Source organism: Sitophilus oryzae, unplaced genomic scaffold, assembly GCF_002938485.1.
Source record: "Sitophilus oryzae breed Bouriz unplaced genomic scaffold, Soryzae_2.0 scaffold_1111_pilon_pilon, whole genome shotgun sequence".
Lineage (NCBI taxonomy): Eukaryota > Metazoa > Arthropoda > Insecta > Coleoptera > Curculionidae > Sitophilus > Sitophilus oryzae.
The window spans coordinates 3870527-3942615 of NW_022145740.1; the positions used below are offsets into that span (position 1 = coordinate 3870527).

The 72089-nt window shown below is 32.4% G+C and overlaps 1 protein-coding gene across 1 annotated transcript; it reads left to right on the forward strand.

Moving 5' to 3' along the window:
- Nucleotides 1–6447: 6447 nt before the first annotated feature.
- Nucleotides 6448–31705, forward strand: LOC115882262 (regucalcin-like). The gene is made up of 6 exons (XM_030900207.1): nt 6448–6631; nt 8472–8772; nt 9804–9885; nt 10507–10691; nt 27570–27764; nt 31493–31705. Exons 1-6 carry the CDS (start codon nt 6579–6581, stop codon nt 31694–31696), a joined length of 1020 nt encoding a protein of 339 aa, XP_030756067.1. The 5' UTR covers nt 6448–6578; the 3' UTR covers nt 31697–31705.
- The last annotated feature ends 40384 nt before the right edge of the window (nt 31706–72089 follow it).

The following is a 72089-nucleotide window of genomic DNA, read 5'->3' on the forward strand; positions in this document are numbered from 1 at the left end:
TAGAAAAAAAGGGAGGACACAGACTCATTAAGGATGTGATTATCTATAACTTTTATCTGAAAACTTTTTGTCTAAAAGAGCTTAATATGGAATTAGGGACAATTTTTAAAATAGCCAAAATTTGTTTTTTTTTCGAAATATCTAGTAAGCCATGAACTTTTTTAAAAATCTGAAATGCGCATATTTATGATCCCACAAAACTGCAATTCTTTCCCCATTTAACCGATTCTCTATCTCCAGTAGTTTCTGAGATACCCATAGAAAATATCGTAGGAAACTCACCCTGTATATATATTATGTAAAATATTATAACAACATAACACTATTAACAACAATAATAACGATCGAATGAATATGTTTTTGAAAATTGTATTTGCATTAACATTTTCAAAACTTATGCGAATGTTAACGTTAAAAATAATTAATAAAAATAACATTAGGTAAATTAAACAAAGAGGTAATGTATATTTTTCATAATTTTTATTACAAAACCTTTACCCTTAAAATTTAACATACTCTTGAAATTATGTTAATTGTAATCAGCCTCCACCTAAATATTTGGTATTGGTTTAGTATCGCAGTAGTGACGAGATTATACGAGGTAATTCGGGCGGGAGTAACCTCGAATAACTAAATATTTGGATAATCTGTATGTATCGGATGGCCAACTAAAGGTGCGATTTCCTAGCGACGGCGACGCGACGTCTGCTGTCCACGTCTCGCCGCACACTGGTTCGTTTTTCGGGCGTACGTGGCTAAACCTGTATATCAAAGTCCGATCTGGAATTAACGTCAGCTGTTTCTCAGAAACTACTTATTGTATAAATTTGGAAATAAAAATGTAATAAGGAGATCGGCCAAGAGAAATCGGTGGAAATTATCTTTAGGTTCTAAAAATGTCCATGCGATAACAATCACACGTTCGCGTGATTGGTGAGTCAAAAAACGGGATATTCGAAAATATGCAGGTGAATAAGTATATATAACAGCGATCTTCATTTCCAAGCTAACCCTGACGGCATTCTTTGTTTAATTATTTAGTATGTCCCCGGATTGACTTTACAAGAGAAAAAAAAATATTATTGACATTTTGAGGAAAATAATAATAATAATAACAATTTATTTCCAGAAACATAAATTACAAAATAATAATACATTGTAACTCCTACAGAAATAAATAAATTATTTGTATGTAGGGTTGGATGTATCTATACAATAATCAATAAACTACTAATATAATAACAATAATTAATACTAACCTAACCTAGTGTGCCAGACATGATTACAAATGAATACAGCGTGTTGTTGTATTCATTTGTTATAATATGCTTTGTTATATGACTTCAAAAATCAAATCTTTATAAACATTTTTGCTTGTTCTAAAACGGTTAATCCCGTTTATACTTATCCAAATTTCCATACTGTTTCAGAGAAAATTAAGAAAAATATGCAAATATTGTTGAATTTTTGCAGTCCTAAAAATCAGTAGGTGTTTATCTTAATATCAATTCTTTTGCATTCTTTGTTAGATTTTTATTCACAAAATTTTAATTAACGTCGTGTTTTTTGTTGTTTTAAGATGTTAAAGTAGCACAAAATTTATTTAGTTCAATGCTGCGGATAGGAAAATATGAGACTTTAACAACAGCAAAGAATATGACATTAATCAAAATTAATAATAACTATCTATCAAAGAATGAAATCGAATTGATATTACCATAGAAACGCATTTTCATTTTTAGGGCTTTAACGGAAAAATTCAACCATATTTTCATGTTTTTCTTGTAACAGTCAAATTTCCTCGCAACGACCTCTGTGTGCTAGCTCATAAATTATCGCAAATAACTATTATTTTTGCATCATGTTTACTATAATTTTATTGTTAAATATTATTTTATTTAGTATTTTACCATTATGCAACCGAATATACACCGCGATATTATCCAAGCTACAGTTCAACTACCTCTACACTCCATAAGCTCAACAATATTGTCACTGGAAACGGCCGACCAGCAGTAGGCTTTTTGTCCATTTCTTTATATCTTTGATCATCACTTTTGTCCGTCACTTGTCACTGTCAGATCAAATCAGATGTTTTTGGATTTATTTATCCTTTGTTTTGGTTATTGATATTTTATAATTATCAGATAAAATTTCGTAGTTAAATTGGTTATTTTTGATGTGGATCGCAGTGTGCAATTCGTTCATTTAATTGTGGGATTTTTGAGTTTAGTTCGTTCATTGACCGGATGTGAAATATGGCTGTCGAAAAATATTTTAGTACATCATTTTTTATTTATGCCTTCTTGTGAGTTGGACTAGTCAAGATATATAGTTCTCTATCTATATCCTGGAGGGAGATTTCCGGTTGAAATCTGATTTTGTGAAGGAGATCGAATCCTTGCATCACTTCTTGTGTATCCACCGTCAGAATATCGTCGTGAAGAACTGGCTGCCGTTTCGTGAAGCATTCCCTGTTGGTGAGTAGCAGGTCTTCGTAGAGAAGGATTAAGGTTTCCGAAACATATTTGGTCAGAGACGTGGTTGGATTTTGTTGAATTTGTATGGACCACCGACCAAATTTCCGTCAAGGGATTAAATAGCCGAATTTTCCGACCGATATTCCGATTCCACGTGCCCAAGAAGTCCCCGAACAGTTCCAAGAGCAAGAAGACCGATCCAGACCGTAGCACAGAACAGTCCAGAATTCCATCCGTTCCTGTTGCCCGTGTGTAGAGTTACCTGTTGGACATCATAAACCCTCGTTTGGGTTTTTATGTTCACCTTTGAAGTCCTACACCTGGCCGGCATCCGTACGTCTGCTGATATCCGTGGGCTCCAGTGACAGTACACCGAGTTGCTGTGCACCGCCGTAGCCACCCTGTAGCTATACACCGTAGCTCAGCCGGAGGAACTTCCGAGTTGTTTCAAGTTTATACAACGCTTAGAGTAAGACTGTTTAGATTAGTATAATTTTAGATTTGATATTTGTAATCCACCCAGGATTTTGTACTTAGTTTAAGTAAGGGGGATTATGACGTCATATTTTTAGTTAGTTTTCTTGATTTAAATTACATTTATCTTAAATTTTATTTCTTGATATATTAACTTTTGATATTTAATAAATTGCTTAACCATTTTTAGTAGTATTATTTACAGTCTAGTCTCATAGTTAAGTTAGAGTCACTTAAGTACAAATAGTTATAGTAAGATTTGAAGTTCATGGTAGTTCATATATAGTTCTCTATCTATATCCTGGAGGGAGATTTCCGGTTGAAATCTGATTTTGTGAAGGAAATCGAATCCTTGCATCACTTCTTGTGTATCCACCGTCAGAATATCGTCGTGAAGAACTGGCTGCCGTTTCGTGAAACATTCCCTGTTGGTGAGTAGCAGGTCTTCGTAGAGAAGGATTAAGGCTTCCGAAACATATTTGGTCAGAGACGTGGTTGGATTTTGTTGAATTTGTATGGACCACCGACCAAATTTCCGTCAAGGGATTAAATAGCCGAATTTTCCGACCGATATTCCGATTCCACGTGCCCAAGAAGTCCCCGAACAGTTCCAAGAGCAAGAAGACCGATCCAGACCGTAGCACAGAACAGTCCAGAATTCCATCCGTTCCTGTTGCCCGTGTGTAGAGTTACCCGTTGGACATCATAAACCCTCGTTTGGGTTTTTTTATGTTCACCTTTTGAAGTCCTACACCTGGCCGGCATCCGTACGTCTGCTGATATCCGTGGGCTCCAGTGACAGTACACCGAGTTGCAGTGCACCGCCGTAGCCACCCTGTAGCTATACACCGTAGCTCAGCCGGAGGAACTTCCGAGTTGTTTCAAGTTTATACAACGCTTAGAGTAAGACTGTTTAGATTAGTATAATTTTAGATTTGATATTTGTAATCCACCCAGTTTTTTGTACTTAGTTTAAGTAAGGGGGATTATGACGTCATATTTTTAGTTAGTTTTCTTGATTTAAATTACATTTATCTTAAATTTTATTTCTTGATATATTAACTTTTGATATTTAATAAATTGCTTAACCATTTTTAGTAGTATTATTTACAGTCTAGTCTCATAGTTAAGTTAGAGTCACTTAAGTACAAATAGTTATAGTAAGATTTGAAGTTCATGGTAGTTACACTCAACAGTTCGAGGTTAGTGTTGAAGTCTACTTAATAGTAACATCTTTTATGCCGAGTTCATAGAGTATAATCTCGTGGCGCCCTTTTATTAATATCTTTGAACCCCGACCACCCGGCTGTTAAAAATTAAAAAGCTAGTGGCCTCTATGCAACTCATCCTAATTAAGTAAACTTGTGTTTTATTGAACTTCAAATTAGAAAGGGCGTGGCATTCTTAATTTTCTCTAAAACGCTAAGGACATTTATAGAAGTATGAACGGGATTAACCATTTTAGAACAAGCAAAATTTTTGTGAGGAATTTTTCTCAAAATGTCAATAATATTTTTTTTTTGTTTGTAAAGAGAATCCGGGGACATACTATATAATATTATATTAAATTGTTTAATGATAGAAAATCCGTATTACTAACGCACTGTATACGAAATCTGTGAATCTACGGATTAATCCGTAGTTCTGGCAACGCTGTAACTATGTAGGAATGTGCAAAAAACGGATAACGGTACAGTACTGTTTATCCGCTGCGCTGCAAACGACTATAATAAGCGCGCAGCGGCTCAGAGCTAAACTAAATCTCGGACATGTAACGGTAACGCCAGCTGCATCTCGGACATGTTTTGTGCCACGAAATCGCCCATAAGGTTGCGCGTCTTCTTGATTATAGGACTACCTACAAAAAATTAATCAAATTTGTAAAATATATTTGGATGCACGAAAATTTTAAATTAAATGTCTTTAAAATTTATGATGTATTCTTTTCTCAGAAAACGTCCAGCTGCATGAAATCTACGCCATTCTCGGAAACGTCATCTACTATGTCATAGAAATGCTACCACTCATAGATAAAGGGATAAAAACTGACGTCAGTCCGAGAGTGCATTTCCGAATCGATATGCATTGTGTACTTTATTGTTTTCAGTGTATGTCGTTCAAACTTTTCAGTTGATTGAAGTGTGTTTCCTTAACTGTATTGCCCATTTATCTCTCTTTGTCGGTTGCATTTAATTTTTTATTCCTATATCTATGATTTTATACGTTGTGTAGCATCCCTGGACGTAGTTGCAACTTCGCTCATATTGGTCCAAAAGTTACAAGGTAACCTGTTTAATATAGTAATCTTGCGCTTGAATATCTTATTATTTTGACGTAACCATTTACCTTTTTTTTTTTGTTTTATAGCCTATTACTATAAATTTTAGATTATATGCCTACGCAGCGCGGCAGCCTATTTGATCTCTACTATCCTTTAGAGAGAAAATATAAATGTAAGGAGTGCGCTGATTTTTTGGAAATTTTATCTCTATTTAATTATGTAAAAAGAAATATATTACCTGCTAATTAATTCTTTATGTCAAACAGCGCCTTCTACAAAGACACAAATATACGGAAACGAAAGTTTATATAGCAGATTATTACCATTATTAAAGAAACGCTCTTTTGAACGAGCCCTAGCTTGTTTAATTCCATTAACCCAGACCACTTGAGATAAAGAGAAAAATACGCTTTAAAACGTGGCCCCACATGAGGCATACGACCTAGCGTACCGTAGAGCGGAGAGGACCGCGAAGCGTTTAAATGCAGTGAAGTAAATGGAAGTAGCCTCACATACAGGCAGATTGAGGCGTATTCTTTCTATTGTCCGCTCCGCTCTACGCGTGCAGGTATGTTGGGCCACGGCCTTACCAAAAGTAAATTGCAAAATTTTCATTAACTATATTAGCAATATTTAAAATACCTCTTCACGTGCATATGAAAAAAAAACGTTTTCTTATAGGCCATCACAAATAAGTGCCCTGCTAACATTTTTCGAACTCGAAAATAATTTCGAGCTCTTGGCCGATTTAATTACTAGATTGTTTTCCCCAAACGTTTCCTTTATTTTATGTTCCCCTCATTATTTCATTTTTGTTCATATATTAAATTTAATATGTCTAAAAATAACAAATCTGGCCCTGGTAAAATGGGAGTAGGCGGTATCTCTTTTGGCGTTCTCCATTTTTTTTAATGTAAGCAATCTGAACTATTTCTCACGGCAAGTATTTGAGAGCTTATCGTTTCTCTAACCACTCTGTATTTATCTGGATGTGATGCTTACCTGCAAGTTAATAAAATTAATGATCTTGATAATTAATATAATATAATCGTAGTTAATTAAATCTATCTGTTTTCCATGCTACTTATTATTGTTTAACTATTAAACTATCATTTATTGATATATGATAAAAATATAAGTACGATGACTTACTGAATATCCCCACTTTCCAATTAAAACATTTTTTATATAATTATACATATAGCGCATAAGTACATTTTGGTTATTTTTTTAAATTTATTAATATTTATCACCAAGGAAACACTTAACTAAATACGAAGCCGTAATATAACCAGCAGCGTTTTGATAAATAACATTTAAACGTTGCAAATATTCAAAATAAAATGATTGGATATATTTTTCTAGGTTGCCTTGTGTGCTTTGTGTTTGGCAGTCCGTAAGTATTTTTAAAATATTCTGTTTTAATTAACTGAGTTAATAAAATTAAAATATATATAGCTTATAAATAGTTTATATGGATATGGATAATTAAAACATCTAGTTGTCTTTGTCACTTCTTAATAATGTATACCAATAATACGTAAATAGTTTTTAATAAGTAAAATCTATTAGTTAAATAGTGTATAGTGAAATGGCTATGAAAAAATTTATTAAGAATTTTAGAAAACATTTTTTTTTCATCGTATATAGCAATTCGTCAAATAAAGATATTATGATATTATACAGGGTGGTCCGAACTGTATTGCGGAAACTTCGGCAGCATATTCTACAGATAAAAATAAGTAAAATGTTCGTATAAATGTAAGTACTAAAATGTTGTGTGTCGGATATACAGGGTGTAGGAGTTTTATTTTTATTTTGATTTTTTCCAAATAATTTCTGAAGTAATATTAATATTTGAATTGGTGCCTAGGAGTTTTTTGACATGATAAATTTTATTTTGGCATCAATATGACTGATACTTGTAGGGGGCGCCTCCTAGACATTTTTTAACTGGTTTGAAGAGTACTAACTTTTCGTCTGTACCCATGTAAACTTGCTGAGTAAAAAGATATTCATTTACGATATTATTTACTTAAAAAAGGTATCTTGGTAAAAATAGCTACGAGTAATGATAGTCAAGATATTTGGAATCTAAATTAGCAATACCTGTCATCATTGACATAAATTAAACATATGTTGACTAAATAGTTATTAGGCTGCAATCATAAATTTGAAATGTTTTTGTGCCAAAAGTCCGACAGAAACTGTTTTATTACCATTTTTTTGAAGAAAAACTTATAACTTATAAAAAAAATAATAAGCTCTTAAATTTATAATTTCAGTCAAATAACTATCTGCTCAACATGTGTATTTTTTCTTAATAATGACATGTATTGACTATTTCCATTCTAAATATCTTGAGAACGGTTGCTCGTAGTGATTTTTACCAGGATACATATTTTTGCGTAAAAAATCACGGAAATGTATATTCTTTCACTCAGTAGTTTTATACGGGTACGGACGAAAAGTTATTACTCTTTAAAATAGTTAAAACACATGTAGGTGGTGCCCCCTACAAATGGGAGTTATATTGACATCAAAACATATAAGTTGATGACGTTACTTTACTTTAATTATTTGGGAAAAATCGAAATAAAAATGAAACTTCTACATCCTGTACCTTCAAAACTAAACATTTTAGGACATACATTTACCCGAACTTTTTTACTTATTTTTATCTGTAGAATGTGCTGCTGAAATTTTCGGAATACCGTTCGGACTACCTTGTATAACATAATATAGAGGATGACCATCTTTAAATGACTAGTTTAATTTTCTAGAATTTATTGTTAAAATAAAACATACATGTATAGTTTGATAACAATCAGCTATTTAACTATTTGAAACATTGCTACAACATTTAATAAAGTAAATGCAATACTCTGTGTTGTAATTGCACAGAAAGACATATATTAGAGTTAAACTTGTGAATTCAGATCTATTATAACGCTCAGTATTCAAACTAAGGATTAAATGTAAAGGGTGGTTCAAATTGCAACCGGGGAACATCAGCAGATTATTGGGAATATAAAAATAAGTAAAAAAGTTTGTATAAATGTATGTCCTAAAATGCTTCGTTTCGGAGATACATTACATATACTATTTTTATTTGCAGAATATGAGGGGGGGCTGCTGAACTTTTCTGAATACAATTCGGATCGCCCAGTATATTTACATTTTATAATGTATCTTATATGCATCTTTATGGTAAATTATTATTATATATATTTCAGTTATATACAAACGAATTTAGAATTATCGACGCCAATTATACAACAGGTTACTTATCCTATTGATCACGCTGAGGGGCCTTCATGGGACGCCCGAAAAAATATTTTATTTTACGTGGACATTCACACGGGCAGAGTATTTAGTTACCATTACAACACGTCGCTCGTTCATTACATTACACTAAACGGAAACGTTACGCCAGTCGTTACCTCGGAAAATAACCCTAACCTGCTTATTGTGGGCTTGAACAGGTCGGTGGTAGCCGTGGAGTGGGATGGGACAAACGAAATTGGAAATCAACGGGTGAGTATCGTCAACGCTATTATTAACTAGCTTTGCAGGATTTAATGACACCTTTAGAAAGATCGTGGGTTAGTATTTTATTGAAACAAAGCAGATTCACGCACATACAGTGAAAAAAAAATCACGTATTTATATTTGCTCTTCAAGTTTTTAGTATCTTTTAAAAAATGTTAAATTCGCAAATGAAATCTATGTAAAAAAAATATTAATCGAGTTAAAATGTTGATATAAAACAAGCATAATAAGACATATGCAGACTTATATGATCCTAAAAATTAAACTACAAGTTGTATTACCGCAATTTCTTAGTAATTTAAGTTAAATTAGAAGAAATCTGCTAATTTAACTTAAATTAATAATAATAAAGTAATCAGATTACACAAATCAAACGTAATCTATATTTTAAAATCTGGACGGAGGACTCGCTAACACTATTGCCATATCAACAAATGATTAAAATTCAATGTTTTACCGTGGTTACATTGGATGCGTGTCCGTGCGTATTTTTCGTCGTACGTGCACTGACGTACACGCAGCAAAAAACAAACAAATTGTAGGCGGCTACATTGTATCGGAGTCTTCTTCTTCTTCTTCTTCTTCTTCTTCTTCTTCTTCTTCTTCTTCTTCTTCGTCAGTAACATAGATAAAAACAGGTTCTTGTATAATTGAATAGTGTTTTCTTACAAAACACAATGTAATTACAAAACATTCTTATTTTTATTTTTTATTATCAGTAAGTTTTGCTTTGATTTCCCACCAATAACTAAAGAAAGTAGTAATGGACTTTTACGTACCTTAATAGAGTTTAAACTGCAGACGATAATATGACTTTAAATGCTGTAAATTATGCTTCAGTTCTTTTCACTAACAGATATAGTTTATTGAGGGGTATGGAAAAATAATATTAAGACTTCCTTATTCATTCATTCTTTGGCGAATACCAAATTTATTTAATGGAAATCTTTATTCAGGATGTCTATCGTAGTCTCGATCGTAGTTTATTTCTATACAATTTTATTATCATTTTTTAGGTACTTACAACTGTTTCCGAAGAGTTTCCTACTAGTAGAATGAATGATGGAAAAGCTGACAAAGAAGGCCGTTTGTGGTTTGGTAATTTTTTATTCATTCGGCTCATAAAACATTAATAACATTCGACATTCAAAATGACTGAAATGACATTACTGAATAAATATTTTGATATTTTATTATAATGTTTATACAGGATGAGTCTTAAATAAGTGCAAATATTTTTAGGGGTAGTACATTTCAACCCCAGAAAGACACCTATGGTTTGGTTTGGTTTGGAGACACCTATGGTTTTTTTTCGCGAAAAAAAAATTTTAGGAAAATTTGGAATTTGCAATTTAAAAAAAATAGTTATAAACCTAGTACGTTTATAGTATGACAACATAGGTAATATATTAAATTTACAAGAAAGAAAATCCAAAAAAGATACAGTAGTTCTCAAAATTTTAGCGAAAAATCATTTTTTTTAATTTTCAAAGTAAAATATCTCGGTTACCTTGGACTTATTTGAAAAACGACAAAGAAAAAAATTTTCTTTTATTGAGATCTACTAGCCCTGAAAACGTTTGCACTTATTTAAGACTCACCCTGTATAAACATTTTTAAATATAAAATCGTGATTACTCATACAATACTAACAAAATTATTAGCAATTTGATTTTTTAGAATATATTTATGATATATTACAACCTATATTGCTTTTAGGAACGATGGGTGCAGAAAATACTAGCACTGGTGCTTTAACACCTAACAATGGTGTACTTTACAAAATTACAAAGGATAATTTAGATAATCCTGCTATTGAAATAGCTCCAGTTAATATCAGCAACGGATTAGCATGGAATTCAGCAAATGACCTGTTCTATTACATTGATACTCCATCATTAACGGTTAGTATTTTTTCATATCATTGATTGCCTGTTATACCGGGTTAGTCGAAAGTTTGGATCTTGTTAAAATCTGGAAAACCGGAGATGCTATTTTTTTGAAATTTTGTATATGGGGTATATTGATATTGTGTATGGGGTATATTGATGATCTGAATAAATGCAGGATTGTCATCCCGTGAGATTGCTGATAGGCTTCGTAGAAATGTTTGTCATTGTACTATTACTAATTGTTGTCTTTGTACATTTAAGCACATCGGATACAGTGCGTCGAAGATTATAACTAATTGCAAAAACGTCAAAATATATTAAAGTATTATAAAGGTTTGTTAAGTTGATTTTTCCTAGAGAAAAGACGGAGGAACGAGATAAAAAAACTTAACAAAAAGAAATAACAATTAATATTAGATATAATTAATTAATAACAAATGTTATACTTAAGTTGCCTTTAAGGGTGAAATCATATAAATAGGTAATTAAAAAAACTGTGTGTGTAATATGTGCGCACATTTGAAGTGAAACTTCTTACACCTATGAAATTGACGGATTTGAATGGCATGTCTGAAAAAGTGTAGTTTGAAATATTGAAAAAGAAATAAATTAAAAATTAATAAATAGTTTGATGACTTTGACAAAATTTGTATTAAAATGACTATCTGTCTGTTTGCCAGTCTATATTTTATTGTAATTATGTTTTGTCTATAGTATCTAATTAATAAAGATAGTTTTATACGCGTGAAATAAAACACGTCGCGCGTCGCTTCACTACATGTTTGTAGGTGTAGGCTGTGTTTTACTCCCAGCGCGCGTCCTTACCACTTTTCGTCTCGCTTGTCGTTTCGCTATCGCGTGTGTCACGGTCTTTTTTACTCCCAGCCCGCGAAAAAAAGTTTCACTTCAAAAAGTTAGGTTTCAAAATCGAAATTAAAATTATAATTTTGTTTTCCCCTTTTTGCTCCTTGTATATTAAATGGAAGGAACCATATAGCGATGTCTGAACTCCATTCATGTACCTCTCCCACGTGGCGAGTTTGGTTCCAATCGACCCATAATTAAGAAAAATCCTGATGATTTCATCTATTTAGAAGCATCGGTTCGAAACATCGAGGACGTCGCCTCATCTTGTAGTCCGTCCCCAATTATGCCGAAATCAACCTACATTTTTATTTTATATCAAATTTTTAGTCGCATCCTGATGAAGATATAAACGAAACGTCGCGCGTCGTATCCAACTTTGCATGGTGGGACCGTGTGCACCGTCGCTTACATAGCCTACCCACCAATTTGGTCGCGATCGGACGACATAAACTTTTGACGTTCCTAACTCACTGACGACAGGGGGTGCAAATTTGTTCAAGTTAGAAACCGATCGTTTAGAAGCAATGTCGAAACCAGATCGGTACTATGTTCATTGCAAAACTATTGTCGCTCAAATGCTGCGAAATATGGTATCACTATCACACTCTTGCACACGTGTCTAGACTGTCGCCTCGCCACAAAGCGAGAAATCAGAATATCGCTACGAATCGATGTGGCTACTGAACATAGTGTATCAAGCTACAAATTAAGTACTTTGCTATCGCTTTGAAACACGAACAAAGTTGCACCCCAGGTCGCAACGACCTGGCCGTCCGTCGGCTGGCCGGATGTATTGCGTTTATAGCTGCGGCCAGATGAACGACCAGTTCCAACAGAGTTGTCAGATCTAACGATTTTTTACGTTTTACCAATTAGAAAATATTGTTTTAGAAAGAATTAAGTTTCAGAAATGTTAAAATATCCGAGTTAACTAAAAAGGGAAGTTGCTATTCATGAGCTTATTAAATGTTCTAATATTAAATAATGCATTTAAAATATTCTTGGATTTTTCGTTAATAAATACTGGTGTGGTAAATGGAGTAAGTAAAATTTCCAACCCCGACTATACGATAACGTCGTTATTTCCATGTTTTTTAAATCCGCGATGCCTGCTATTCCATCAGTCGTTTCATAACAGAATATTCTATATCCTACGTTTATGTAATTTAATATGTGTAGAGTGAGACATGTAACTGTGAGATTTTCAGCATTATATCAAAATAAAGGACAAAAAAAGTATTGCTCCTAAAGGCGCGTCCAGACTTTGGCATTTTAGTCCGAACGAACCGAGCGCTTACGCTCAAGCAGAACAAATAGGCCGAACAAAAAGCATTGTGTACGCGCGACCGACAAAAAGGGAGATATTCTGTTTCTTTTTTCTACTGATATGGACTTCTACTGATGGTTCTTATCAACTTTAGAAGTAAACATATTAGGGCCATCGTAAAAAAAATCGTCAGACACTGGCTCTAAATATATCTAAGCAGGTAAAAAATTTAGCTTCCAGTTATTTCATTGTTTACAATATAAATTCCTCTTTTTTATTGTTACTGAGAATCTACAACAGTAAATATTTCTATTTTTATGAATGTTTAAGTTACTTTTACTCTTAATTTCTTTTAAAATAATGTACCTAGTAGAAATATAGTCTAATGAACTCTGTTTGAAAAACGTTAAATTAAATATAATATTTAAAATACAGTTGTCCTTGTAGTGGTTGTAGAAAAACTTTAAATATGATTTTTTTTATTTTTTAACATCGAAACTCGAATGTATAGTAACAGGTATCATACCAACCATAAATAGTGTATGTCATATAAAAATGTTTTGAATTTTTACTAGAATCGAACCTTGATAAAAAAGAGACTAGATTTAAGTTTCCCTTTGATCCAGTATACAGATACTATTTCTTTAGATTTTCTGCACGTGTGCAAAAACTACACTTAAACACTATATCTTATAGAAAATAAAATATTGTGCGTTGATTTTGAGGAATTTGAGAAATTTTGAGGGTAAAAGTTACTATAAGTGTTACATATTGTAATGCTAAAAATGTTGATAAATTCATGAGGGACGTACAAATAATGGCTTATCACTGTAATATATTAAAAAAATATGTGCTCCACTCACTTTTTTCTTTTGATATCAAAATTGTGTAGGCCGTTTAATGCCAATTAAAAGTTATCATTTGATATTTTGTCCAATTCGGCCTCCTTGATGAGATAAATGATATAATTTATTAATCACAATTAATAAAATTAAAATAAAAATAAAATTAATAAATTATATATTTTACCTAATTTATTACTAAATATTATTACTATTAGTTATTATTCTTATTAGTCCAGCCTACTGCAATTTCAAATAAAAAAATAATGTTATTCAAAATAATTAGGAAAAAACCTAATTTAAAAAAGTTTTAACATCCTGTATCTCTAAACTATGCATTTCCATACCCATTTTATGGGAACTTTTTTTCATATTTTTTGATAAGGAATCAATGAATACTTATTTAAAACTTTCGCAAATTAATGATATTCAATTTTGCTATTGTGACGACTTTTCTGTCGTTACCCAAATAGAATGAAAAAAGAATCCGTTGCTCAGGGTTAGAGGAAAGCTGGGTTCGTAGGTAAGACTTCTGACTCACAGTGACTTTCTAATGTTGTTAAAAAAATAAAAAAATGATAATATATGGGCTGCAGAGATTTTGAGAGAATATTGATGTTAAGAATTCAAATAGGTATGGTCAAAGACAGTGAAAAGGGCGCCACTTACTTTGTTTATGAGAGTGGTAAAGTAAGAAACCAAAAAGAAAAATACGATATCACAACATAGCTAAAATAAAGTAATCAACAGCATTAAGGGTCTATTATGTTTATCAGGAATAAAAGTCAGAAATAACTATCCTACATTAAACATTTATTGAAAACGAACACAAGTATCATCAATTAGTCACAGTGATCCCAATAAAACCGCAAGTTATTTTAAATAGATTCGAATTTAGTAACTGTATTCTTTGAACTAAGTAAGCTACTTAATATAAAAACAGGTGAAATTTATGTGTCTCAATACGATGATGTCTCGAAACATGTCGTGTACAAAAACCTTTAAAATGAATACGTGTTAATAATTTTCATATGAAATATCATAGCTAAGTAAGAGTGTACTGTACGAATCAAATTATAACTTATAACGTTAAATAAAAAAGAATTTTGACTACAATATGTGGGATAAATAGTGATAATTTACCAGGTTATTAAATCTGTTGTCTCAAAAATTATAAAATAAAAGCGTACCTTGTGTATCAAACTTAAGAGACTTATCTGTATATAGTTTCTTATGATGTAAACAGGTAGTTAGGTATTCTCCAGACTAACAGAAGTGGATGCAGATGACTATGGCAGGAGAAGTCTTCGATATCAGCCAAAAGAACGAATGTAATGTCAGGAACACTGTCTTAGGGTCTGCATAGGTCCATACAAAATGAAAGTGGGTGAAACATACAATAATTAGTGCATTATTACTGCATACTAGAGACCTGCACGGGCCGGTTTTTTGTAGCCCGACCCGGCCCGGCCCGAGAAGAGAAGTAGGTTTTGTAAGCCCGGCCCGGTTTGTGGAAAGTTAATAATGATCAAAATAAAATTACAAAAATCCTTTCAATTACAATTATTCCAAGTAGTTCTTTGTCGATTCCAGACAATCTATCAATTTCACAAAAACATAGCTTAAAAACACCTATTATAATACAGGGTGTCTCAAAAACATGTACAGAAGCAAAGTTGTGTTTATTTAAAGTGCGGAACCGGCCCGGCCCGAGGCCCGACCCCTATTGACAGTGCGAAACCGGCCCGTGGCCCGTGTTCGGGCCGGGCATGGCCTGAGGCCCGTTCGGGCTACCCGGCCCGTGCAGATCTCTACTGCATACCATGTGGTAATTACTGAGTACCAGGTGGTAGTTACTGAGTACCATGTGGTAGTTACTGAGTACCATGTGGTAGTTACTGAGTACCATGTGGTAGTTACTTAGTACCATGTGGTAGTTACTCTATAAATAAAAAAAATAGTTCTCAGGACAGATACTCAATAAAAAAACAACTTACGGTCTGAAAATCAGCTTTACATAAATATATTCAAACCATATGCCGATCCAAACCAGTAATTAAATACTCAAATAAACGAAATAAGAAACGGAAATAACTGAAATAGAATTTAGTTAGATAGGGCTATATAAAATGGCGGATAAACTTACGGTGATCATTCCAAGAAGAAACCAAACAAATACGATCTATACTCTGGACATAGACAAACTAACAAAAGCAAGACTTTTCAAAGGATTGAGGAAGTCGAATTATTGTTTTTGCGCTGGCCAGTTGAGTCAGAAATCATCGCGCAGTCGCACTCGTCAAACCTAACCTAAATAAAACGAAAAACGTTTTTGCCTTGAACCATCCTTGAACGAACTGTTGAATTCCTGATTTTGCGTTTTGTTTGGCTATTACTATTATTTTATTAGCGTACAAAAACGAAAACAAATAATTTAATACATTTTACATTTATGAAGAACATAATAATTACTGTGATTATACATATTATTGTGATTACATCGCTAACGTAGACAAAACGAAGGTCCTACAAATTGACTGTAAGTTATAAGAATCTTTATCTTTTTAATCTTTTTATGATTTGAATTTTCGTGCTTTATATTTTATAATAGACTCGAAATGTTAATATTTTTGCAAATTCTTGTGAAAAATGTGAAGTTTATGTTTTTGTTTTATATTTGAAAAAGTTGTATATTTTTAAGATGTTTCTTGTTGTTCCTATTATTAATATTATAATATACATAATTATTTTTTTTGTACTTTTGAAGAATAATGCTTTTATTTCGTTTACCATAACTGTTGATTTTTTATCATCTTTTTTGTTATTTTAACAAGAGGAATACGTTTTCGTTTATTTAACTTTTGTTTTTATATCTGTTATGTCCAGAAATTATTGTTTATTTTACCGATGGAAATAAATTTATTTGATTTTAATAAACGCTTTTTAATTAAACATCCTTGTCTAAAAGGCTACTACAAAATACACAATCCATAAGTAAACCGTCCTCGTCTAAAAGGCCAGTTGACGCAAGCGCGGTAATAAACTCTTATCAAACTTGTTACCGTTTTGCAGTACAGCGTTGACGCGTCTTGCTTTTGTTAGTTTGTCTATGACTCTGGATTGCATACTTTACAAGGTTTTCAAATCTCCAAATCGGATACCCATGCAATGGAAATCGAAAAGTGGTTTCAGAGTGCTTTTCACTGAAAAATTTGTCGGACGCCGAAACACGCGTCTTCTTCAGATCCAAATTCCCAGAAAGAAAGACCTTCTTCTCCGTTTCAGAACCAAAGCCAAAAAACCCTTTTCACCACAGACAAAATGAGAGAGAAAAAAGTGATATCATATGATTGAAATCATTAGAACAGAAAATCGCAATCCACAGCGAAGTGAGATTGGGACAAGTGAAATGCAATTAAGGAAGTTTGGCATATAGCGAATAGATGGCGCTAATAAACAAGACAAGTAAACTGTAAGAAATGAAGTTTGACATCTAGCGAATAGATGCACTAATAAAAATTAAATATCGAAACGAGTGACCTGTAACAAATGGAGTTTGGTATCTTTGACATCTAGCAAATAGATGGCGCCAATACTAAGAAATTTAAATAAAAATAGATTTTTAAATTCAATTTTATTAAAGGAAATAAAAAATGCTACACTGCCCCCCTCCAAAAAAAAGAAAGGCCCTCAAAGAGGACTTTCGCCCAAACAACACTAAGGAAAACTAAATTAAATTGGTACATGTTTTTAGATTTTTGAAATTAAATTTGGTGGATGATAACTTCGTGTATCACACGTCCATAAAGGAGTCACAATTGGTAAGTCGCAATCGGTATGTCAAATCAGGGGAGGTTACACAATCGGGAAAGTCAAAATCACCACATAATCCAAAAAAAAACAAAATCATATACAAAATATATGATAAACTAAAACTAAACTTAAAACTAAAAAGGTATGGGATAGGAAAAGAAAAAAGAATCCCATGGAAGCGCAGATGTTTCTGAAGAAATTCCTCCGCTGATCGCCTGCACTCAACCCACCTAGTATGAGGCAACGAAATGATTCACAAATCGCGTGTAATCATTCATGCGACCCCTCACACCCAAGGAAGCAGAGAACAAACAAACAACAAAAGAACCTCAACAAAAGCCATGCTACGGATCACTATAAGAGGTTAGTTTGGCGTGATCAAGACAAACTACCTTCGCCACAAACTGTGTGCTCACCGGTTAACCACTCAAGGTAACTCACCTGTATGAGAAAAAGAAGGAAAATTACAATAGAAAACACAATAGAAAGACACAAAGAAAGAGAAAAAAGATTGTCACTAATGACCCAAAATATCCGTAACATAGGATTCCAGCCTATGAAACGCTATTGCAAATATGGAAAGAAGATCACAATAATATTCAAAACACAGTAAAACTTACGAAGTCATGAGGTTAGCTACGTCTCACTTCTAGGTTGCAATCAAAACCATAACAACTTTTCGTTTTTTCACGAAGTGGTGTTCTCAGAATACACAAAATACAAGAATCTCTTACATTTCAGATTCTTGTGAACTGAATAACAAAGAATAGAGCAAATGACATAAAACTATATGAGTGATTAACAGAATTACCATCCCACAAAATATTTACTCAAAATTAGATAATCTGTAGAATACTCGAAGAAAAAAATAGTGTCATATGCTCGCATTTCCAAATAGAAATACTATAACATATCAAAAATATAGTATGCAAAAAACTAAATGACAATATAGTTATACTGATTCGCGACAAATCCGTAAAAAAACGAGAAGCAAATGTTGTATAACTGTTTAATCTGAACTAAAAAGAAACTAAAATATAATCTATGTATCCGTTAGACTAAACCCTAAAAAGGAATCGGACATAATAGATTATTTGAATTTGTGTGACGTAGTAGAGACATTTTCTGTATCATTGTCGTCAATCGTGTGACCTTGGTATGGTTTAAATCTTTTATATGCCAGCGGCCTGCGTTAGTACCATTCTCGTCTACTAAAACATAAACTAAATTCGAGATTTTCTTTCGCACTGAAGATAAAATAAAACGAGGAGATAACTTGGCTGAAAAGTTAATACCAGCATTTGATAAGACCTTATTACGTCTCCAACCAAATCAACCTGAAAAGATAAATCACGCCTACGCAAATTATAAGACTTCGAGTTTCTTTCATAAGCAGCATGAAGTTTTTTACGGACTTCGCTAAAGACACTATAAAGATTTTTGAGTTCAGAAGCGTAAGAGTTGCGATCGCCAGGCATAATTTCAAAATCTTCAGAAAATTTAACTTGACCATAATACTTACCGGAGATGGGAATATGTCTACCAAAAACTAAAAATGAAGGAGAAAAACCTGTGACCTCATGTTTAGAAGTATTTAAAGCAAACTGAATATTAGAGAGCTGAACATCCCAATCTGTATGCTGTTTAACATAAGTTCTAATAGCTGTTCCTACAGTTTTATTCATTCGCTCAATAAAGTTACATTGAGGAGAATACACAGCATTATACCAGATCTTCTGAACTTGGTATTTCTTAGCTAAATCTCTAAATTCTCTCGCAACAAATTGAGGACCATTGTCACAAATTATATGTTGAGGTACTCCATAGGTAAGAAAAACTTCATTCTCAAGATACTTCACAATATAGGGAGATTTTGATGAACGCAACGGACACAGAAGAACATACTTCGAAAACCAATCGCCAAGAACTAAAAGCCACTTATGACCCTTTTTGATCTAGGAAAGGACCCATAAGATCTAAAGCGATTGTCTGAAAAGGCATATTAACTTGCTTTTCATTTCCCATCTTACCTAACGGCATAGTTTTAGAAGATTTTGAGCTCCGCAAACACGACAACTCCTAACAAATTTAAGAACATCGGCTCTCATCTTGGGCCAATAAAATTGTTCTTGAAGTCTTGATAAAGTCTTATAGAAACCCAAATGCGAACAAGTTGGCGGATTATGACATGATTCGATAATATTACGACGTTGAGGACGTGGAACAACCTTCTTCCATTCTTGAAGATTTGATGAAAATGGTAGCTGTACCGGAATAAACTTAAAAAGAAAACCATCTTCAACTTTCCACTGTGGAAATGAACCAGGTGAAGCTAAAATCTTTTGCTTCATAGTCTCATACCATGCGTCAGTATGGTCTAAATCTATATTCAAAACGGAAATTTGCGGACATACAAAAGAATCATTATCTGAAATATCTGAAGGAGAAACTTTATGATTGGTAGTGGTGGATCTATAAAAATTCTTAACACATAATAACCACTTCTTCCAATCAGATTCTGAAAATAAATTTCTGGGTTTGAATTTTTGAACTGCACGACCAGAAACACGAGTTCGTCCAATTAGTTTTTTGAACATTTGGGACACGCCGGTGACTTAACACCTAATTACCACATTTAAAACAAAAAACCTTACGTTTCTGTCGACAATCATGAAATGTATGATTTGGACCAGAACAATTCCAACAAACTAAACGCGAGGTTGCTTCCTTACCTGAATTTTCTACAGATCTGGGCATACTCGAAGAAGTATTTACCATATCAGGGTCAGAAGACGACGACGCTACAGAATAACTAGCAGACCGAACAGTAGTATTTTTATTTTTGTTTTGAGCATTGACATTCTTAGACTTTTTACAAAACTGTACTCGATGAGAATCAGACGAGCTAGAATCAGGAGTGGTATTCAATTGAGAAACATTTAAACTTCTAGATCGTTTTTCATTCTGATGTTTAGCATTTTCTAATTTTCTACACAAATTAGAGAGTTCAGACACAGATAAAACATCAACTAAAGCTAACTGAGTAATGTATTCAGGAAGTAAATTTTGTCTAATAATTTTAATCTTATTAACCTCACTAGGGCATTTACTTAATCTACTAAAAAGATTCTCTAAAGTTGCTATAAAAATTAAAATACTTTCATTTTTTCGTTGTTTATAAGATTTAATTTGCGACCAAATATTGTCATCATTATCTGGTGGCAAAAAGTCTTTCTTTAATCTTTCTACAAGAGATTTCCAATCTGTAACATGTTGTTTAATACTTCTGTACCAAATAAAAGCATTCCCGGTAAAAAGTTCTACTGCGGAAGAAAATAAATCTTGTTCACTAACTTTACGTGATTCAGAAAGCTCAGTAACAGTTTCTAAAAATGAAAATAAATCTTGAGGATTACCATTAAATTTAATAGGCCAGTCTGAGACTGGACAAGGTTTAGCAACATAAGTCACAATAGGAGGCGGTACATTAATAACCGGTCCTGAAGGGACAGAACTAACATTTAAAATATCATGTGTCAGAAATTTTTGAAAATAAGTCAGCTTCAAGTTGATAACAACTAGTATAAACATCAGTTTGAATAGTCTCTGCATCAGCACGATTTTCATCTAAAATTACTCTTCTAATTCTACCAGCCAAATGTACAAGACGAGATTTTATAACTTTAAACATTGAATCATTTACTCCACCCTCGAATTCAGAAATTGACAAAGAAATTGAATCTAAAGTTGCTTTAATTTCGAAAATTTCTTGATCAAAAGAAAGAGGATAATTTTCCATATTAACTAAACAAAAGGGTTATTAATTTCTCTACTTAAAAGACCTGACAAAATTTTACGTTTACTCTCAACATTTTTAGATGTCTTAATACCCCTTATAAGAAGTTCATAATCTAATTCTACTTGTCGTAATGATTAACTTTAAAAGATTCTTTTCTCCATTGTAATTCAGTTATATAAGACATTAAAGACTAAATGATTCAGAAAAATTTACTAATTTTAACAAAAAGCTGTTATGACTCGACGCAATCTATCAGAAAGAAATTATGTTCAATGTCAAAACCAAAAAAGACTCAAATATTCAAAACAAATTCCAAAATTTTACGAAGTACTAACAACGCTACCCTGTATACTAAAATTATGTCCACTCTGTATATTCAAAATATAACCTTACCTGTATATTTATATCAAGATCAAAATTTTAATAAACTATGTAGTCAGAAGTATCAAGTTATTTATCTCTGAGTTTTAAACCGATAAACAAACACCCTCTATAACATAAAAAACAAAAATTGCTGTTGTACTGAAATTATAAAAATTAAATTGCAGAAATAATGAAAACAAAATTTCAAAACTATAGTCTTTGCCTTAAAGAAAATTTATCTGAGCCTAATAGAAATTATTTTACTAAATTAAGTTTACCAATAAAAGTCAAACAAAATAAACTAAGTTGATCCAATTAAATAGAACATGTGCCAATCAAATTAAGCTGAGTCAATCAAATTAAGCTGAGTCAATCAAATTAAGCTGAGTCAATCAAATTAAGCTGAGCCCCACGTTACAGGGCGTCACATACTTTATTCTTCTATGTGTGACGACTTTTCTGTCGTTACCCAAATAGAATGAAAAAAGAATCCGTTGCTCAGGGTTAGAGGAAAGCTGGGTTCGTAGGTAAGACTTCTGACTCACAGTGACTTTCTAATGTTGTTAAAAAATAAAAAAATGATAATATATAGGCTGCAGAGATTTTAATATTGATGTTAAGAATTCAAATAGGTATGGTAAAGGCAGTGAAAAGGGCGCCACTTACTTTGTTTATGAGAGTGGTAAAGTAAGAAACCAAAAAGAAAAATACGATATCACAACATAGCTAAAATAAAGTAATCAACAGCATTAAGGGTCTATTATGTTTATCAGGAATAAAAGTCAGAAATAACTATCCTACATTAAACATTTTTTGAAAACGAACACAAGTATCATCAATTAGTCACAGTGATCCCAATAAAACCGCAAGTTATTTTAAATAGATTCTAATTTAGTAACTGTATTCTTTGAACTAAGTAAGCTACTTAATATAAAAACAGGTGAAATTTATGTGTCTCAATACGATGATGTTTCGAAACATGTCGTGTACAAAAACCTTTAAAATGAATACGTGTTAATAATTTTCATATGAAATATCATAGCTAAGTAAGAGTGTACTGTACGAATCAAATTATAACTTATAACGTTAAATAAAAAAGAATTTTGACTACAATATGTGGGATAAATAGTGATAATTTACCAGGTTATTAAATCTGTTGTCTCAAATATTATAAAATAAAAGTGTACCTTGTGTATCAAACTTAAGAGAGACTTATCTGTATATAGTTTCTTATGATGTAAACAGGTAGTTAGGTATTCTCCAGACTAACAGAAGTGGATGCAGATGACTATGGAAGGAGAAGTCTTCGATATCAGCCAAAAGAACGATTGTAATGTCAGGAACACTGTCTTAAGGTCTGCATAGGTCCATACAAAATGAAAGTGGGTGAAACATACAATAATTACTGCATATGCCATGTGGTAATTACTGAGTACCAGGTGGTAGTTACTGAGTACCATGTGGTAGTTACTGAGTACTATGTGGTAGTTACTGAGTACCATGTGGTAGTTACTCTATAAATAAAAAAAAATAGTTCTCAGGACAGATACTCAATAAAAAAAAACAACTTACGGTCTGAAAATCAGCTTTACATAAATATATTCAAACCATATGCCGATCCAAACCAGTAATTAAATACTCAAATAAACGAAATAAGAAATGGAAATAACTGAAATAGAATTTAGTTAGATAGGGCTATATAAAATGGCGGATAAACTTACGGTGATCATTCCAAGAAGAAACCAAACAAGGTTTTCAAATCTCCAAAGCGGATACCCATGCAATGGAAATCGAAAAGTGGATTCAGAGTGCTTTTCACTGGAAAATTTGTCGGACGCCGAAACACGCGTCTTCTTCAGATCCAAATTCCCAGAAAGAAAGACCTTCATCTCCGTTTCAAAACCAAAGCCAAAAAACCCTTTTCACCACAGAAAAAATGAGAGAGAATAAAGTGATATCATATGATTGAAATCATTAGAACAGAAAATCGCAATCCACAGCGAAGTGAGATTGGGACAAGTGAAATGCAATTAAGGAAGTTTGGCATATAGCGAATAGGTGGCGCTAATAAACAAGACAAGTGAACTGTAAAAAATGAAGTTTGACATCTAGCGAATAGATGCGCTAATAAAAATTAAATATCGAGAGAAGTGAGCTGTAACAAATGGAGTCTGGTATCTTTGGCATCTAGCAAATAGATGGCGCCAATACTAAGAAATTTAAATAAAAATACAATTTTAAATTCAATTTTATTAAAGGAAATAAAAAATGCTACACTATTATTAATTTAAGGTTGCTATTAAACTTGGATCAAGTCAAATTTAATAAAATTGCGTTTATCTCATCAAGGAGGCCGAAATCGATAAAATATGAAGAGACAACTTTTAATCGGCATTACGCTTCGTCCTAGGTGGGAGACAAAAGCGAGCGGGCGACGCGTGCGACAACAGAGGGCGATGAGCGCGACTCGCGCGACATATTTCAATCGCATCTGATGCCGCTACAGTCGCGCGCATCTCCTACCTATGACAGCTTCGGAAGAAAACATTATTTGATAAATACGTGTCGCTCGCCCGCCCGAATCGCGCGCTTTGGTGTCCCACGTAGGACGAAGCATTACTCTGCTTACACTATTTCGCTAAGAAGATAAAAAAAGTCAGTGGCGTACATGCTTTTTTTTTAGAAAAATATTCCAGTGAGAACCCGTATGCCCGTCGCTGGTGAATATGCGGACACTTTTTTAGCTTTAAAATATGTGGCATTTATAGTAACTTTTACCACCAAAATTTTATTCGAAACACTAAAAGTAAGTAAAGTTGGAAGAATACTATAGTAAAACACTCTGTAGCTACGATACAAAGCAGAGTCGATATATATGATATGAGTATGTGATATGAAAAATTAATGTTATTTTTACGTGAGGAATCTCCCTACGAGAGATGACACGTGTTTTTTGAAACATCCTGTATACTACATTCCGAGTTTCAGCCCCCTAGCCCAAATAGGGCCCGAGTTATGACGCTCCAAAGACCCATCACAACTTCCTCACTAGCTTACCACTTTTTCGATTGTTACCACTTTTCGTCACCATTACGTAATACGTCATGTGTTAATACAACGTGAGTCACGGCCTTGAATTTTTACTCTCAGTGTGCGTTTCACTTCAAAAATTCCCTAATCAGTCTATGTTAAAATAAGTACGGAACCTTGGGATATTAATTTCACGAACTGTTAAAACTTTCAATTTATAGTTATTAACGTAATAAGGCCGATAAACAACAAATAACGGCCGGGCTGAAGTTTGTGATCCGAGGCGATAGCCGAGGATCATAAGCAGCCAAGGCCGTTATTTGTTATCGGCCGTGTTGCGTTCTAGATTTTTCGTCATACTGCAGATTTTTTAGAGCAATAAACACTACTATTTAATAACAAATTTTATTGAACAATAACACAAGTAAGGATAAAAAATACATAATGTCTTATACTAAAATTCATTTTTCATGATAATGAACATGGAAATTAAAAAGTGCACTGTTGTTTTTAGAGAAATCTGTAATCCTTCCCAGGGATTTACAGATTTTATAGAAGAAGATGATGCTACTGAAGAATGGCAAATATTTGTATCCACTAAAGACACATTATTTTTGGAGCTATCATGAAAAAGTTGATTTGTTATTTTCATTCCTTTGGAAACTGATTTTCTATGTAAGTTTCTGCCACTGTTGAAGACTCCCATCCTCCTAGCTCCTTTAGCGATAGTAAATCACCACCATTTTCGGCGAGCATGGTTGCTGATGATCTACGAAATGAATGCCCTGTATAACGTTCTGATTCTCCAAGTTCAAAAATTTTGCAATTTTCTGCGGTACGCTCCCTGATGGTATGTATACCGACGATTTGCTTAACACACTTGCCTTTCTTGTAACCAATGAAAAATTTTGGATTGTCAAAGTTACGAGGACGCAGGTTGATGTATTTTTGTATAAACCATAGGCATCAAACGGAAGGCCTGTTTTGGAATAAGAAATTTCCTATCTTTCTTATTTTTAGTATTTCTTAATGAGACAAGAATATTTTTCTCCGAATCTTCGAAATCATCAACTGTGAGTGACCAAAGCTCGCTGCGCCTACAAGCTCCAAGAATACCAAGCACCAATACAATTTTTTCGAGTAACCAGGTGTAATCATCGGCATCCAGTAGAAAATTATTTATGTCATTCTCCGACAGAACTTTGGCTTTTTTTGGTGAATAACCTTCGTTTTTTGCGCCTCAGAAACATGAACAGTTTACCAAATCTATGAACAAATATAATTTAGATGAGTATGATTAAATATCGAAGAATATAATGGCTTTTACCTTGATATGTCGATGTTTCATATACTCTCAACGCAAGCTTCAGCATGGATATCTTTGTCCACAGTGATGTAGGAGAATACATTTCAGACATTCTTTTAGCATAAGCCAGCAATACCGCTTCATTTACGCTGTTTATACTTCTATCCTGCCGCCACTTCTAAAAAATTGTCATATTCCTGCTGATATCTCTCTCTGGTTATAGTCGGAAGTAAATTTTGAGTAGCCGCAGCCGCTTCCTCCTGTATTTCCAACGGAATTTCTCGCGACATCTCGCTATGGTCTATTTTCCCAATTTTTGAAAAGTCCAACTGACAATAAATAGTCATTGTTGCAGGTGACAGACGTTACGATTACCTTAGAAACTTAACGGCCGCCGGCCGTTATGATAACGTCCGGCGGACGTTATATGCATCTTTTCCATTCTGATTTTGCTTATGTTATAATAATATAACAATATAGTATGACGAAAAATACATTAACAGGGATTAAATATATTGAATAGAACATTAATAGTCTATTTGCGACTTAAAATAGATCATTTTTAGTTTACTTAAATAATTTAGGGAAGGTTGTATTTATTCTTAGTAAAGTAAATATGAAGTGTTTTTTCTTAAAACATGAAATGTTATCAGCAAAATAAAACACTAATTCACCACAAAATACACCAAAACACTTTATTTTTTCACTGAAATGCGCGTCCCGTGAAAAAGTAAAGTGTTTTGGTGTATTGTGTTAAATTAGTGTTGTATTTTGCTGTTGTGTAAGCTACGTCTTTATTGGAAATATTATTTATTTATCTATAGTTGCACCCATGCTTTGTTGATTGGTAACTTTTATTATTTCTTTAAAAAGTATTCATTTCCCATTTTAAACGTATATCTCATAAGGGGTGGTAAAAAGTTTTTTTTGCTAAAACGCTAACTGAGAAATCATAGAGGAAAGCATATTTTTACGTTAACACTGTCAATCCAAGTGTATTTTTAAATATCGACCGCCTTAGATTATTTGTAATTTAATTAAATGTATTAGTTGTTCATGAGCTTCTCTCCGATTGGTTTGTTTGACTACTTTCATAAAATATACAACTTGCACTGCCTGTCGAAATAAATTTGAATAAATGCTATAGTTTTTAAGTGGCCTGATTTTACAAGAAAAACAAAAAAAATTATTTATTTAAACATGTTCAGTAGATTTTATATTTAAGTTCATAACCACTTAGTCCAAAAACTACATTTAATCGGGTTCTATTTATTTTTCACTGCAAATCTGTATTTAATTACTACATGCATAACAACTATTAAACATATAACTTTGATGAAAAATTGAAATAAAAACTTGACTGCAAAAATGATATCTAATTCATATTAATTAACTTTTATGTACTGACCAAATTTGACCACATACAGTTCAAGATATTGCACATTTTTTAAAACTTTCTTATACCAAACACCACATTTTAATTTTTTTATTACTGACATTTTAAGAAAAAATTATTCTTCATAAAAATTTTTACTCCACTAAATCTGAATCATCTCTGAAACCCCTTCAATATAGAATTTACGTTAAATAAATAATTTTATAGATAGTCGAATATCAGTATGATGATGTAAACGGGACTATTTCGAACCCACGAGTTGCTGTAAATATAAGAAGTTTCACGAATCTTACTGGCAGCCCCGATGGAATGACTATAGATATAGACGACAATCTCTGGATCGCACTCTATGGAGGGGGAGCTATTATAAAAGCAGATCCAAAAACTGGCGAACTTTTACAAGTAAGTTCCACATATTCCGTTTAATTTGAATACTTTTAGGCTAGTCAAATCGGATTTATTAGACGGGTCACGTGGAAAAAAGTGGTGGAAGGCTAATTATTGATTTGATCGGTTCTGAAAGAAAAGTTTCCTAGGTTGGCACGGTTCCTTCCGTTCAGCTACAATAATTAAAAAATTATTTTTTTCAACAGAATGGAAATTATCTCGTAATTAATATCTCTCTATAGTACCTACCATTCTACCTATAAGCCTAGGAAACTTCCCTTTCACGTCAAATGAACCGACCAAATCAATCATTAGCTTTCCAGCACTTTTTTCCAAGTGACCCCTCTAATTTGATTGGCATATTTTAAATTTAGTGTAATCTGAAAGATTTCTGTTGAAAGGTATAATTTATTTTTCATTATAAATATAACTATATCTTCTAAGGGTAAAGTTGACTTCCTAAAAAGTTTCTGTTCACTGTGCAATTTATAGATTAGATTGTAAAAAATGTCTATACCTGTGTGGCGGATTCATCTATCCAAAAAAAATCCTTTATGGGTATTTCGCCACTGCACTGCAAGAAAAATCTACAAAATAAAATAGTTATTTTTTGTAAACACTTCTGCGTTAAACCTAAACGGACGCTGCTTGTCAGAAGTTGTGTTTATAGTAATAAAAATTTGCCTAACAAAGAAAAAAATGCTTAACGTTTCAGTGCAGTGGCAAAATACTCATAAAGGATTTTTTTTTGAATAGATAGATTAGATTATTTCACAAAAAAACTGAAGCTTGAGGGAATTACTTCTTAATATGCAGCGTCGAACCTACATAAAGTAAGAAAATCTAGGAACTAGTGGGGTTGCAGTCGGAAGGGTTTGACAAAGAATTAATACACTTTGTTAATTGTAAAGCTTTCGGAATTTATTCATTCCTTCCTCAGGACATTAACGTGGTACAAGAGACCTTCATAAAAAACTACATTAAAAAATTGGCTTATATTGAAAACTCCATAGCGAAGCATCGCTGACCAGTCGACCAGATAAAAAGCCATATTGAGACGCAATTGAATTTTTAATCGAACATCTCTTAAAGAGCCCTCTCAAAGAGCCCTCTCTTTTTGTAGTTGACTGATTCAATACAAGCCAATTTTTTAATGTAGTTTTTTTTATGAAGGTCTCTTGTAATGAGTGCTATTGAGTGCTCAATTCAAAAACAATAAAAAAACACGTAACTTATTTTTATTCAAGAAAATATCAAAAAACATCAGTTTAGTTTTTATAAATATATATATTTATAGTTACTTTAAACAGCCACTTGCTTTCATGTATGTATAAGTACTTATACCTACATCAGATTTTCACCTTCCACCAGATCATATAGTATATATGTTACGGTTAAGGTCCGATGTCCAGTTAATGTCGACATTACCCCCAGTTAATCTCGAGAATAACACACAACAAAACAACCAAACACATAACCTAACCCAAACATTAACCAAAATTCAAACGTCTGTCGACATTAACCGGACATCGGACTTTAACCGTAACATATATACGTATATGTCCTTATACATATATAAAATAAGCGTGCTTTTAGTATATCTTTAGTAGCTTCTAGTATATCATAGAGGGTGAGTTTTCTACAATGTCCTCTATGATATCTCTGAAACTATTGGAGCTAGAGAGTCGCTCAAATGGGGAAAGAATTACAGTTTTGTCAGGTCAAATATATACGCCATTTGGATTTTTGCAAAAGTTTATAGTTTACTGGATATTTCGAAAAAAATTTTTGGCTATTTTAAAAATGCTCCATAATTCCACTATAATCAATTTTAGACAAACAGTTTCAGATAAAAGTTATAGCTTCCAATCCTTAAGAAGATTTTGTTCTCTGTTTTTTAAGCCACTAATTTTTCACATACATATATGACATAAACATACGTTTTTTTTAATAGAAACCATTGTTGGCATTTTTAAGCTTTCCAGCGATATTAGCTATAATATGCTTTTTTTCCAAAAATTACTGAATTATAGTCAATTCTAATCTTCTTTGACCAACATCACTTAGTTGGCTTGCTACATGCTATTCTTATTCTATTGTGATTTATAACTTATAAAAAGACAGAATATTTTATTAAACGGTCCTTTACAATTTACATTAAGCAAATTAAAACCTAAAAAAATAATTTCACTACATACACTTTAAGTTACTTTAACAGATGTTCAAAAAATCCGCCATTGTTTCGAGTACATGTAGAATGTAGAATGTTTAGGAGGGGAATTAATCGCCGCGACCTTACCGATCTATTTTTTGTTCCCCTTTTTCGAGTTATAACGAGTTATAACTATCATACAGTCTCAGGGCTTTAAAAAAAGCCAGTATATGAGACGGCTCCACAGAAGCCAGCTCTATCCTCGACATCAGCCGTACCAAAGTTCACGGCACGATAAGGTGTTCTGGTGTTTCCATTTTCCTCACAGAATCTGCATTCGCCGTTGTTTCTCAGCTTCAGCCCATTGAGGCGTTCGTTGAGGCGACAGTGTCCTGTTGACAAACCCCGTGACAATCTGAAGATTGTTTTTAATTAAATCAAGGAAAATCTTTGATTTTTCTCGGTCGTAAGTTCTTTTGAGTACATAAAATGCATCTTTTTAAAACTGAATTACAAGATTTTCTTGGAGGAGGCCCATGTAATTGGTTCACCATTTCCTGTCCCTGCGAGTTTTGTAATATAAATTATTTATTACTGCTCGCACTACCGGTTTCGGAGCCCTACTGCATCATCAGATGAGCTTGGGCAGATCCACAAAATGACAACCACAGCGCAGAGATAGTTAATTCCGACTTGTTGGAATGTATCGGTTGGATATTAAGTCATGAACGGGAGATCTCGGCCTGCGTGCAATGGTAGTACTTTCGTACCACCGAGGCGCAACTATCGATAGTAGAAGGAACGGGGTGAAAAGCTTTTTTTCAGGCAAGCCAAATTATAAAATAGAAAACAAATTTCTTGCAGTATAGGTATATAATAAAATTATATAAGGATTTTTGCCACTTAACTACTGATATAGAAATTTAATTCTATGCTGTGTTTGTCATAATGTGGATCAACCTGCTCTCACTACCGGTTTGGGAGCCCTACTGCATCATCAGGTGAGCTTGGGCAGATACACAAAATGACAACCACAGTGCAGAGATAGTTAATTCCGACTTGTCGGAAAGTATCGGTTTGATATTAAGTCCCGAACGGGAGATCTCGGCCTGCGTGCAATGGTAGTTAAGTAGTTAAATGGGAAAAATCCTTATATAATTTTATTATATATACCTATACTGCAAGAAATTAGTTTTCTATTTTATAAGTTGGCTTGCCGGAAAAATAGCCTTTTACCATCCTTTTAGAGATATAGAAAACGTATTCTTGCACATAAATATACAGTTCATATTTTCATTGTAACATTCTTTTAAATTTGGTAGGTAATAATTCAGTATTAAAACTAAAACAAAATTTGGACTTCCATTACCTTTATTTATTTTACTTATACAATGTTTTGGTCAGATTATATCACTGATTGTTATCCAGTGTAACAGTTTACACTCGATACCAGTCAGTGATACATCTGAACGAACCGTTGTGTAAAAAAAATAAAGAGAATGGTCCGAAATTCTTTTAGTTTTATTTTATTTTGTGTTCATTTTGAAAATACCTAAAGACCTAGTTCTAACTAAAATTTATATATTTTCAGGTCGTAGCTTTACCAGCTCGAGATGTAACATCAGCTATATGGGGTGGGCCAGATCTCGATATTCTCTATGTAACAACGTCTAGAGTTTCGTTAACATCAGATGAGAAAAAGTATTATCCAGAAGCAGGAAGTGTATTTGCTGTAACTAATTTGTTTACAAAAGGACGTCCAGTCTTTAATGCTAACATAGTAGATAATATATAACAAATATTTTTTAAGTATTTTATTAATAAATCTTAAAACATCAAAAATATTTTCATCATTAAAAAAAATATTATATCAGAATCTACATAACGCTATTATTAGATAAAAATATAATGTTTCGAGATATGGAGCTGTTACTATTTTTCCTAGTTAATATGGAAGAGTAGTATAGATATATACTGGGTGAGTCTTAAATAAGTGCAATATATTTTTAGAGTTGTTATATTTTTACCCCAGAAACACGTGTTTAAGGTTTTTATTCGCAAAGGGGCAGAGGGTGTAGACGAACAGGCGGACAGATGGACAGACGTATAGACGAACAGACTGACAGACAGAGGAACGATCGACGGACGTGGGGATCGACGGACGTGGGGAGCAACGGACGACCGGAAAGACGGATAGATGCACAGAGGGAGAGCCGGGCGGACCGTCGCGAGTCGTGCCGACGTACGGAAGGGCGGACGGGCGGTTAGGTTAGGTTAGGTTGGGCGGATAGACATATAGACAGAGGGACAGACGGTCAGATGGACAGGGGGACAGACCGACAGAGGGAGAGAGAAAGAAGGGACAGATGTATTACTAACAGACAGAGGTTGTATATACTGACAGACAGGGGAGCGATTGACGGACGGACGGCTGGAAAGACGGATAGACGCAAAGAGGGAGAGACAGGCGGACCGTCGTGCGGACGAACGGAAAGGCGGGCGGGCGGATAGTCAGATGGACAGGGGGACATCTGACGGGCAGAGGGACAGATGGACAGGGGGACAGACCGACAGAGGGAGAGAGAAAGAAGGGACAGAGGGCGGACGGACAGGTGAACAGAGGGACTGACGGACAGAGGGACTGACGGACAGAGGAACAGACGGACAGACAGAGACAGACGGACGGATGAGCAGACGGACAGGCGGACAGACGTACAGAGAGATGTACAGACTGACCGACGAATAGAACACATATGCGCACATATTGCACACACAATTTTTTAAAACACAATTTTCATTTCTGAAGAATTTATATTGTGAACAAGTATTCAGAATAATAATTTTATTAAACTTTTAAATTAAATCTAGAAATAATTTTATTTCAAAATATTTTCTCATTTTTATGATTATATGCAATTTGCTTTCAATCTGTGGATTGTTTCTCCGTCAAATTTAAATTTCTACTAATTGCTTTAAAAATGGAATCTAAACCGTTTATTAATCAATATTTTGATTTACAGGATAAAGATTATTTTATATATTTTAGATGTAACTCGATTTTCAAAAAAAAATATATGTATGTATGTCAGTAGTTAAAGAATTTTGTTTCAAAAATAAGGTGTAGATATTATCTAGTTAACTCTAAATTATTGATTGTCATTACCATGACAGTCACGAGTGAAAATTTTTTTATATTTCAGTAGTAAAGAGAGAAGGTTTAGGACACCCCAGTATCATAAATTTATTTAAAATTATTTTGTTTTTTCCCCGATGAAATGATATGGTGATGTAGAAGCGGAGGTGCGAGAACGGACAACGAAGGCAACCAGAATAGCAGGATGCCTGAATGATACAATATGGCGAAATAAAAACATTGTGGTGGAGACTAAAGCGAGAATTTACAAGGCAACGGTACTACCAATAATGACATACACTGCAGAAACTCGACCTGATACAGCGAAAACTAAACAACTACTAGAAACAACCGAAATGAGAGTACTACGCAGAATAGCTGGAAAGACGCTTCTGGACAGGGAGAGAAATGAAAGCATAAGAAGAGCGTGCAAGGTGGAAAATGTAAATGAGTGGGTACTCAGCAGAAAGGAAGAATGGAACGACCATATCAGCAGAATGGACAACAGAAGGATAGTGAGAGTTGAGAGTTGCACGCGACAAATCACCGCTAGGTCGCAGAAGCTTAGGACGTCCACGAAAACGATGGAGCGACAACTTGTCAATCTAACCAGTAGGGACGACGAAACCAAACAGGCGATTCGCCTAGTATGAAGAAGGAAGAAGAAGAAGAAGAAATGATCTTCGATTTTGCAGTATAAATATATCATATTTAACATTAGAAAACTAAGAGATATACATTAAATTTAAATTACTTTTACTATCGTTATGTAAATGTTTAATTTTTATATAATACGTCGTTAAAAATCCATTAGCATGATTTATGTTGGCCTGCAAAAGTTTAAATTATCTCTTCCTATTAATCCTTATAAAATGTTTTATGAAACTTAAATAAAAATACTTTTAATGAACTTTGAGCTTGCAATTTTAATATTGTTAATTTGGAATAGTCTTTCTAAATTTAGGACAAAATTTTAGGGTGTCGTTTAGACAATGATTTTTCTCGTCAAATTTTAAAATTGTAGCTTTCGTAGTCTTCCAACGATCCCATCACTCCCAATTTCTAAAAATCTAATCGAATGGACGTTGATTGAAAGAATCGAGAAGAAATGGGCGAATTCGTAACAAAGCTGATTTGATTTCCCCTTACGTCTCAAGCAAGGGCGGATCCAGGATTCTGGAAAGGGGCGGGGAGCTTGACTCAAAACTTTGCTCAAAGTACATACTCTAGAGTCGTTTGTGATAAAATAAATTAATGATAAATAATATTAATGCATAGTATATAATAATTAGTAATATAGTATACAATTATATATAATATATAATAACATAGTATTAGTTGACTGCACTCAAGGTGGGAGCTTGAGCCCTCGACGCCCCCCATGTGTGTTAAATAATATTATAGTGGAGTTTTGATAGAATTTTACTGGCATTTTTTTGTTGCCTAAATCAGATTAAAAGGGTATTGTTTTTGTAATAATTGTTTTTTTTTGTAATAATATTTTTTTAGAGATAATACAGTTTTGAACGGGATGTGCGATTTCACAATGTTCATATATTAAGACTTTGATGCACTAGCGTCTACGTCCCACTAGTCTTGCATGGGCACCCAACAAAGTTACCATTTGTTTGGTTGTAATTTTGGTGTCCCTTAATTTCATGATTTTCAATTGTTAGCTAAACTAAAGACGTTTAATTTTACGGTTTATTTCAAAGTTTGATTGTTATTTGGTTTATTTTGTTAGAACGTTCTTAATAGCACAGATTAGGTATACTTTTATTAAGAGTAATCAGAATGCTAAATAAAGCAGAAATAAGTAAGTGCATCGGAAACATGTTAAAAAAATCATCCTAACCAAATATAGGAAAATGCATCTTTACTTAGACTAACTACGCAAAACTAAAATATTGCATTTTCCTGCGAATTCTGTATCAAAAATTCTAGTGAAGAGAGTTTAACAAGGCATTTCAAATCACATGCACAAGTGGCACAAGATAATTGACCACATTATCACAGAAGTAAGGCAGAGTCAAGTGTAAAAGGTCGGTCCACATTATCATACACGTATCCTTTCCGTTCCAGCAACCGTACTGTGCATTCACATATGCACACACGAAACGTTTCAATTTGCTTTAGTAATGTTAGAGATAACTAAGTTGTCTCTAGTAAAGTGATGTTTTTATACTATTGTGTGTATATTATAGATAATTTTGTAGCAAAGTTTTAGTGTAATAATTGTGTTTGTTAATTATTTTTAAAAGAACGAAATGAAATTAAAGGAAGGCGAATAATCAAATTTAATATTAATGTAGTAACATAAAAAATACATCTGTAAATATAACATTTCAAATTTTACAATACAAGCGACCAATTTGAAGCACTCCTCTAGATACACTGCATGCTAGGAATAAAATATTAAATATTTAACCAAATATCCCTGCGGAAAACGATTCCGTATCGTCATTGAAAGCAACAACGCTACAAACAGAAGCTGCTTTCCGTTTGTAACCTATAATAGTGAAACAGCTCTACGATTTATTCGGTAAACAGCACGTGAAAATAGAATAGATATAAAAACATTTTCTAGAGTGATATTCCAAAAAAGATCATTTTTACATCTGATATATTATAAAAAAATTACTGGCGCAATAAAAGTATAGGTTAATTGCATCTTTATTATGATATATTAATACTAAAAGTTTCATGAAAGACGAAATCCACCTTTTTTGCCTGGTAGGTATCATACTACACCGGACATGCTTATTCTACTGCTGAAAATGTAGGTACCTTTCCTGGCATTGGTTAATTGCTGGGTTGCTGCATTATTATTCTCTTCTGTATCAAGCTGTAGTTTTTACGGTTCTGAGTTATATACCCTGCGAGTTTGAACACAATATTGCTCCCACTAGGTGTATATGTTCTTTATGTAATATATGACTGCCCGATTGAGAATTAGGGATAACGCTGGAATACTTTACTAGTTTTATTTATAGTAACATCAATGTGTGCATGTCCTTTAAATGAACAGGACATATTTAGGTTTAAGAAAGCTGAAGAAGGTCCGTTTGGGCAGTTATAGCACAGTCGTTAGCATAATTATATAGTTTTAAGTGTCTAGTGGTATAGGCTGGTCATTGGTAATTATGTATACCGAAATAAATATAAGATAGGACTAGTTATCTTAATAAGATAATAAGCTCAGAATTGGAGGAACTTAAAAAATTAATTGAAAAAACTATAGAAAATATGAACAAAAATAGACGACCCAAACCAGCTGACAGAAAGACAAGAAGAAAAAGAGAACATTCAGAAGATATTTCTAGAAAATAGAGATAGCATTTTAGAAGTAATCTATCAGAAAGGAGGTTAGAGGTAATCGGTGGCTATACAAAAAGCTTTCATAAAAAATATTTATTTTAGAAACTTTCAATCATACAGGCCAATATTTGATAAACATTGCAAGTTGTCGGACGATGTCCAACATAATTATAAGAACAAACGACTTACCTGTAGGAAGTTCGTTCTGAATTATATGAGTATCCTCGTCCAAATAGATATACACCCGTAGTATCATTATCATACTTTATCGAGCACATTTTATTCCCAATTACGTAAAGAATGCATTTTTTGTTAGCCATAGGCCTTAGTCATCCGTACCCGACCGTCAGCCTTCTCATAACATTATTTTGCTTTCAAATCAAAAAAGAATTTCTTGGAAGGGCTAGTATCGGTAGGGTCGGGACCTATCTATTTGGACGAGGATACTCATATAATTCAGAACGAACTTCCTACAGGTAAGTCGTTTGTTCTTATAATTATATTTCGTATCCTCGTCCAAATAGATATACACCCGTAGATGTTGAAAGAAAAGAAATTCTTTTGTGGCAGTTTATATTTTGCTATTTTTTCCAACAGCTGATGTAAAATATACATAATCGTATAACATAACTATAAACGTATATTTAAATATAATATGTCAAACCCACAAAACAAAGATATATATAATCTACTCCTACATACATGTTATAATATATAACAAAATAGCAACAAAAAGTTAATGTAATATAATATGCATCACATAATTATGATTCTAAATTAGTATGACCTTTGGTATAACACATAGTAGTAGTATAACACATACATATTATAGTCTTGGGTGCCGGTTTTCATGTGTACGAAGAGTACGGTCAACACGCTTACATACTTATATACTTACTTATAAGATGTACTGAATAAAGACAGAAGGCGAGTATTTTCCCAAGCGCATGGAATCTAGCGTCAGATTAAGTAGTTATGTAATAAATACTTCGTATTTTTGCTCACTCCGACTTAGTAGATTGCCATAACAACTCACTCCTATACATGTAAACGCTGACCTAAAGGTTCGCTTGCCAGCGGGGATTAGTATAACACAAAAACATTTAACGTTTTTGTGTATCGGTTTTTTTTTCTTATAATCGCGACACAGTCCCTTTTACCTAATTTTTTGCTTTTTTTAATTTGTATATTAATATTTAAAAAAAAGGTAAATAAACTATTTGAATTTGAATTTGAATATGAATATAAGTAATTAGAAAAATATAAAACATACTTATTAACATTAACACAATAAAGAGCAACTTACTAGAGCAGTTTATAATGACTGCACTTACTTCCTGCCTGTTTCTATAAAATTATTTTTTTTTCCTTTATTCAGTGGACGATCATAAATTGTTTGAAATACTTTTGATTTTGAGGTCCACCCTATGGTATTCTTTATTTCGTCAATATTAAATCCCTTTCTGTAGGCCGCTGAAGACGTCGCGTATGTAATACTATGAGTACTAAACCATTTTGTGTTGATTCCACTTTCGTTTAACACCTCCTTTATCCAGCGACTTATAGACTGGGCACTTGCCACTTTGTGTGATTTTTTTTTTTTTGAGTAAGAAAAAGATAATTCTCTTCTCCTCTTATGGATTCAGTTCTTTCTAGGTAAGCTTCTAAAGTGCTGGCAAACATAAATCTTAATAGAAGAATCTACTTCAGCTATATTTTTTAGTGTCTGAACTCTCTGTCCAGTTGCAAGAATTAGGAGAGTAGCAAGCTTTTTTGTGAGCAATTCTAATGAAAAATTTTCGAGTGGACACCATATTTTTATAAATTCAAGGACAAGTCAAGGACAATCGACCATTTCCAGATTTTAGTAGTGATACAATTAAGGTGCAAATATTTTACACCTCCCATTCTATTAGTATATGGTATTCTTGGTCTCAAAAACCTCTAGCGTTTAAATAATTACAATAGGTACCTTAACCCGATTTTGATGCATCAATAACCTAATAAGTAAGAGTATATTTAGGAGGCATGAAATTTTGACCTGCACATTCTGTGTTTCTGAGCCACCAGCCGTAAACTTCAGAAAAAAAAAACTTGTTGGCACAAAGAACGCGTTATAATTTTCATTATTTTCCTCAAGGGTATTTAGCTCATTCAAATCTCTTATTATCTATAAAACCAGCTGTATTTATCTGTGGGACAAAAAGAAATTAAAGTGCTTGTAAGTTGCGATCAAACCATCTTATAGTTAGTATGGATACATACTATCTATATTTTCAGCACTAACTTTTTAATCTTACATTTCTTTGTGTCTGTAGGATACATTTTCATTAATTTTGTATTTAAGATAACATCTAAGTATGAAATTTCTTGAGTAGACGTGAAGATACTTTTTTTTTATTTTATTTATTTTTTTTTTAATTAATTTATTATTATTATTTTTTATTTAATTTATATTTCCAGTACATTCCGCTAAATGCTTGTCTAAATAAAAGAACATCGTCAAGATAGTTTATTCACAAACAAAAAATGTTTTCCCTTAAACAGTTGTTAATTACCGGTGTTCAGGGTGTTGAAAAACATATGCATAGTGCAAATTTCAAGAAAAAGAGCTTAAAATTATTTTTTTTATTACTATTATTATTATTATTATTTATATTTTAAAAATATAATTTAAATTCCAGTTTTCTGCAATGAGAGTTTCTGGATAACTATATTGTTTAGGTTAGTCTAAAATTTTAGGTTTAGGTCTACTAGTTTAGGACCTAAAAGGTATCGTAATCGCAACCATATTTATTATAACCTTTTAAATAACTTAAAACAAGTTTGTTATGTGTTATTTTCAACCATTGGCTGTAAATAGTCAATTATACCACCATATTTGTTTTGAGTTCTAACCTGAATTATTGTCTCCTCCAATATATTCTGCCTTCTTTGGAATTCTTGTTCCCCCCTCGTTCTATTTAAAATGACTCTTCTAGGAATTTTCCCCTTCTTATCTTCTCATTATTCTGTCTGTGGACCTTCACCTGGATCTCAAAGCACTCATTTTTAAGTGTTTTGATTTCTGAGATGAGCCTGCTAGTATTTTCAAGATTCTTGGCTTCTTTGCATTTTTCACTAAAACTTTACTAAAAAGCATATTATCGCTTATTTGGCCAATCGCCACGCTTTTAATTTTGCTATTCAAGTGTGAATTTAATAAAAAAAGAAATCCTTACAATGGTTCATACAGTAGGATGCTCCTAACATAACGATTTCTCTAAATCTATCAGATTTAAGGGCAACTGCAACCTTAGTTATTTTCTTTGGAAAGTTCTACTAACCTTGTAATTGTTTGGTCTAGTGGTGACATTGTTTTTCCTAAAAACATGCTGTAGGTCTATCAAAAAATATATTTCTTACTTTCTGTTGAAGAAAACATGATTTGGACCTCCGGATTTAACCTCGGTCCTTAAAATATACTGCAATTGCTGGGGATGGGAAAAATATTTTAGACTATCTTTCCTTTCTGTTACTAATTATAAGAAAGATAAGCATCCACCTAATTTCAAGTGTGTCACATATTTTAGGTCCTACTCCTACACAGATCTTGCTCTCTCGAGAATTTGAATTAATTGATTTTTTTCTAGATTTGATTCCGAGGACGATTGGAATTAAATAAATATAAGTTTATTGTAAGCCATAATAATGTAAATACAATTTTTTAACCAATTTATGCTATATTGCTACCAAAAGATCTCTTAATTTGTAATGTAATTACATAACATGAAATTCTAAGACAAATCCTAATATAAACTCACTATCTGAATCTGTACCTTTAATAAAAGGCAAAAGCAAAATACACTCTAGAAAAAGGTAAACAAACAACTATGTTGCGTCACCTTGCCCTGTAGAAAAGCACTCCGTTCGGCGTTTTGTGGTCGGGTATAACATAATATATAGTTACCTGTTTGAGTACAAGCTTTTATTTAATCAAAACTGCAAAGCAGATTTTTCAAATACAGTCACAGAATAACGGATCTGATATCTAGATCATTTTAATAGTTTTCTGAGACATACTAGCGTACATAAGTAAAGGACTATGCTGGGTTACAATGTGTATATGAGCATATATTTACATCCACAAGGTGGATTAACCCAAGCTAGTAAATATTAGACAGAATTATAATATTTGTCTCACCATTTTCCAATTCCAGCCGGAAAATACAGATCATGTTAATGTGACCCACGTATATATAATTATATCCACAGGGTGGATTAACCCAAGCTAGTAAATTGACTAAAGTAAATCTACTTCTACCTCTTCTATCTCTAAAAAAATATAATTACTTACTTATTACGCCCCCAGTTGGCAAAAAATAGCTTTAACAGTTATAGCTATTACATGCAATTTGAGACTTAACAGTTATGTCTCTTTTTATATTTGGCTTTAACATTTATAGCCAGTAGCTACGAAAGTATTTCGTTCTCATCACTAGTACTACTGTACACTCTTATACGCCGTTTTCGATCCAAAAATCCAATTTTCTCAAGAGATGTCTTCTTTCCCTTTCTAGCCTTTCACTTTCATCACCACTAGCACTTAAAGTACGTTTCCTTTTACTATATTTCGGCATTTTTATTTTCACTTCTAACTATACTGTTTACTCGACAAAGCACAATAATGTTATGAGAAGGCTGACGGTCGGGTACGGATGACTAAGGCCTATGGCTAACAAAAAATGCATTCTTTACGTAATTGGGAATAAAATGTGCTCGATAAAGTATGATAATGATACTACGGGTGTATATCTATTTGGACGAGGATACGAAATATAATATCTAAAACAGGAATGTTATGTCCTCCTATATAAGATATTATAAGTGTTATTATTGCAACACAATATTAAAATTTAATGAATAGAAAAATTAAAGTGCATTATTTGATTTTAAAAACTTCAATATGCCTAGAGAAAAAAACCATTAAATTTGTTATAGCATTTACACAAAATCGTAAATATTTCAAGAACGGTGAGACTTAAATGAGCTAAACCTTAGTCTCATCTGTATTTTAATCATAGAAAGTAAAAATATAGTAATATTCAGGGTGTTCCATCTAAAACATAAAACTATAATATTTTTATTTATTTGGGACACTCTGTACCTTTTGAACATAATTTTAAATTATAGTTCTAGACGTCCTTCAACGATCCTATCGCTCACAATTTTTAAAAATCCAATCATTTAGCTACAATACTCCGTCTTGAATTATCCTGTCCAGTAAAGTAGATAAATTAAAAATATAACCTAACCTATACAATATCAAGATTTTCTTAAAGATAAAATGCCAATAATTTATCTAAAGCATTATTGCGCGAAAGGAAATATCTAACTATATTCTGGTGACAGCGAAAGCACCATTTGCTGGAAACGAGATGTTAAAAATTTAACAACTGTCGCTGTGGGAAGTGAATTTCTAGCTTTATTGAATATTTCAGTACTGTAAACAGAATCTGATTTGCCGTTAATAATGTTTGCTAGAAATATTATGTCTACAAAGGTAGAGATTTAGTTGGAATATTAGATAAACCTTAAAAGAAACTAGATATTATATCCTACTTTATTAATATTTTGTAAAAAATACATTCGTTAATTAAAAACATAATAGCTCTTAGACTATTCCTATAATTTGTAATCTATAAATTTGTAAAATAATTCTTTCAGTGTATAAAAAATAGTAGATAAACATAAAAAGAATTATATACTTATAGATATCTACAATACATTTATTAGTATTTTGTGAAAAATCAAATCGTTAATAATTGTCTACCAGCTATCATATCAGAATAATCATATAAATTGGCTTTATAAATTTTTCAATTTAATAAGTAAATCGACTGGCCCGGGACCCGGAAGCATCACAGCCGAAATGATTAAAGCAGGGACAAATAAACTCTATGAACATCTTAGAAAATGATTTCAAAATTGCTTAAATGGCGCTAAAATATCCTGCGAATAGCTTTAAAATATCTGATCAACAATAATCTCTTCTTCTTCTTACAGTGCCATATACAGGGTCTCGGCTACCTCTCAGAAGTACCTTATGATCGGATAAAAACAGCGTCAGCGATGCCTATGACATTAAGATCACTGTCATTTTTTATACTAAGGGCTGGCAAAGGTTAGTCTTGTAATATATATTTGTTATATTGGTCCACCCAGTACGTTCACCCGGCAGGCCACATCCTATTGCGACACGTCCGGCGCGCGTTGCGAAATCGCGAACGTATCATAATAATATTCAATTGTTCTCACGATTATTGTTAATGTAATCAATATTTTCATTATAAAACCTAATTATTTTTGTTAATCAAGGAGAGTAGTTTAGTTGCCGAACGAGACTATGTCCGTTTGAATTTTTTAGTTAAATTATAATAAAATTAATAAATAAAATAAAATAAAATATTATAAATGTTTTAAAGCAAATAAATGTTTTTTAAAAAGTGAATCGCATTATTTGTGATCTAACATATTTATACGGATACCATCTTAAATATCAACAAGATGAGCAATCAGAGGAAACGAACAATAGTACAAAACAGAAAGATAATCTTTTTTCTTCCACCTATGATATTGAAATTATAATATACTGTATGTTCGAAATAATATAAAATAATCATCCAGTTGGCTTTAAAATGACGATCATTTCCCATTTAATTTTACTTATAAAATTATAATATATCTTCATTTCTAAGCCATCTATGACGCCATGTTTTCAATTTTGTTATATAATTTATTTTGTCTCTTGATGTGAACTTAACATTATTAACATTATTCTTTTAATTTTATTATTTTTTTTGTGGACAAATTACATTTCTATTTTATATTGATATTAAACATATCTTTAAAAAATGTAATTTTTTTATATAAAAAAATAATGTAATGTAAAAATAATGTCATAATTGAAAATAACTAAAGAATTAAAAATTTTAATTTTTTAACTTTCCCGCCATACGTGACAATATAGTACACAGCTCCTACAAGTGAAATTGGAGGCGCTAGTAGCACTACTATTACTACTACTGCGATTACTGACGAGTATTTGACACGCATTAGAAGATGGCAATGCAAGGCGTTTCCTGTCATGAGCTTTTCTGTGACTGAAAAGCCCGATACGTGATGTTATCTCTCTTCCGCACTCCGGACATTCAAAATTCTCATTACTTTGTTGCCTCTTTACTTTTTGGTTGTCGTTATTATGAATTTACAATTCTCCTCCATTGCGTTCTATTGTGCGCTGCTTCTTCCCACTGATGCTGCATACTTTCCCCTTTAAGTAAGCCATGAAAAACATCCTTGTATCTTTTGAATTGTCCACCCGGTTTTCTCTTAACCTCTACAAGTTCATCGCAAAGAAGAGATTTCCGTTGGTGGTTTTCTTGCATCCTGCATACGTGGCCAGCCCATCTTAAGCGAGATTTAGTAATCATGACTTCAGCGCTCTCGCAGCTTGCTTTTTCAACGACTGATACGTTTGAGACATGGTGAAGTTGTTAACAGTTGTTTAAGGTGTCTCTATTGCAACTTGTTCAATGTGCTCGTGTGCCGGCGGCGGCGGTACGGCACCCAGGTTTCGCTTCCATATAACATGGTGGGAATTATTACTGCTCGATGCACTGCAAGTTTCATTTTTGTGCTCAAGTCATGATTGTAGAAAACCCTGTTTTTTAATTTCCAGAATGCTCTTGAGGCGCTGCTGATTCTGTGTAGTAGCAGTAGGCTAGTCAACAGTGTCAAATTTAAACGTCAGTTTCATTTTCCAATATTTATCAGGGCGCTTCCACTGCTTCCGTATATGTATTTTGTGTTGACACACTATTGCTGGAGTTACGGCCGGCCACATCAACAATCTCAACAATCTACAAGGGTAGTAGAGATAAATGTGAAAATTACAGAGGAATTGCTGTTACTGGAACCATTAGCAGGTTATAAAAAATGTGGTAAAGGGTCGAATTTCAAATGAATAAAAATATATCGCAGAAGCAAGATATACATATAATCAGAAACAGTATTTAGGGCTGGTAGATCTGTCATTGACCACCTTTATTGTTTTTTACAACTCATAGAAAAAAAAGCTGCCGTGAATCAGGAAGTTCATTTGATATTCGTCGACCTTTAAAAAGCCTACGACAGTGTACTCAATATAACCTCTGGTTAGATTTAGAAATCACTCAACATCAAAAATGGTTTAATCAAAGCCGTAACATTCTTTGTTCTCGTACATTTCCTGTAGGAGAACAATATCATAAATGAAAAGGTAGGACAGAGAACATCGGATCAATTTATTGCTTTTAAGGGACTAAAACAGGGATGTTGTCTTTTCTTAACCTGAATTCGTATTTATCTTGAACCGGTGCTCAAAGACTGTAAAAAAAATTCAACAGTATAAGAATCCCGCTTAATAATCACTCTTTTTACAATGTGCTTTGCTAATGATCAAGTTGCAATTGCTCAAGATCACGATGACCTAAGATATAGGACGAAAAAACGAATTGAAGAATATACGAAATGAGGCCTAGAAATAAATATTAAAAAAAGAACAGAGTGTATGTGTATCATAGGGACACCAGAAGAAAATGAAAGAAAGACAGTTTGCTAAAAACATGTGGCAAGATAGAGAAGAGTGGAAAGAATATAAAAAAATATGTTGTGCGCAGTTTTTTTTGTAATTAATATTTATTTCTCTTCCAAAAATGTTGCCATATTATACAGCAGACTTGTGCGCAAGAGAGTGGCTTTAAACGCTCCAATATAATCGGATTTACAATCATTTGTTGTACCAAACCTTTCTCTCACTCTTTCTTTGCGTTAAAGCACTTCCAGCTTTATTCAAAGTTCCCGATGTTGCTGATGTTGGCTTCTGCTGCTTCCTCTAGTCTCTGCAACCAAACCAAATCAAACCTTGCCTAAAGTTTTAAAGCGTCAGTATTCCAGTGCCGGACAGTGGCACGGCAGGTGCTCTATGGTTTCTTCTTCATCTCCTCAGTCTCTACAGTACTCGTCGTTGGAAATTTTCCATCTCACGAGGTTTACCCCCGTGGGGCAGTTTCCAGTGATGATACCTACAATTATGCGTACTACCTTTTAGTGCTCTAGTAGTTATTTTGTCCTTTTGCTATCTACCACTGACTGGCCATAGTCTTCGAGCTGTAGTCCTCACGGTGTTGCTACGTCTCTTGCTGCTTGGTTTTGATGGTAGTTCCTACAGCTTCCTTCAGTGTATTGATCGTCACAAGTGGTGGGACATCTGCTACGGCCTCTCCCCTGGCTCTCTCTTTGGCGAGTCTGTCTGCTTCTTGATTGCCTACTACATTGCTGTGGGCTGGCACCCAGCACAGAGCAGCCTCGCCTTGGGGCAGCCAGAACAGTGCTTTTTGCCTGTCCATCAGTCTGATCTCACTGATTGCATGGTGATGCTTCTTAAAGCGCCCAAGCTATCAAAATATATCACGATAACACTGGTTTTTGTCATTTTTAGTCTATCAGCGATTTTCTCTCGTATACAACTGGCCGCTTCCTGTATAGAATAAACCTCTGCTTGTAGAACATTACAGCCATCCGATAGCCTTAAAGATCGTCGGAAGCCTAGTTCCCCTGAGAAGACGCCTACACCTGTGCCTCCTGAAGTTGCGGAAGCATCTCTGTAGACTGCTATCTCCTGAGTGTTCATTACTCAGTTGCTTTCAGACCTTTGGTCAGATCAGGCTTCACACCTTTGGTAACTAATCAGGAAGTTCACCCAGCTCTAGGACTATGTATATATGAAGGGTGAGTAAATAAGTAAATTCTTAATAAGTCTTAAAAAGTCTTTCTTATTTACTCTTACTTTAAGACTTGCTTTTAGTTCTTTTTCTCGCGTATGAATCATCAACCTGGAACAATTTAACATTGAGGACCCGGATGAAACGGTCCACCCGAACCTTTAGCAGAATTAATCCTTCTCCAAAGCCCGCCTTAAAGCTGCTATTCTTGAACTAGCTTGTTGACCTGGAGTTACAACAATGCCTAAAGTTGCCTCCTTTCTTCTCAAAGTAGTCTACTATATTTGAATTGATAGGTTGAAGGCCCCTGGAGCAGTCTGAACCAGCGAGGGAGGAAATATCTTCACGGCTATCAGTATAAATTGAAGAAGCATGCTTGCAGAGCACTTGGAGTTTGATTTACGCAATTGCTTTCTCCTGAGGTTATCAGATTAGAGTTGTTAGTGTCACACAGGTTACAGTTTATTTCACCTTTGTGTAACGGATGAATAAATAAGGAAGCGGTTTAAGCGGTTTTCCTAGCGGTTTGAGGGCTATACTACACAAAATTACACACAAAATACACATTTACATAAATATCACTTTATGTAGGTATAGGTCAAGAGTTTAAAATAATAGGCATCCATATACTTTTTCACATATTTCCATTCATATATTAAGGATAAGATTTTAAATTCTTTATTCAATTATAATTCATTTCAAGTAATCAGATTAAACCTAGCTTAAATGTTCTAAAATGGGATAAAATTGGTTAATTTGTCTAACGAAGCGTTATAACGAATATCTAAACAGTTATCATCATATAATCGTCATAATATCTAACCAATAATATAATCGTGCTGAAACGTAAATCTTCTTTTTTGAACTCATCTGTCGGCAAAGAATAAAAAAATTACCCCGGGTCAAAACTGACCGACAGGCACAAATCCTGCAGTTTTGCAAAAAGCGGAAAAAAAGGACAGTAACAGATGAAGAATATGCGCGGCGACAGGGCCACGAGACGGCGTCGGCAGCGTCGCTCAGTTCACTGATAACTCCGTCTCAAACCGGACACAGGCGTCGTTTTCGAAAGCGGATCCGTGGAATATCGGAACTTCGTCGATCGGTTTGTTTTGATCCAGAGTTCGGTAAAAAGACAAGTCGCTTAATCGGCTGTCGTCGTGTTTTGATATAATAGTACATAGTAGCACATGCATTAGAAAGATTAGAACATTAAGCTGGACCGCTGTGTAGTGTTGTTGCAAAGTTGTGGATAATTTTTAGGTTAGTAGAGTGCATTAAAAGTGACAGGAGTGAATACAAACTTTCTGATTGACTCAGGTATTGTATTTATTGTAAATATATAATTTATAATTACAAGAAAACTAAGATTATATTAAACCGAATTATAAATATGCCATCTATGAATGTACCACGCACGATGGTACATGCGTGCATTACAGTGTTGTGTGAGAACTAATAGATATTTGGTCGTACATTAAAAGGATATTTTCTCTTTCTTATATACTCATTTATAAGTTTTCTATTAAGTCTTTCTTTTGTTGCGATATTTCCTGTGTTGTTTTTATTAAGATGCTTTTTAGAGTTGTTCCAGACTTCAAAACACGTTTAATGTTGTATTGTTTGGCTATTTGTTTAAAAACTTTCTGATGTTCATTTGAAATATGAAATTGTCAAGAGAGAAAGGTTCGTCAGGCTGCCGGCTGGTGCACCAACGAATCAGTTTACAATACGATATAATTTTGTCTAGGGACTTCATTTCATCACTATATAATACTCAAAGTAGACTGAATTATTAAAATTAGTTAATTAATAATAACTAAATTAATTAATTATTATTTGTATTGGCCAAAAAAGACAATTTTTTAAGTATCAGCATAAAAAACTCAAAAATTATTGATACTTTTCACAAATATTAGTCAAGAAATATATGACATAGTTTTTCCCGTTTTCATCATTCAATCACGCCATGATGTTTGGAAATAAAGTAATATCTCCAAATAAATTGTGCAGAGGGAGAAATACTGCCATGATTATCTGGACCATTAAGACCATTAAGAGGACTACGATAATTTCTAGGTTAGTGGAGAAATAATAAAACTACATACTCTAAATAAGGGGAACATATAGACATTTTTTGAATAACTGAGGTAATAATGAGGTAATGGTTATTTTTTAATAAATAACACTTACATATAATACGAAATTTATAAAAATTACCATTTTTTAAGTTATAGCAAAGAATATCTTAATACCCTAGAAGTCTCGTCTCGCATCAAAATCTGACCTGTCGATGGGGCCTCGCTTTGGCGAGCGAGGCCCCAACTTCGTGGGGCCTCGCTATTTTGCTCGGAATTGAACGAATAGACGCGCGGCGTTGCCTTGTTTTGTGTGTACTTTCTTGAATAGTTTTAAATTATAGTTTTAAATTTCATCTATTGCTATAATCAGTCTTTCCGCTCTCCGCTCTCCGCTCTCCGCTCTCCGCACTCCGCAGTTTTCATATAATATTATCTATATAATTCCCGTGTTACAGTTTTGGGTCGTTTTGGTTACCGTACTCCTCCGAAACGGCTTAACCGATTTTGATGAAATTTTATATGTATATTCAGTAGGTCTGAGAATAGGTAGTTATATATTTTTTATACCCTTAAGTGATAAGGGTAGCCCACCCCAATTTTTTATTTTGTGAAAAAAAAATATTTTTTTTATTTGGCATTAAAAAATACACACAACACTAAATTTTCACTGTTCTACCTTCATCACTTATTTTTTAATAGGGGTTGTTTTTTTAATTTTTTGTTACCATCTCCGAAACGGCTTGACCGATTTTGATAAAATTTTATATGTATATTCAGTACGTCTAAGAATAGGTTGTTCTATTCTATTTTTAATACCCTTAACTGATAAGGGTAGCCTATATAAATTATAGCGAGCTATAATCTATTTTTATACCCTTAACTGATAAGGGTAGCCGAGAGGGTAGCCCACCATCATTTTTTTTTAGTTTTTGAAAAGAAAAAAATGTTTTTATTATTTTATTTGGCATTAAGAAATACAAACAACCCTAAATTTTCACCGTTTTGCTATCATCCCCTATTTTTAATAGGGGTTGTTTTTATATTTTTTTTGTTGTCATCTCCGAAACGGCTTAGCCGATTTTGATGAAATTTTATATGTATATTGAGCAGGTCTGAAAATAGGTTGTTATATATTTTTTATACCCTTAAGTGAGAAGGGTAGCCCACCCCCATTTTTTTATTTTTTGAAAAAAAAATATTTTAATTTTTTTTATTTGGCATTAAAAAATACAAACAACCCTAAATTTTCACCGTTCTACCATCATCCCCTATTTTTTAATAGGGGATGTTTTTAAATTTTTGTTACCATCTCGAAACGGCTTGATCGATTTTGATGAAATTTTATATGTATATTCAGTAGGTCTGAGAATACGTTGTTATCCATTTTTATACCCTTAAGTGATAAGGGTAGCCCACCCCATTTTTTTTATTTTTGAAAAAAATATTTTAATTTTTTTTATTTGGCATTAAAAAATAGAAACAACTCTAAATTTTCACCGTTCTACCATCATCCCCTATTTTTTAATTGGGGTTGTTTTTTAAGTTTTTTGTTACCATCTCCGAAACGGCTTAACCGATTTTGATAAAATTTTATATGTATATTCAGTACGTCTAAGAATAGGTTGTTATCTATTCTTATACCCTTAAGTGATAAGGGTAGCCGAGGGGGTAGCCCACCCTCATTTTTTATTTTGAAAAAAAAATATATTTTTTATTTGGCCTTAAAAAATACAAACAACTCTAAATTTTCACCGTTCTACCATCATCCCCTATTTTCTAATAGGGGTTGTTTTTTTGCTACCATCTCCGAAACGGCTTAGCCGATTTTGATGACGTTTTATTATGTATATTGAGTAAGTCTGAAAATAGTTTGTTATCTATTTTTTATACCCTTAAGTGATAAGGGTAGCCCGCCCCCATTTTTTTTTTACTTTTTGAAAAAAAAAATATTTTAATTTTTTTTTATTTGGCATTAAAAAATACAAACAACCCTAAATTTTCACCGTTCTACCATCATCTCCTATTTTTTAATAGGGGTTGCTTTTTTAAATTTTTTGTTACCATCCCCGAAACGGCTTGACCGATTTTGATAAAATTATATGTATATTCAGTACGTCTAAGAATAGGTTGTTATCTATTTTTTATACCCTTATGTGGTAAGGGTAGCCGAGAGGATAGCCCACCCTCATTTTTTATTTTTTGAAAAAAAAAATGTTTTTATTTTTTAGTTGGCATTAAAAAATACAAATAACCCTAAATTTTCACCTTTCCATCATCATCCCCTATTTTTTAATAGGGGTTGTTTTTTTTAAATTTTTGTTACCATCTCCGAAACGGCTAGACCGATTTTGATAAAATTTTATATGTATATTCTGGTTTGGTTTGGTTTGGTCACAACCTATTCCCAGGTTATCTATTTTTTATACCCCTAAGTGATAAGAGTGGTCCATCCCAACTTTTTTTTTTATTTTTTAGACAAATTTTTTTATTTTAATTGTTTTATAGGGAGTGCTTATTTTTTAGGGGGTGCATGTCCAAAATTTTCTTCTGGGTACTCACTTTCATCACTTAAGGGACCTCTGTACAAAATTGCATATTCCTAGTCCTAGAACGGATTTTACATAAAAAATTATACAAATTTTCACCCCTAGTTTTACCCCCTTAAGGAATGAATTCCAAAAATCACTCTAATTATTCAATTACGCTACATAAGGAACCTCTGTGCAAATTTTCATATTCCTTCAACAGAATTGTTTCAGAACGTTCACCCCTCATTTCACACCCTTAGAGGGCGAATTTCCAAATATTGCTTCTTAGTGCTAAATTACGTTACATAAGGAACGTCTGCAAAATTCATACTTCTAAAACCGATTTTAACAAATTTTGGTACAAATTTTCGTCCCTTATTTTTTAGGGGATGCATGCCTAAAATTCGCTTCTAGGTACTCACTTTCATCATTTAAGGGACCTCTGAACAGAATTTCATACTCCTAGTTCTAGAACGGATTTTACATAAAAAATTATACAAATTTTCACCCCTAGTTTTACCCCCTTAAGGAATGAATTCCAAAAATCACTCTAATTATTCAATTACGCTACATAAGAAACCTCTGTGCAAATTTTCATATTCCTTCAACAGAATTGTTTCAGAACGTTCACCCTTCATTTCACACCCTTAGAGGGCGAATTTCCAAAAATTGCTTCTTAGTGCTAAATTACGTTACATAAGGAACGTCTGCAAAATTCATACTTCTAAAACCGATTTTAACAAATTTTAGACAAATTTTCATCCCTTATTTTTTAGGGGATACATATTTTTTTTCGCATGCCTAAAATTCGTTTCTAGGTACTCACTTTCATTATTTAAGGGACCTCTGAACAGAATTTCATACTCCTAGTCCTAGAACGGATTTTACATAAAAAATTATACAAATTTTCACCCCTAGTTTTACCCCCTTAAGGAATGAATTCCAAAAATCACTCTAATTATTCAATTACGCTACATAAGGAACGTCTGTGCAGAATTTCATACTTCTAAAACCGATTGTAACAAACTTTTGTACAAATTTTCATCCCTTATTTCTAGGGGATGAATGTCAAAAATTAGCTTCTGGGTACTCACTTTCGTCACTTAAGGAAACTCTGTACAAAATTTCATACTCCTAGAACTAACATTTTTTGTACAAAACTTCACCCCCCGTTTTCACTACCCTTAGGCTACATTTCCAAAAATCAATGTTCAAATGTGCCACATCTGTGCAAAAGTTCATACTCCTAGTAGGTACAGATTTTTTTTGTATAATTAAACCCCTTTATCTAATTACACCCCCTTATGTTTCGAATTTCAAAAATTGCTTATTAGTACTCATCTTAGAGAACGAATTAATATTCTCCGTATTTACTCCAGTTTCCTAATACTAGCACAGATAACACATAATCATACTAGTTAATTTTTTATTGGAATAGAAGTAATTTTTATTAGAAGGTACAAAAAAATTAAAAATCTAAAATTTTATTTTCATAGCTACGTTTTTATAGCCTTAGGATGCCTCATGTACTAACGAATACGAAATATATTACTTATTTCTTTAAATATCGAGAAATAAAATATGTTTTGGCAACACCGTACGAAATATCGCCGCGCGTAGTCCTCAAAATTTAAAATATTAGCTTTTTCAGGCTTCAATTATGTTCAAAAGCGCCACCGTGTGACAAATCACTAAAGCTTCCACACGAGAGTTCTTAAAACTGTTATAGTTAATATAATCCGCATATTATTATTGACACTTAACGTTGAAACTTTTTTAACTGAAAGGAACTCTGAGCAGTGTAGTTAAGTTGTGGACAATTCTTTTTATGTTAAGGTTAGTGAGGATAAATTAGATCTGAAGTGAAGAAAGAGAATGATATTACCAAAAAAACTTAGATTTTTATTTATTTCCTATGATATTATCAAAATGCAAACAATCTTTTGTACAAGTCGACTAAGGGATATTTGTGTCTTTATGATTAAAAATTCCATTGTAAAAAAACCTGTGCCATCCTCTAAAAACTTAATTGATAAAATATGTAATTAAAAAAACAACGCGAAATTGATACAATACAAATAAATCAAGTTTATTTAATATTATTACTTTAATTATTAATAAATTCCTGTAATTTTCAAATATTCCATTATAGAATAATAATTATTAACTTCAACAAAATTTAAATTACGCTTAATAAATCTATAGAAAATTAGTTACAATTCATATACATCAATTTTTGTATTATATCCAGTTCAAGTACCGATTCCAAGTATTGTTGTTGATACAATGTACAATATACAAGTATATGGTATATTGGATGACTTCTTATATCGGATGAGTAGAAAATCGAGTGCAATATAGCAGCATAAATTTAATAGGACAGCAAAGGACAAGCAGAATGAGCCACATTGTTTGTCTGTTATATTAGGTAACATACAATGTACAATAAATATTTTTGTTCTGATCTTTATACTAATCCTGTTAATTTTAATTAATCACTTACTTTAGGGTCAAATAGTAATACTCAGTCTTTATTTTCAGCCGATAAAATTATCCTATAGTAGGTATACCTATATTATTACAATATTTATTAGAGAATTTTTTTCTCTGCAAAATACTTCAATACTTCTGTAATTTTTGTGGTCCATCTGTTGTCCGTTCTTCTTGCTAGGTGTTCTGCCCATTGCCATTTGAGGGATTTGACTCTGTGGATGACATCTATTACCTGGGTCTTTTGTCGTATTCCCTCTATTCTTTTACGGTTTCTCTTGGTTATTCCCAGCATATTTCGTTCCATTGAGCGTTGTGCGACATGCAATTTCGTTATGAAATCCATTTTAAGTGTCCAGGTTTTGCAAGAATAGGTCATGACTGGTAGTACATATTGGATGAATGTTTTCATCTTTAGATAGAGTGGTAATCTAGATTTGAATTTTATTGAGTTTCTTTCATAAGTACTCCATTCAAACTTAATTCTTCTGTTGATTTCTGGTAGTAGAGATCCCGAGCTGTGTATTAGTTGTCCCAAATATATATATTCTTCTATTATTTCCAGTGTTGTGTTATTTTCCACTAGTTTATTGTACATTATTTTTGCTACATTCATTTTAAGACCTACTTTATTGCTGGCTGTATTTAGTTCATTAATTTATGCTTGTAATTCTTCAGGACTATTGGCAATTAGGTCATCAGCGAATCTTAGATGGTTAATATATTCTCCATCTATTTTTAATCCTTTGTTTGTCCAGTCCAGTTGACGGAAGATTTCTTCTAATGTTGCTTCTAACAAAAATTTTGTTACTCAACACATTTCCTTCCATTCGAAACAAACCATTAAAGGTTAATAAAAAATTCACAGATTTTGCAACATGCACAACCATCATAGGCATATTGAAAATACCAGACATAAAGGCCGCGGTGGTCGGCAGTCACCTGTTTACTTTACATTTTATATTAACTTGTGACGACATTTGAAAGAGCTCAATAGAAATATAAAAGAACTAAACCTTGTTTGGAAAGCAATTTGACATTCATGACGTCAGCACTCCGGCAGTCTAACGTATCGCTAATTGCCATTCGCAAATATATTCCAGATACGTATAGTGAACAAGTGAACCGTTCGCAACGTTAAATAATTTTGATATTTGATTTTTATCGTGATGGCTATAAACTTTTATAAAAATAAAAGTGAAGAATTTAGTAAGAAAAATATTAATGATGGAGATGGATGTGTGCGGATTCATGAATGGTCACGACACTATAGAAATGTGAGGTATGTATATACATAGGGAATTAATGGCATTAATTTGCAATAGCACCTCGAACCCACAGTTTCATTATGGAGCCAGATTAAACCAATCAGAATGAGTATTATGGTTACCGTAAAAGCCCGAATATTGGTAATTTTGGTTTAATTGGCCCGAAATATGCAAAAAAGATCAGTTTAGGTTAAGTTTAGATTAGGCCTATGTTTTTATTAATGCAAAACCAACTAAAACCTAATTCTAATCTAACCTAAACTCACTCCCCCTTTCGCATATTTCGGGCTATTACCTGGGAATTTCTAGGTTTAACGAAAATTCGAACTTACAGTGTAAATTTATGGATGGCCCATAAATTTAAATTCGTCGTACAAAAAATAAGTAATAGTTACTGTAGATAAAAATAAATTAAAATATAGTTCCACGATAATTTAGTTTGCAACTTCTTTTCATCATACCCAATAAAAAACCGTCACAACCACTACTCATAGTATGTATATCTATGTATTTTTAAACATCATTATGAAATTTAAGTATACATAGGTGCCCATAATATGAGTAGCGGTATTGACGGTTTTTTGTTATGATGAAAATGTTGTGTGATATGAAAAAGCAACAAAATATATTATCGATTGCAGCAACTATACCTAGTTTACATTCAGTATGTCCAATTAATATACAACTTATACCTATGCATGATTTTAAAAATTTGCTACCATTATATTTTGATAGTTGAGTTTTTGAAATTACTTGTTATCTTCTTAAACAAAACAGACCCACAATAATTCAAATCTTTATCATCCAAGACTTCCAAGATTATTTATTTTAGAAATCATACGGGCTATAATCATTAATATGACTATATTAACAATACTTAACTTCAACTTTAACTAAATTTATTTGAAGGAATGCTGTATTACAATAAATTGTAAAACAAGTATGTAATAATAACTCGGAATAATTATTAAAAACTGCTCATCGCGTTATAGATGTCGGCGTCTTGTCTCTATTATTTTATTAGCCGTTTAGCTATAGTTTGATTTCAGATAATGCAGATTTTAATGTGCCATTTGTGTTTTTTTATTGGAATTATTATGTTTAGCATATTTGGTATACTCTATGAAGTGATTTTAAGTGCTCCTATCCATTTTTCAATTATTAAAGTACCTATTTAGATACATTTAAAATTAATTAATTGGTGTATAGTATTTATATTATGGGTTTGTTTATTTTTTATGAAATGTATTTTTTTCCTATTAAAATAAACATAGTTTACTCAATCACTAACTAGCCATTTTTAAATACAGGGTTTTAATGAAGTATCTGGCCATACTTCAGGAGGTGATTCTTTGAGTGTTGGTAAAAAGTTCATATAAACATGTGTCCGGGAATGTATAATTTTAAAGATACAGGGGTGTCAAGGTGTTTTCTAATAGACCTTTTTTTATTAATATCTCAAAGATCCGTTGGCCGATTGTGTTGAAATTTGGCCGTGTTGTGAACTTTGATAAGTTAGCACTATAAAAATAAAAATAAAAACACTAAATCACCACAATACACCAAAACGCTTTTACTTTTACACTGGACGCGCATTTCGCTAACTATGTTAGCATCATCAGCAGATGATTATAAATTGAATTAGTTTATAATCATCTGCTGATGATGCTAACATGGTTAGCGAAACGCGCGTAAACTAAACGCGCATAAACTAAATTAGTTTATAACCATCTGCTGATGATGCTAACATGGTTAGCGAAACGCGCGTCCAGTGTAAAAGTAAAAGCGTTTTGGTGTATTGTGGTGATTTAGTGTTTTTATTTTGCTGTGTAACACCAAAGGTTCCAACCCTCAACTGTAATAATTAGCACTATTATTAAATGATATTTATTATTTACAACAATATTCATTCGATAAAAATTTATCCCAATAAATATTTGGCACCCCCTTGGATTCATTTGTTTTACGCCTGTTGGCGGTGGAAACCATGCAAGCTTTTTCTTTGTCCTAAGTTGTAAATTAAAAAAATAATAATCATATAAAAAAAATATAGGTCCTACTAGCCTAAATTAGGATTTTATCAAAATGTATCAGCAGATCCGATGAGACCCGAGTTATTATATGTTTTGGAACTTAATGATTTAATTAATTATTCCCTTTAATGCATCGATTGTGCGCATTATCCTACGCGCCAAGAAAAAATATTGCATTAGTCTAAATTTATTATTTATGTGATTCCGCTCTTTCACGTATAATTTGCCCCGTGCTTCTCATACGGAAAGAGTTAGATTAAAATAGCCCAACTGTACCTAACCACCCATGCCTTGACGCATATTCACTTTTATAATAATATCAGTTTTCCCAGACTAAACATCCATATCCATAAAATAGTTGGCTCACACACACTGATAAGACCTCATTTCGGCCCTGGAACGTCCTTGCTCTATTCGATGATCAAGGCCGGCTAAACTATCGGCTTATGTGCTGACAAGTTGATTAGGCAGGTTATTGGACTCGACTCGTACCATGTCGCCTATACCATGTCGTTTTTTCAAAGACGGGTCCCATATAAACGCGGCCAGAAATATTTTCAATACTAAAAGTAACTTAATTTTCGGGAAACGTATTCCGCGTATACCTACGCCGAAATTTGACTCATTTATATTTACCGAGAAGTTAGCCAAGGCTACTAAATATATGGAAACGTCCTAAATACTGTTTCCTCTTAATAGGTTTGCCCTTTACTTTTTCATTTATTATTAACTGTAGGAGGAAGAATCTTTCCTCTTGTATATTGTGACTCTGGTAAGCAATAATTTTGTCCTTACTTTGTCTACTATATCTATTTCTTTACCTATTCTGCTAATATCCTTTTATTTATGATCCCTTTCATCTAGAATCTTTACATGTAGTATTGTCTATACCATCAAAAAGCTTTATGTGGTATTCTCTTATCACTATGGGACAAAAGTAAAGCAACTTTTATAATAAAGTCTAATATTTAAATATTTAAAATGCAATTAACAACTGGTAAAATTAATCAAAATTCATATATTTTAAATACTCATAGTAGGCTGCTGGCCATAGGTAAAATGTTATTGTTTTCAAATTTGAAATAAGTTTGTATATGATAATTTATTTCAACAGTTAATTTTATAAACGCGACAAAAGTAAAGCAACTTTTTCACTTGACATAAAAAAGGATTTACGATAAACGTAAATTTAAATTTATGGCTCTGCGGGCTAATTAAGTCTTACAGTTTACATTTTTATACAAATAAATATGCCCAAAGAAAAACCAATCTCTGTAGAATTGAAACAAATGGTCATAAACTTTTTTAACAGGGAAGCGTTGGATTACGATTTCTAAGCAGTTCAACTTGCCAAAATACAGCGTGATGAAAATAATTCAACGGTTTAATGGAAGAGGACATGCCGAAAAATTACAAAATCAGGGAGGCCGAGGAAAATTACATGGAAAAAAGTATTCTTTAGTGACGAAACTCGTTAAAATTTATTTAATTTTGACGGATTAAAGCGTGTAAAATCCCTTGTTTATACAAGATTTCATCAAAAGTATATTACGTCAACAATGAAGCATACACACTACCTAGGTGTTTTTATGACAGGACAATGACCCAAAACATTCATATCGTCTTGTTCAGGAGTGGTTTCAGGAAAATAATGATCAGGTTCTTCAGTATCCAGGAAATAACCTGATCTTAATCCCACCGAAAACCTGTGAGAAGACGTAGAAGGTCGTATTCGCGTTATACAAGATTTTCAAATAAACATGCTTTAACTAAGAAAATTGAGGAAGTTTGGTCAAATATGACGATTACTGCTGTCCAAAATTTAATTTCATCAATGCCGCGTCGTTGCCAAAAAGTTATAGCTAACAATGGATATCTTAAGTTATATATAATATTATGTTATTTGTCGTTTGAAGACAGTCCTATTTTAACTGTAAAACAGCGCACACACTATGCCAGAAACAACCCGAAATATTACAAGGTCGCATTTCGTCGCCCAACTTTGTACGTAATTCGATTTATTTCTAGTTGTCTTGACCCACTTCGATTCTTAACAGCGCCTGAAAACTAGTCGCGAAGGGGGATTTTTGGCGTTTTTTGTCGCCTCGTTCAATTTTGTTTTGTTTTGAGCTATTTCCAAAACGTGGCGGTATCTGTATCGGAGGCAAAGGATTTTTTTCTCATAAATCTCAGTGAAATAAGTAAACCTAGACGTTTCTAAAATAGCTGTTGTTACGATGATATTTCGTTAATTACATCTCGTTTTATGTTATATTGATATACAGGGTTGTTCACCACATACGACACGGAGTATTGTAGCTAAACGATGAGATTTTTACAAATTGTAAGTTTGGGGTTCGTTGAAGGACTATTAGAGCTACAATTTAAAAATATTTTTACAAGATAGATAGAGATAGATAGATATTATCGTTTTTAGCAAATTTATTTTTTTATCAAAACGATAATATTACTAGCTCATTTGTATGCAAAAAGAAAACTATTTTAATCTTTATAAAAGAGTATACCATTAATTAAATATAACACCATTATTTCCTCCCATATACTAATTAATTACATACTTAATTGTGTTCGTTAATAAATTGTTAATAAATTATTATAAATAAATGTGGATTTGAGTCAGAAATCAATATAATAAGTTATCAAATTAAAGTCTCTGTTGTTATAAATAAGCATTTATTAAAAAATGAAATATAATTTTTAAGGTGTTACTTTTTATCACACTGTCTAATGCCCATACAAAATTCAGTTTTTTAGTATTTGGAGCAATTATTATTAATCAACGCAAACAGTCAGTTAATGTAGTTTGAATACTGGAATCATATTAATTGGTCCTCTTTAACAAATATTTAAACAGTTTTTTTTTATTTTTTAATGAAATAAACGAATTATATCGACAATAATAGTATCTGTACTCTTTAAAAATTTGGTACATCTTTAAAAATAATCTAAAATGTCAATAGTCCATGGGTATATTGATAAATAAGTTCTAAATTACAAGAAAATGCATTTTCTACGGAAACTTAAAGAGATAGGTAAAAAATGGTATAATATAATTTGATAGACAATTAAATTGTGCATCTGATTCTCATAAAATATACAGGGTGTTCCATTTAAATTAAACAAGTTATTGTCGTTTGAAGCTAATAATTATTTAAAATAAATTTTTAGACACTCTGTATAAGGTAGTATTATTTTTATTATTGCAACACAATAACTGATCAGTAAATAAACTTCAGTAAATATTTAGTATTAAAAACTTTGATACCCTTGGAGAAATGAAGCCTTAACATTTTTACTGCAATTTCACAAAATTGAAAATATTTCAAAAACGGTAAGATTTAAGTATAATAAATCTTAATCAAATTTACCTTTATTTTAATCGTAGAAACTAAAAATGTAATAATATACAGGGTGTTCCATTTAAAAAAATACAACTTTGATATTTTTTACTTATTTGGAACACTCTGTATCTTGAAAAATTATTATTAAATTGTACCTCTAATAGTCCTTCATCGTGTGTCCGTGTCGTATGTGGTGAACAACCCTGTATATTATGTTATGGTTAAAGTCTGATGTCCGGTTAATGTCGACATTAACAGGTTAATGTTTGGGTTTGGTTATGTTTTTGGTTGTTTTGTTGTGTGTTATTCTCGAGATTAACCGGATTAATGTCGACATCAACCGGACATCGGATTTTAACCGTAACATATATATTCCACAGAATTAATATTTGAACACGCGTTTATTATAGGTATGTATAGTAGATATTTAGGAACAAAACTTTTCACTTAAACTGCAGGAATATAATTACAATATTTTTATTATTTAATTTTATTAGAATGAATTAGGTAGCATTTAAAATTGTATATGATATATTTGTTTACGGCCTTTACTGATTAATATAACAGTAGTATTGCTTGATGAGTAATACCAAAGAATATTATAGTTTTAAGAACTCTCGTGTGGAAGCTTTAGTGATTTGTCATACGGTGGCGCTTTTGAACATAATCGAAGCCTGAAAATGCTAATATTTTAAATTTTGAGGACTACGCGCGGCGATATTTCGTACGGTGTTGCCAAACATATTTTATTTCTCGATATTTAAAGAAATATGTATTGATTATATATTTCGTATGTTCGATAGTACATGAGGCATCCTAAGGCTATGAAAAAAAAAACGTAGCTATGAAAATAAAATTTTAGATTTTTAATTTTTGTACCTTCTAATAAAATTACTTCTATTCCAATAAAAAATTAACTAGTATGATTATGTGTTATCTGTGCTAGTATTAGGAAACTGGAGTAAATACGGAGAATATTAATTCGTTCTCTAAGATGAGCACTACTAATAATTTTTAAAAATTCGACCCATAAGGGGTGTAATTAGATAAAGGGATGTAATTATACAAAAAAAATCTGTACCTACTAGGAGTATGAACTTTTGCACAGATGTGGCGCATTTGAACATTGATAAGCGATTTTTGGAAATGTATAGCCTAAGGGTAGTGAAACTGGGGGTGAAATTTTGTACAAAAAGTGTTAGTTCTAGGAGTATGAAATTTTGTACAGAGTTTCCTTAAGTGACGAAAGTGAGTACCTAGAAGCTAATTTTGACATTCATCCCTTAGAAATAAGGGATGAAAATTTGTACAAAAAGGTTAAAATCGGTTTTAGAAGTATGAATTTTGCAGACGTTCCTTATGTAACGTAATTTAGCATTAAGAAGCAATTTTGGAAATTCGCCTTCTAAGGGTGTGAAATGAGGGGTTGAACGTTCTGGAACAATAAATTCTGTTCAAGGAATATGAGAATTTGCACAGGGGTTCCTTATGTAGCGTAATTGAATAATTAGAGTGATTTTTGGAATTCATTCCTTAAGGGTAAAACTAGGGGTGAAAATTTGTATAATTTTTTTTATGTAAAATCCGTTCTAGGAGTAGGAGTATGAAATTCTGTTCAGAGGTCCCTTAAATGATGAAAGTGAGTACCTAGAAGCGAATTTTAGGCATGCATCCCCTAAAAATATAAGGGATGAAAATTTGTACAAAAAATTTGTTAAAATCGGTTTTAGAAGTATGAATTTTGCAGACGTTCCTTATGTAACGTAATTTAGCACTAAGAAGCAATTTTTGGAAATTCGCCCTCTAAGGGTGTGAAATGAGGGGTTGAACGTTCTGGAACAATAAATTCTGTTCAAGGAATATGAGAATTTGCACAGAGGTTCCTTATGTAGCGTAATTGAATAATTAGAGTGATTTTTGGAATTCATTCCTTAAGGGGGTAAAACTAGGGGTGAAAATTTGTATAATTTTTTATGTAAAATCCGTTCTAGGACTAGGAGTATGAAATTCTATTCAGAGGTCCCTTAAATGATGAAAGTGAGTACCTAGAAGCAAATTTTAGGCATGCATCCCCTAAAAAATAAGGGATGAAAATTTGTACAAAAATTTGTTAAAATCGGTTTTAGAAGTATGAATTTTGCAGACGTTCCTTATGTAACGTAATTTAGCACTAAGAAGCAATTTTTGGAAATTCGCCCTCTAAGGGTGTGAAATGAGGGGTTGAACGTTCTGGAACAATAAATTCTGTTCAAGGAATATGAGAATTTGCACAGAGGTTCCTTATGTAGTGTAATTGAATAATTAGAGTGATTTTTGGAATTCATTCCTTAAGGGGGTAAAACTAGGGGTGAAAATTTGTATAATTTTTTATGTAAAATCCGTTCTAGGACTAGGAGTATGAAATTCTGTTCAGAGGTCCCTTAAATGATGAAGTGAGTACCTAGAAGCGAATTTTAGGCATGCATCCCCTGAAAAATAAGGGATGAAAATTTGTACAAAAATTTGTTAAAATCAGTTGTAGAAGTATGAATTTTGCAGACGTTCCTTATGTAACGTAATTTAGCACTAAGAAGTAATTTTTGGAAATTCGCCCTCTAAGGGTGTGAAATGAAGGGTTGAACGTTCTGGAACAATAAATTCTGTTCAAGGAATATGATGATGATTATATATGATGATTTGCACAGAGGTTTATTATGTAGCGTAATTGAATAATTAGAGCGATTTTGGGAATTCATTCCTTAAGGGGTTAAAACTAAGGGTAAAAATTTGTATAATTTTTATGTAAAATCCGTTCTAGGACTAGGAGTATGCAATTTTGTAGAGAGGTCCCTTAAGTGATGAAAGTGTGTACCCAAAAGAAAATTTTGGACATGCACCCCCTAAAAAATAAGCACTCCCTATAAAACAATTAAAATAAGAAATTTGTATAAAAAAAAAAAAAAAGTTGGGGTGGGCCACTCTTATCACTTAGGGGTATAAAAAATAGATAACAACCTAGGAATAAGTTGTGACCAAACCAAACCAAACCAGACCTACTGAATATACATATAAAATTTTATCAAAATTGGTCTAGCCGTTTCGGAGATGGTAACAAAAAATTAAAAAAAACAACCCCTATTAAAATATAGGGGATGATGGTGGAACGGTGAAAATTTAGGGTTATTTGTATTTATTAATGCCAACTAAAAAAATAAAAACATTTTTTCTTTTCAAAAAATAAAAAATGAGGGTGGGCTACCCTTACCACATAAGGGTATAAAAAATAGATAACAACCTATTCTTAGACGTACTGAATATACATATAAAATTTTATCAAAATCGGTCAAAGCCGTTTCACGGATGGTAACAAAAAATTAAAAAAACAACCCCTATTAAAAAATAGGGGATGATGGTAGAACGGTGAAAACTTAGGGTTGTTTGTATTTTTTAATGCCAAATAAAAAAAATAAAAATATTTTTTTTAAAATAAAAAAAATGGGGGTGGGCTACCCTTATCACTTAAGGGTATAAAAAATATATAACAACCTGTTTTCAGACCTACTCAATATACTTATAATATTTCATCAAAATCGGCTAAGCCGTTTCGGAGATGGCAACAAAAAAAAATAAAAAACAACCCCTATTAAAAATAGGGGATGAAAGTAGAACGGTGAAAATTTAGAGTTGTTTGTATTTTTTAAGGCCAAATAAAAAAAATATTTTTTTTCAAAAATAAAAAAAATGAGGGTAGGCTATCCTCTCGGCTACCCTTATCACTTAAGGGTATAAGAATAGATAACAACTTATTCTTAGACGTACTGAATATACATACATATAAAATTTTATCAAAATCGGTCAATCGGAGATGGTAACAAAAAACTTAAAAAAAACAACCCCTATTAAAAAATAGGGGATGATGGTAGAACGGTGAAAATTTAGGGTTGTTTGTATTTTTTAATGCCAAATAAAAAAAAATTAAAACAATTTTTTTTTCAAAAAATAAAAAATGGGGGTGGGCTACCCTTACCACTTAATGGTATAAAAAATAGATAACAAACTATTTTCAGACCTACACAATATACATAATAAAATGTCATCAAAATTGGCCAAGCCGTTTCGGAGATGGTATCAAAAAAACAACCCCTATTAGAAAATAGGGGATGATGGTAGAACGGTGAAAATTTAGAGTTGTTTGTATTTTTAAGGCCAAATAAAAAAAATTATTTTTTTTTTCCAAAAATAAAAAAATGAGGGTGGGCTACCCTTATCACTTAAGGGTATAAAAATATATAACAACCTATTTTCAGACCTACTCAATATACTTATAAAATTTCATCAAAATCGGCCAAGCCGTTTCGGAGATGGTATCAAAAAAACAACCCCTATTAGAAAATAGGGGATGATGGTAAAACGGTGAAAATTTAGAGTTGTTTGTATTTTTAAGGCCAAATAAAAAAAATATTTTTTTTTCAAAAATAAAAAAATGAGGGTGGGCTACCCTCTCGGCTGCCCTTATCACTTAAGGGTATAAGAATAGATAACAACCTATTCTTAGACGTACTGAATATACATATAAAATTTTATCAAAATCGGTTAAGCCGTTTCGGAGATGGTAACAAAAATCTTAAAAAAACAACCCCTGTTAAAAAATAGGGGATGATGGTAGAACGGTGACAATTTAGGGTTGTTTGTATTTTTTAATGACAAATAAAAAAAATTAAAATATATTTTTTTTTCAAAAATGAAAAAAAAAAAATGGGGGTGGGCTACCCTTATCACTTAAGGGTATAAAAACAGATAACAACGTATTCTCAGACCTACTGAATATATATATAAAATTTCATCAAAATCGATCAAGCCGTTTCGGAGATGGTAACAAAAATTAAAAAAAACATCCCCTATTAAAAAAATAGGGGATGATGGTAGAACGGTGAAAACTTAGTTGTTTGTATTTTTAATGCCAAATAAAAAAAAATAAAAAATATTTTTTTTTAAATAAAAAAATGGGGTGGGCTACCCTTATCACTTAAGGGTATAAAAAATATATAACAACCTGTTTTCAGACCTACTCAATATACTTATAAAATTTCATCAAAATCGGCTAAGCCGTTTCGGAGATGGCAACAAAAAAATAAAAAACAACCCCTATTAAAAATAGGGGATGATAGCAGAACGGTGAAAATTTAGGGTTGTTTGTATTTCTTAATGCCAAATTAAAAAATAAAAACATTTTTTCTTTTCAAGAACTAAAAAAATGAGGGTGGGTTACCCTCTCGGCTACCCTTATCAGTTAAGGGTATAAAAATAGATAACAACTTATTCTTAGACGTACTGAGTATACATATAAAATTTTATCAAAATCGGTTAAGCCGTTTCGGAGAGATGGTAACAAAAAATAAAAAAAACAACCCCTATTAAAAAATAGGGGATGAAAGTAGAACAGTGAAAATTTAGTGTTGTTTGTATTTTTAATGCCAAATAAAAAAAATTAAAATATTGTTTTTTCACACAAAATAAAAAATGGGGGTGGACTACCCTTATCATTTAAGGGTATAAAAATATATAACTACCTATTCTCAGACCTACTGAATATACATATAAAATTTCATCAAAATCGGTTAAGCCGTTTCGGAGGAGTACGGTAACCAAAACTGTAACACGGGAATTATATAAGATAATATTATATGTAAACTGCGGAGTGCGGAGAACGGAAAGACTGATTATAGCGATAGATAAAATTTAAAACTATAATTTAAAACTATTCAAGAAAGTATACACAAAACAAGGCAACGCCGCGCGTCTATTCGTTCAATTCCGAGCAAAATAGCGAGGCTCCACGAAGTTGGGGCCTCGCTCGCCAAAGCGAGGCCCCATCGACAGGTCAGATTTTGATGCCAGACGAGACTTCTAGGGTATTAAGATATTCTTTGGTAATACTAGTAACATTATCAATATATCCGCTTGGGAAAATTATTAATTGACCCGATGTCAACAAAGGTATGGTCCACGGACATTATTTAAAAGCAATGTTTTATTGTTCTTAAGAGAAATCTGTAAACGATACCTTTATTAGCACCCAGTATGGTTTGATATAAATCCATTCAACTAGTATTTATTATGCAGTGATTTAGACAATTAAAACTAGAAAAATAAAACCAAATTTGTAAACTGAACTTTGCTACAGACTACAGTATAAATGTTACTTTACCATAACCATTAATAATAAATAATTAGACGATTATTTAAATAATTTTGTGTAGATTTTGTTCATGAGACGCAATACCGTGGATTATAAGCCGATAATGGTAGACCGCTAGTTCGTCACTGTTTTATACTTTTTACTATATTGTAATTAATAACATTAGACAATGATTAAAACTAAATATTCTTGTGTAAACTTCGAGGAATAGCCAATTTAATTTACCATCGGTAACTGTTTTTATATCAGTTTTTCCATGTTTACTTATTTTTCTGAATCCAAAACAACGTTTGACCTTGATTGCCTCGTGCTATTTTACAAAATAGCACGATAAATATAAGCCCGTGTTAGGTTAGGTTGCAGGCGGATTTCGGTCTATTTCAGGAAACGTGGGCAATAATTTTTATAACGCGGGCCTATATTTATCGTACTATTTCTAAAAATGTTTTGCGAAATATTTCGTAAAACATTTCGGGGTAAAAAAGGGTTGCTTAGTCGAAACAGTTACATATAAAAAATTGTAGATAAAAAAACTTTTAGGCACTATTATTTTATTTTAAATTTTTAGTTGGACCAAGTAAAATGTCCGGAATGTCGGGAGAGCAGAAAAATAAAACCTTTTTGATATCAGTTTTTTTTAGATTTCAGATCTCTATACTGTACTATATTTTACAACATATTTCGACCGTACTGGACAACAATTGATTACAAAGCTCTCTCGAAAATTATACATATTTTAAATAACAAAGTACACAAAGGCAAAGCAACAATAGGAAATTTTAATCAAGAGAACATAGAAGGTTTTGTGTAAATAGAACGTTGACAAATGAACGCACATCATGCAAAGCAAAGGTTACGAACTGTAGAAACTTAATGGAATCTTTATTTTCCTTTATGGGAATGTTTCACAAAGCTTTTAAAAGTAAACAAATAACAACACAAAGGAAAAGTTTCTTATTTAAAAATCACAACATGAACATTCCAGAATTAGGTGTCTTGTTTTACTATTAAAAATTCATTATCTTTAATTGTATTTATTTACCATTATTTAAATTTATTATTTTACTTTAATACGAACGTTTTTGTTAAAATACTCAAGAAGCCGTAAAATAGAGAGAATTTTTGTTTCCAAAAATATTGATATCTTTTCATATGAAACTTTTATCATGCATATTGCATTAAAATAAGAAATACTAATCTATGCGGATATATTACGATTATTCACAAATATAGTAGTGGATTTAGAAATTAAAAATAAAAGAAAAAAGTAAAAATAGAATAAAGTGAATAAACGTCAATAATTAATCAGTCAAGTCTCATAGTTAGTCGCATAGTCATTTTGGTAATTAGATTTAATTAGATTTTTCTATTGACTTATTCCACTGTGACCTTTTCAAATGTATTTTGGTCCTCTTCTGATCTTTAGGTTACATTCTCCGGCATTATCCTTTTCAAGAAGTCTATCAACTTGGAGACTTCATATAACTCTTTGCCAGTTGCCATTGTATAATACAAAGAACTGCAGAACTTCTGCTTCGGACTGACAAAATCTCTTTTAGCTTTAGAATTAGATCCTTATTAAGCTTACAATATATTGTTAGTAGATCCTTTATTATGTCTGCAGTAAATATTGGCTGGCAAGTCTTTTGCTATGAAATGTTTGGCTTGATTTAAGTCATGGTTAAAAAAAATCGCTCATAGTTTATTATGTGAGGGGTTCGAAGTGAACTGGATCAAGTCTTAAAAGATAATTATGAAGTTATTATTGAAAAATGAAAGTTAAAGTTTTTAATGATATTTAATTAAAATAAAACAAGCTGGAGAATAAAACTTAACACAATGCTTTATTATATTTTAAATTGTATAATTGCAAACAAAGTAACTCAAAATACAACTGTGGTCATTTTTAAGAATGTTTGTTTATAATTTTTTGGACTTGAACTATTTTATCTCTGAAGATATTTGAAATTTTAGATATAAATTGGTTCATCGGTACATTCTTTTTCGTCATTAAGGGATTTGTTGACTTCACATTGTCTATTAATAGTATTTCCTTCGATTTTTATAAAAATTATGGTATATAGGCGGGATCAAGGGAAGAAGATCTTTCATGTGTTGTCTTTTAGAGTGTGTTACATTACATCTATATGAAATGATAAGATTTTTCTTCCTCGTGCAGTTTTGTTCATATCAACAACATGTCAGATATCTAAGTATTTGTAACAAAAACAGCCTAACTTATTGATGTAGTATTATTGAGAATAATGCCAAATCAAAGTATACTTTCAAAATATATAGAATCAGATCTTTCAGATGGCTGATAATCTGATTTATTTGGTGCAAATGGTTCAGAATTTGTTTCATTGTCATCTATTTTATCAAAAAAATATTTTTTTAGCTCTAAACTTTAGCCTTAGTGTGTTAAAATCGCACACAGCGTTAAATTTTATGGACTTGATCCAGTTCACTTCTGGAAGGAATCAACAGAATATTCAGAAACCAAACAGAAACAGGCTATAGCTGCTTAATGTGTGAAGTATGATTTGATTCATTTCCCTACTGGAAAAACAATATTTTATAAACGTATGAAGACGATTATCTTAAAATAGTAGGAAATTGGACTTGATATATTTTAATTTTGACCACTCCATGTGTTTAGTTAATATTATAAACCTACTCTCTTAGGCCGGCATCTGCTCACTTTTGTAATTTTTTAAAAAAATATATTTTCTAATTATTAGTTTCAACCATTAACCATATTATGTACTTACTGTATAATATACGTTGCATTGTTAGATATCAATTACTTTCTATACGTAACATTTTATACTAATAAATATATTATCCAAAAAATATATAAATCGTTTTAAAAGATAATTTATTTTAGTAATACAAAGTAACAAAACGCCGCCATAAAATAAACGAAATTTCTTAATGGACCTACTTTGCAAAAAGCTATGTAATAATAAGAAACTTTTTCATTTATTAAACGTGTTCAGACTCGGTAAACATATTATATAATCGTTTATATTACATTTTTAGATTGTCTCGTTTTTTTGGGGGATTATTTTGATAAGATAAAATATTATGAAGAAGTCCATAGCACCCACAGTTCATATTATCTTCTGCATGCTTTTTTTATTTAATTTTTTTGGTTCACCTTTGGTCTAAACTTAAAGTTCTATAGATGATCCTTTTATTATTCGGTGTTATTGTAGAGATTATATATTTAAGTTTCTAGATCATAGGTTTTAGTTCCCAGATTTTCTTTCTGTTCTATATGTTTTACTAACAAACCTAGCAAATGGTTCTATAGATCACTATCATCTTTTGCTAACACTCAGCTAACTTTTGCTAACACAGTTTATAACACGAACATTCTCATGGCTCTTTACTTGTACTAATACCGTGAAGTGGGGTGACTTTGCCCAATTCTGAATTTTAAATCGTGTTTATTTAAAAAATTATTGTATTTTCTCAAATGCGCATGGTCTATGCTATAAGTGGTAATAAGGACAACACAACAATAATACGCTTTTTTGTTTATTAAACAAATATATATATAAAAAAAGTAAAAAACTGGATGGGCAAAGTTAGTTGCTTATATGGGGTGTCTTTGCCCTCTTCCTTATTCTTATTGATAGACCAAAGCCACCCCATTTAAAAGCATAATTACGTAAAATATGCTTCATCACCCTCAATATTATAACGAACTTCTGCATAATACTTACCTCAATATAGCGTGGTTAATTATTGCAGCCACGTAGAAGTTTGAAACGCACAAAATAGGCTTTAAAAACAGATTTGGCTTCACAGCACTGTAAATGCTACATCACAACTGACGGCAAGCGTTTAGGGACGTTCCGAGACGTGGGGCGCCTCCACCCATAATTTACCGATAACACATAACGCGTTCTTTTCAAGTAGTGGCTACGGCTACGTCTAACATATTTTCGGACGGAATTTGGCAAAGTCACCCCAAGAGACAAAGTCACCCCATTTCACGGTACATAGAAAAATAAATGTAATGGAGGAAAAGTAAAAGTATTTTAAGTTAAAGTCTCCTTTTTGCTGCTTAGGCTAATCTGAACGGGGCCTATGGACCGTTCGAATGGACTTTTATGAGAACGTGTCTTATGTTAGGACTAGAATTATAATATAACAAATGATGTAATTAAAAAAAAAAAGAACGAACCATAGAGTCTTAGAACGTATATATCAAGAATAATAGTTTTGCTATGGAAATGTTATGTGAATGCTACAAGAAGATTAAGCACATTATCACCGTCTAGATGTGGAATAACATATCCATCCAATAGAGAGTTAGCCTAGCACATAAATAGAGAAAGAGGATAGTTGGTTTGGTTTGGTGAGGATAGAGAAGTATCTATAAGAGAAAATACGGCCTAAGACACTCAAAAATGGCAGACTCCATCCGTAACCTGGAATGGAAATCCTCCAAAGGTCTAAGAATACTGACTCCTCAGAGGACACCTCAATAGATTGAAGCTGAAAAACAACGGCGGATGCAGATTCTGTGGAGAAAATGGGGAAACACCAGAACCATCATCATTGAGAGCGCCGAGACGACAAAAGTTCGTGCCATACTCAGATACTGTAAACAATTAAAAAATAAACAATTGAGCACAATGTACTAGACAAAAAATATTGTTTTAACAAATGTCCAAAAAAATCTTATATTAAATATAATAATTAGATTGAGACATTTGTTAAAACAATATTTTTTCTCTATTTACTATATTGCGCTCAATTGTTTACGTTTTCTGACTAATAACTGTGTGTAATAATATACTACTGTTATTCCTAATTTGTTTATTTAAACTTTAACTTTGTCTAACAATGATTATTAAGATAATATGCGAGATAAATGTCTTGAGACGTGATATTAAACAAATGCATCGTTTGTAGTTGATAATAAGCCCAAAAACGAAAAGTTCCTTTAAACAAAGCGGGTTCCAAAGTGACGGAGCTCGAGAGCTGGCCTCTGTGAAGCCGTCTCAAATACCTACTGGCTTTTCTCAAAGCCCTAAGACTGTATGATGCATTTAACTTAGAAAAGACGAAATCATTCTACATAAGAGAAAATGACTAGCATAACAATTTGGACACGTCATATTTATTTTTACGCTCGTAATTTGTTTTATATTTAGACAAAATAAATAATTTGACATCTCTAAATTATCTGACTTGTATTTTAGTCGAAAAGTAGTAATTGTAAACAACTACCTTAATGGGTAACTACTAAAATTTATATGTTACCTACGTTTTATGGTTATATTTTTCATTTCCTTGTAATTTTATCCGACATAAAAAATTTTCCACTAGAATTTATGTACAAAAATGTCGGCTTTACAAAAATGAGTTCTCGACTGCAGATACCCTATATAATATCCCATCCCTTCAGAAAATTTACGACTCTACGAATTTTATTGGGTAGAATTTTTTGTTAGTCTTCACTGACAATCGATTTTGCGTCTAAATATATCACAGTGATGGCTTATTTCGTTGTCATGTTTCTTTATGTATTAAATTAATATTTTAGAAACAACCGATAAATATCTAAAGGAAATTACCCTATTTCGGTACTAGAAACATGAATCTGTGTTTACCTTTTTTACCGCTTATAGACAAAGGAAATATATATTAAGCCACTTTTTTAAAGAAAGATCATGGTTGTCGTCAGCTTTTTTAATTACCGAGAGAGGAAGGTTACAGTTGAAGGTGTTTTTTACAACAGTATAATAAAATACTAATTTACCACAATACACCAAAACATTTTATTTTTGCACTTGACGCGCGTTTCGCTAACTCCCAATGTTCATCATCAGCACATGATTAAAACTAAACTAATATCTACAAATTGAGCATCTATTTTTATTTATTAGGCGCTCAGCGGGAATTGGGTAAAAAAAGAAACCATACCCGGGCTTTCTCCAAGAGATGAACATTGTTCGTGTATCAATACATCGTTGA

Bases quoted from the DNA above. Each gene is read 5' to 3' on its own strand.
- LOC115882262 (XM_030900207.1), top strand. From the start codon at position 6,579: ATGATTGGATATATTTTTCTAGGTTGCCTTGTGTGCTTTGTGTTTGGC. The intron at 6,632-8,471 runs GTAAGTATTTTT...TATATATTTCAG, and splicing joins TGCTTTGTGTTTGGCAGTCC to TTATATACAAACGAATTTAG. The intron at 9,886-10,506 runs GTAATTTTTTAT...TATTGCTTTTAG, and splicing joins AGAAGGCCGTTTGTGGTTTG to GAACGATGGGTGCAGAAAAT.